The sequence below is a fragment of the Lepisosteus platostomus genome, chromosome 4, assembly GCF_059453375.1.
Source record: "Lepisosteus platostomus isolate fLepPlt1 chromosome 4, fLepPlt1.hap1, whole genome shotgun sequence".
NCBI lineage: Eukaryota > Metazoa > Chordata > Actinopteri > Semionotiformes > Lepisosteidae > Lepisosteus > Lepisosteus platostomus.
The window spans coordinates 56,903,796-56,964,743 of NC_142614.1; the positions used below are offsets into that span (position 1 = coordinate 56,903,796).

The window sequence follows — 60,948 nt, forward strand, 5'->3', positions numbered from 1 at the left end:
ATGATGAATTGAGGGTTACCATAAATAAATCCAATATAGCTCAATATTTGCCTTTCCAGTCACTCCCCAATATGTCTGTTACAGTTTTCATTTGCAGTTTATTTCTTACCTCCTGCCCTTCTCAGCTCATGTGATCCTAAAATCCATGAGATAGGCCATCAGCCAGTTCTCTTCTGGGAGGTCACAGCTACAGGGAGCTGGTGCCTTAATGAGCTACAGCTGTGAACCACCCTATTAAAACAGCATGTCTGAATTCTCTTTTAAAGAGAAACATCTTTAGGTGAAAGCTCTCCTGAAGCAGCCTAAGGGAGCAGAGGGGGGTCTGCTGCCTGAGTGTGTTCCCATGGCAGTGGATCTTCTCTCCTGTGTGATAAAGTCCAGTGGAGAGTGAGAATTGAAATGTGTGAACAGGGAAAAGGGGGGAAAAAAGATTGTTGGTAGTGTTGTGGCTAGTTAGAAAGTATTGTGAGAAACAGTGTGTTGTGAATGCAAACCAGAAAGTAGAAGAGGGAGCCCCACCACTCCCTCTTGGCATCCTTGATCAAATGGAAGAAGAGTGGTGGGGCTCCCTGTCCAGCTCCTGACTTTGAAGGTGTATATGTGTGAGACCAGAAAGCAGGAAAAGCAGCCTGAAGGACTTCTGGCTCCCATGGATGTCCACCTCTGAACTCTGCTGCAGCAACGAGAAGGTCCAGTGTGTTTCCACTGCAGCGTCAGAAGAAAGCCTTTGCAGGGTGTGAGTATACAGCACACTGTAAGCAAAATCTTATTAATAGTGTGAGAAGGTATGGTAGAACACTGTAATGACTGTGAACAAGAGAGTGATTAGTGAGAACTGTGATAGCAGTATAGAAATAATTTACATGCGGCAGGCCCAGAACGAGCTAACCCCTAGATGATAATTTGGCTAGATGCAGTTGAAAGACATAAAAAATACACATGTTTTTGTGGGTGTATTCACACAAGGACTGGTTTTTCAAAAATATCTATATTTCATGATAAATTCTCTGCATAGAAAGAAACCTGAAATTTCTAAAAATATTATTGTAAACCATGCTGTTAAAAAAATGTGTTATAGACAACTCACAAATAATCTCTCCCTTTAATACATAACTAATGGTAATTACAATTACTATTGTTACAGCTTAATGGGGGATGGTCAACATTCAGAAAGTGTCAACATTTGAAGTTCTCCAGGTTTCAAGGTAAGTAAAAACAATGGATGGAAGACAAGGTGTTTGCTGAACTTTAAGGGGTCTGAGACACATTGATTAAAAAGAATCATCTGGTTTACCTTAGTTACTAAACCTTTCAAAATCATCAACAGTTCAGAAACCCAGGATTAAGAACAGGTAGAATCAGGAGAGAGGAACTACAGACACACAAGGGGGGACACACACAATCAGGAGAGAGGAACTACAGACACACAAGGAGGGAGTAGAATAATTACTTGCCAGGCAAGAGGACCTTGTTTGAATCATCTAAGCCTTAAAGACTAGTTGAATCTTTTTAAGATCATTTATTTTTTTGAAACTCTGATTTCCTATATAAAGAATCCCCAGGCTAAAAATGTTCTAATTTGGTTTGTGGATGCATTTTTTAGAATATGGAAATAGGGTCCCATTCGCTTTGGAGCATCCATGCTTACAGGAAGAGAGATTTAGCTATTTTATTTAGGACACAGGTTTATTTCGGGTTCCTCTAATTATAGCAAATTGTATTATAGCAAATTGTAGCATAACGCGTGGATGTGTTCAGTGTGGAGACGGAGCCCTGGTTTAAGGGCTGTCCTGGCTGATTAAGGACACTTTAAGAACACATCGGGCACCTCCCTGGAGGAACGAGCAAACCCCTCATAAGGGGAGAACCTCCCAGCAACAGACTGGCTGGACATTGCTAAACAGGAAAAGTACAGCCTGGATGCCACTGTAAAGGCGGTGAATTTTTTTTCCTTTTTTTTATCTTTTGCTAACCTCACACCTGTACCTTTGCCCCCTCAAATGGGGTGTTCACCATGGCTACTCCTACTCCCACTCTGTTACATTTGACACCCAATGTGGAGCTGCGGTTAAACAGGTTAGCAAACCAACCTTTTTTCGTTTTTTTTCCTCTCTACCACCATGTGAGAATGCAGAACTAGCTCTATAGCTGATGGCAATCACAACCCAGCGAAAAAGTACTCTCGTTGTGGCTGCTTCAGGCTTCAGGCCTTTTTCTTTTTTGTCCCCTGTCCAGTCTGTATCCCGCTGTCAAAGGCAGCTTCCCTTTTTTTCCCCGCTGTCGAAGGTGGACCCACTTATTCCTGCTGTCAAAAGTGGACCCCTTTTTCCATCCAGTCTGGATTAGACTGTCAAAAGCATTTTTTTCCTATTTTATTTTGGCCTGGACCCTGCAGTAAAGTGGCATTTGTTTGTTTTTTCCTTTTCTCCCGAAAGGGGTAATTTTTTTTCATGTCCCACCGTCCTTACCCTGGTGGTGGTTGTTTTTCAGAGGGGGGAGTGGCCTTTGGTATTGGCCGATCAGTTGATGGCAACCCTCATGATCAGGGGAATATGTAGCATAATGTGGGGGAATGTTCAGTGTGGAGATGGAGCCCTGGATTAAGGGCGACGCATTGCCTTAGGAACCACAGCTGTCCTGGCTGATTAAGGACGAGGAGCAGCTGTGAGGGCCCTTTAAGATGCACTGAGCACCTCCCTGGAGGGATGAGCAGACCCCTGCAAGGGGAGAACTTTCCAGCAACAATCCAGGAGGGGATTGTGGATAGAGCATGAAGGCCTTGTTTTTACTTATTTTTCTTTTCTTTATTTTTCTTTTCTTCTGTCCCAGGATTCACCAGGGCAGGTGGTTTTCTTTTGTTTTCAGCCTCACGCTCCTTTTTCTTCCAGCCTGGACCCAGCTAAATAGGGATAGTCCAGACTGGACACCACTGTGAAAGGCAGTGCATTTTTCTGTCTCCTTTTTTTTCCAGTTTTCACTATCCTCACACTGGTGCCTCGGCCCCTCAGATGGGGCTTTGAGTGGTGTTTGCCATGGCTCCACCCACTCCTGCACTGTTACACAACTGTCAGGTAAATTCTTGGCATATCTTTTACAATTTGGGGGGTTATGTGATTATCATATTTCTAACACTATTTTAAAATATATTTTGAATGCTTACTGTTCTTATGATTTAAAAATATAAATACAGAAATTATGATGGAAGAACAGCCATCTTATGCAGCAAAAATGACGCTGACACAAAAATCTCAATTCGCTTAAATAGATCCAGTTAGTGTCTCATGCAGGTGAATAATGTGGACATTAAATACTTCCCAAAGAAGCAGAAAAACCCTTTAAATGCAAATTTTAAAGTCTATTTTAAGGAGACGCGGTATGTTCAGCATCGGGATAGGTTTATAGGCAGAGTAATAGGATTTCCTTGGGGTTGCTGCATGTGATTGCAGAAGCAGATATTCCTACATCACAATGAAAGCAAGCAACATTGCTCCTAATCTGGAGGGTATTGGCAAATTGCCAGCTTTGAGTACTGCACCTTGGGGCGTCTGAATTTCTAGCCTTGATTTTCTGATCAGCAATCTTGGTGCGTTGTGTAGATAATTAGAAGGCATTCACTTCAGTTAAGGTAGCTGTAACCATGAAATAAGATTTTTCTGATAAGTTTGAAGCAGGCAACAGTACAGGTCACACAGCTTTCTCTTATATGTGTGTGTATTTACTGTACCTTCTGTTTTTAAACAACAAACCAGTAGAATAAGTGATATGAAACTGCCAGTTAACATTGTCAAATATGTTGCTTAAAAGGGTTATTGTGTGCACTTCACCGTTGATGTGACAGTTTTCTGAGTTGAAACGATGATGATTTTTTTAACTGTTCATTTCATATCCTAAATAACATATACATTATAAAAGAAAGGTTATTCAAAGGATATGCAAAAGTCATATTACACTGAAGTGCTAAATTAGGGTTCCTAAAAATAACAAAGAGGCCAAGCACTAGTAATACTAAAATAAGGACAATGGAGCTAACTAGGGGAAAAAAAGCCTTTTAACATTTAATATGATTTTCATTATATGCTCACAGAAATTAACTTTGACATAAAATAGTATAGAAGTAGTTATTGTATGGTTCCTTTGATAAAAAGAAGGGAGAAAATTAGACATTAACTCATTTCAGATAGTGAATGAAAGTAAAATGATACTGTAAGTATTGACACCCCCTTTTTAAACTGAATGGAGGTTTTAACAAAACGGCACGCATGATAGCAACCAAGGTCTTCTTCACCTCTGCTCCTTTAACTCTTAATTCTTCATAATGTCACTTGTTAAAAAATGAGAAATACCATAGTAAGTTTCTCTCTCTTGCTTCTCTCATCCATTCCACCCAATCTACACCTTTGCAGCTACCTCTTGGTTAACTTCTCTTTTTGGATGGTGATCTTAACTTTCTCAGTTTATGGTCAGGTGGATAGCCCAGAGCCATGGGTCATGTCAAAGCTTCTTATCCCTAATTCCTTGATAAGGATTCCTAAACACATCTTCTTATTGAGTGATGTCATTCCTCATCAGATTGGAATATTGTTATCTTGGGGATGGATGGGAGTACAACACTTCCCCCATTATTGACTGATATAAACCACAGGATCCGCCACACCACCTTTGTCACGGAGGTCGAGTGCAGTTTCTAACTTTCTAAATCTCCAAGCCATATCAGAGACAAGATATGAACCACAGGTATAGAATAAAAACTGATGAAGTCTCACTGTGGAGCGGTGAAAAAGGTAGTTGATAGAGAGGTTTATGTACAGGAAAGGAAGACTGGTGAAGAATAAGTGGACAGTGAATTGGAGAATTGGATGGAATATAGTTACTGTAAGTGAAGTCAAAAGTCACTCTATCAACAACCTGGGAAAGAAAGTTTCTGTGTATTATAAATTGACTGATACACAGTTATCTCCTTTATATAGCTCCTGCTAGTCCAAAAACTCTCTTCCTTTCTCACAGCTCCTCAGGCTTTATCAGTTATGCAGTGACATGACTGACTTCCAAAACTCTTTTTTCATTGGCAGGGGATGTACTTTACACTGCATTCACAGGGCTCTCGCAATTGCCTCATAATTTCCTTGCCATGATTACTCTGTCCTTTCTATTTTCATCCTTTCCAGAACTCTTATTCTTTATTCCAAAGCCAAGATATTATTTATTCAAGCTAGGATCACATCTTCCCAGAGCTCTCAATAGACCTTTTTTAAATGACTTTGGCCATTGTGGTCGCCACAGTTGACAACTTAAGATAAGGGTACAGTTTGCATACATACTACCAAGGCTGCCCATCATTAGTCCTTTAAAGAATTGGGTACTTACTGTATGATATGAAACTTAAATAATGCAATACTACCCAGATGTCAAGGTATCCATCTATAAAAAGGGAGTCAAAACCTACCAATTACACATAAGTGTTACTATCACCTGCAAGGCCATAGAAATAATAATTGTAACTATCTATATCTAATGATATATTTACTGTACATTTTTAGAAGGCTTTTGATATGATTCTTCATTAAAGATTAATTTCAAAATTGTGTTCAAGGAAATAGATGCACATGGATAAAGAACTTGTTAAATGGAAGTAAAAAGAGGTTATAGATAAGTGGTGAATGCTCAAACTGGGGTGATGTAGTTAGCAAAATACTGCAGGTGTCTGTATTAGGACCACTGTTTTTACTGATTTATATAATTGATCTCTATTCTGATATTCTATTAGTCAATGGGTTGAGCTGGAAGATGACACCAAAATAGGAGGACTAGAAAATACTAAAATAGCTACAAAATATTTGAAAATATTCAAACCACATTCAGAACTCTATAAACACCTGGCACCAACATATAAACTGTAAATATGAAATGAGTAACACTAAGCTTGAAAGGATAAGTAGGGGAAAGACTTTTGGTGTACACGTAGAAATGAATTATATTGTAGACAATGTACGTAAGTAGACAATCAAAATGGTAAACAGAATCTATAGTTTAAAGGATATACTGTAATTAAATCAAGGAATATTATGTTACAATACACCAGTAAGAAATCAATTAGAATGTTGTGTACAATTTTGGTGACCGTAGTACAAAAGATATTGTTGCTCTGGAATAAATTCAGCAACCACATACTGTACATTCCCAGGCTCAAATAAATGTCCTGCAATGACAGACTTAAAGAACTGAGAGGCTGAGATTTTGAGTACTTGAATCAGGACCCCTGAATCAGGAATAATATTTTAATGCACATACTGTAGTCTTTAATGCAGTCTGCTAATATGTGTGTTTCCATTAGCTAATGTTAAAAAGTGGGCAGCCCACTCCTGGTTACCTAAATTGCTTCATATTCTCATGGAAACACAAACAGTAAACATTCTATTTATATCAAGAAATAAGCCCTGTATAAAAAGTAACTTGCTTTTGCTGATTTCTGTCAGTACAACAGTGGGGTAATCATATTAGAAAGACTGGGTCTTCAGAGATGGTTAAGCAGAAAATTGGCCAGTCAGATTATTAGCTTTTAAGCTTTGATGTTCATTTGAAATGATGTCTTTTCAATCCTCATTGTGTTACTGTATTAAGCTAAATCCCATTAATAAAAGAAAGTTAATTACTTGAGTCAAAATGAAAATATGATAATAATCAGCAATTATCAGACTTGTCAAGAGCTTCTAATTGAAAATAAAGACAGTATGTCTTCATGCATCCACATACTGTATTTCTATGATTTACCATTTCAGTTTTTTTTAAATTTATTCATCTTGTTGTAAACGGGAGTGATATTTTGAGGTTCCTTGTCAACAGTTATATGGGTCATAACTACTATTCAGAGATTCAATTTGAGATTTAAAAAAAATGTCCAAAATCTTCAGTCTTCTGACCATTCCCAATGTGGTCAAAAATACAGAACAATAAAAATAAATTGGTTAAACCCAATTAAAAATGGCTCAGTAGTTCACCATTCAACACTGACTGGATTTTCTGTCTGAGAACACCAATTTCCCTGTCAGAAAACAGCATGGATTTGAAGGCGGAAAAGTTTGCTTTTCACTTTGAAAAAAACAATACATTGGCAAGTAATTATACTAGATTATTAGTGAATCATACTTATTATACTAGAGCTATACTGTACAGTATATCACAATAACAAATTTGGTGCTATTTAATTATTGTAATTACAAAGTATACTACCTTTAAAATAAAACCAACAAATCATTGTCACCCTCTGACAAGACACTGATATACAGTATAATCCATTTACTTTATAGTCTACTTACTTTAGAGCAGTCGCTGTATAAGTTTGCTGTTTTGATGTCTCTCATGATCCCCTCATTCACTGCTATGCTTTGTGTACTGTTTTTTCACTCTTTGCTCTCTCAATGTGCTGCTCAGTCCCTAAATGTCTTTCAGTGAATAATTGTTCATAAGAGCCATAGATGAAAATGGGATATTTTCTGAGTATCTTCAACTGGTAATCATTGGAAAAAAATGACCCATCAACTAAATATTTAGATCAATCAATCATTGAAAATAAGAGATAGAATCAAAGCCTGTATCACTAGATTGATTATACCCGAGACTCAGTGTTGTTTCTCATGATGTCTTATTTTTTAAACTGAGCAGATATAACAATCACTCTGATTTACTTGTTAAAGGCTTGGGATTAGATCAACTGTGTAATACCGAAATTTATTAAAAATCCTGCTAGAAAGTAATGAATTATTTTTCCATTGGTGTTTAATCCAACTAGTAGGTCCAGGTAGTAGGGTAGTATTACTAGGTTGGATTACTATTACTATTATTATCATCTAAAACTCTTATAAGGGATTATAAACAGTGGGCAGTATGGTGGTGGAGTGGTTAGCATTGCTGCCTCACAGAGCTGGACATGGGGTGCTATCTGTACAGAGTTTGTATGTTCTTACTCCAGGTGCCCCGGTTTCCTCCCACAATCCAAAAGCATACTGGTAGGTTAATTCATTTCTGGAATAATTGGCCCTGTGTGAGCGTGTGAGTGTTTGTGTCTGTGTGTGTCCTGCAATGGACTGGTGTCCAGTCCAGTTGTGTCCTTCCCTTGCACCCACGAGGCTCTAGTTTACCTCCAAGCCTGTATTTGATAAAATAGAAAATGGATGGATGGAATATATACTGCAGCTTGTGAGCCAAAGTACACTACTTTCTTTATAGCACACTTTTGAGCTTTTCTTGAACGACTGTATTACTGTAAGATTAATATATCAGTAGGATTAATAAATAAGAGGCCGTACTAATATATAAGACAGTTGATAAGGTTCTATTGATTTGTGACTGAGTGTGCAGTCACCTTCTGGATAATGACAATACCTGTACAATGCTCAAGAGAGGAACCCGCAGGAAAGAATTGCATGCATGGCATCCAAGATTATCGGATGCGATCTTCCCTCTGTTACCTCTATTTTTTACAGCCATATCAAATTGAAAGCTAAGAAGGTATCCACAGACCTCTTCTATCTCACCAGCTCCTTTTTAAAACTTCTACCTTCTGGGAGAAGGTTTCAAAGTATCAAATGCTGTACTGTTCAGTTCTGTCATTAGCCATCTCAATACTGTATGTAAATCTTGGAAGCTGCAAGCATTATATACTAATAAGGAACTTGTTGTTCCTTTGCAGCCAACGCATGCTGACGCAGCTACCCATCCATATGGTAGTAAGTGTTGTTTTTATTTGGGCTGCATGTGGGCAAATTCCACTCAACTTTGTTCACATGGCAATAAAGTATTGAATCTGGATCTAAGTTTGAATGCAAATATAACTGCTCTTTCTAGAAGACAGTTGTGGCACATTTAGCAAATATACAACATTGCATTGCAAGAAGTACAGTATAGACTACATGGCCAGAGGGACAGAAAAGAGCAGCAGTACATTTTTGTCATGTAAAAGTTGGTAATACACTTAACAGAACGGATATGTTAAGATGTTTGGTATTTCCTTGCTCCATGTAAATATTAGTCAACAAGATTTGTTGCCACGTCCGCTAACCCCCATTGTCTCCTTCTGTTTCCTAGTAATCAGTGGTCATTAGCACTCTCCAGACAAATCCCATGCTCAAACTTGTATTGAACTGCAGAAAGGAAGAGTCTACATCCTTCATGAAAGAACTGAAATTTTCTGTGCTCTTTACTTAAATTTGTTTACAAGGTTAGGATATTAGACAAAATACATTGCAGCACTGAAGAGCAAGTTCTAAGAAAAGCAAACACAGCAGTATAGTGTGTGAATACCGTGTGTTAAATTACATTCTACTGTAAGTAAGAGTGTTTGGCTTTATGCCAGGAACGCTTTGTTTAAAGGGACTTTCCAAATGTATATGAAACTTTAAAAGGGCTGACAAAAGACAACTCAAGCCCTTCTGACAAACCCTACACAGGAAGCAGCACAAATATCAGTAAATAGCAATTGGGTGCAACTACATTCAGAACGTCCCGTTATATGCTATTCTTTGTTCAATGGATTATAGGAAGAAAGACAAAATAGTGGATAATGTTACTTTGGGTAAATTCCAGTAGGGCCTGTGTAGCAGTGGTCAGGGCTCTGGACTCAAGGTTTGAAAGTGTTTAAGTTCCAAGTGAAACGTTTCTAATGTACCCTTGAAGAAAGTACTTCACCCTAATTGCTTCTATAAATAATCAGCTCTATATACTGTAGGTACAAAAGGAAGTTGCTTTAGATATTATAAGCATTAGCCAAATGTATTCATAGTAAAGAAAAAGGGCAAGAAAGATCTCTCTTTCAATTGTTGTGTGCTTCTATTTTCATATACAAATACAAAATGTATACATTTTTTTTCTAATTGATAGGAAAAACATAATGCCTATCAAACCTGCACCCATCACTAAAAAGAAATAAAACATAAAATAATAATTGCTTCTGCTCTTAATCTACAGTATGTAATCACAATCTAAAAATTCTGGATTATCATTTTTCAGTCAAGTAACACGTGACTTATGAATCCCACAGTGTCTTGTAGGGTTACAGCTAACATATTTCCTCTATTCTCCTTTCTATGCATAATGCTTTTCTCATTTTTGTATTTATGTGATTTATGTTGAGTTTTCCCATCTTTTAAATCCAATTCTGGGAGTTATCTTACTGACAAGTGCATGGGAAAGTTATTTCAATACATAATAATTCAATGGATCAAAAAAAAAAGTTTAAATCACATTCATTTGCATACATTTAAAATAACGTCTTGTCAAGTGCTTTGAAAAATCAGCCTTCGCTTTTTTTGACAGCACAGCTGCCAACACCTAAGTGGTATGACCAGAAATACTTTCAGTCAGATACTTAATATTCATCCATTTGCAGTCTATCATATTCCAAAAGGTTCCTTTTTCAATCTGGAGACTTCTATGCTTAACCCTGTAAACACCTCTACCAAAAAAATAATTTTTGCTTTGTTTGTCTCACAAAGGACTGTACATTGGTCTTTGTAAAGTCTGTTAGAAATACAAGCTCAAAAACTTACCAGGTAATTCTGGCCAAAAACCTGATTTTCACTCTGCCAAAACGCTCCAGCCTAAATAAAAAAAATCCCCCCCCAAAATAATTTTTGACCCAAAAAATCTAAAAATAAATAATTAATCACACACCAGATAAATAATATTAACTGCCCAAATCAGTCTCCAGATTTCAATTCAATTAGTGGTTCCTACTCCAATTCTGCCTGGAGGAATGGTTAAAAATCCTCCCTCAGAAGTGCCAGAACCTCATAGCACACTTCAGGAGGTATTTCATGCCAGAATTTATGAACTACGCACTACAGGGGTGAGATTGAATATGACCTTCATGTATTTTGGACTTAAATTTTTTATGACAAATAAGACTCTGCTCTGTGCAAAGCTATTAAGCTTACAGTATAACTGTTTTTTAAAGAAAGACATGTTACTTAGACTGCAAGACCATTATTCAAGGGTATGAATACAACTGGAAGGCACTATATGTTATGTACTGTATGTGTATTAGTGTAAGGTGCAAACTTCAATACACAGATGCGTTTGAGAAGATGCTGGACTGTTTTGCTATTATCTCAAGATTAAGTAAAATGACAAAATATTGTTCAGTGCCAGATGTACAGTAAGTCAGTAGTGTAATAATTAAACTATATTTTATATAGATTATATTCACTAAAAGCTCTGCCATGGTAATGAATATTTCTGTTTATTTAACAGTAACATTATTTTCAATATTCCCTGTTTATTTAAATGCCATTTCGTAGTTTGTGTTCTTACTTTTTAACTAAGTCATAGCCATTGGAATTGTGAAACAAACACTCTTGAAATTACAGTACTCGTTCTCTAAATAAAATATGATTAAACTCACAAATGATGGTAATGGATTTCTTCTGACAATAAAATTACCACGCTTTAGTCATTTTGTGTTTTCCCTAAGTAGAAAATTATCCGCTCTTTACAAATTGGTATCTGCTCTTTTCAGCAATGCCAAAGTAGATTACAGAATTAGAACATTGTGTGTGTTTTTGGCAGTATTATATACAGTACCTCTTCAGTGGGTTATTAAAGACAGAGATTTATTGGACTATTTGGGTGAAACATCACACTGTTGTGTAGAACAACATAAAATACAACACTGGCTTTATTTTGAAAAACATACTGTATTTACATAGCAGATATCTGTGTAATAACTATATTGTAATGTAATGGATACTCAAAGTGTTTAACAAACATCTGTTGTAAAGCACAAATTAATGTTAACAACTAAACAGTATTATTTTTTAAATTATAAATAGCTGATCTTTAAAATAAAACATATTCATTGAAATGAATAATGTTTCTCCTGTTTTGCTTTTAGAAGCTAATTTAGAAATCCTGACTGTTTTAAGATGAATCTGATGTTTTTTCCACAGGGTTTTGAGCTGGGATCTTTATTTTATTTTTTAGTACTTACTCGAATGTTGCCTCATGGTCAGATCATTTGCTGTAACTTGGCATTGTTTAAATACCACCCTCTTTACTAACTCATAGTTTCAATTTTATTTACTTTTCAAGTGGCATAACTTGAGGGCAGTCTTGTAGATGCTGTATGTAGACATTCTTCATGATATATTTGTCTTATGTGGACTGTTATAGCTGTCACAAGTAAACTAAACAATTCCAGATTTTTTAAAAAAGCTTTTACTCTGAAATTTCTTTCTTCATGAGAAAAATGTATAGTTATTTTGTTTCCTTGTCATTTTTTTCAGAGGTTTTCAAGAAATTTCAGAAGGCGGTGGCATCACCTTTCACTAATATAACTAATTTTCGCATTTTCATCTGTATCTTCTTTGTACAGTTCACATATTGGCCACTTCTAGGAAATATGGATTATTGAATCTCATAGGAGTTGAATAACTGGATTCCAGTTTAATTTACCTTAAAATCAAAATGTACGATCTGAGGACACCCTCATGACTTCAGACTACAAGGAAAAATATTTTCAAGCATACTTAAAAAGCGTTGCTTAATTCATACAATTTAATACAATGATATTAATTATTATTATTATTATTATTATTATTATTATTATTATTATAATGAGTATTATATTACATGAAAACAGTTTGCTCAGAGGGTTGAGGTTGGGAGAAAAAAATAGAAATAAATGTTGATCACAGCTTTGAAGAAAATAAACAGTATTACATTTGTTTTCAATATTAAGTGTAAATAGTGTCTCACTACAGTATTAGAACAACCAATGCTTTGGAAAATTAACCTGATAATTTCTGATTAAAAATACAGTTTAATGGACTTGCACACAAATACAAATTCTTCAGTACTTATCACACACAATGAACGATGAGCTAAATTTAGTTTTGTAAAGCTTTTTTTTTGCTGACCTCAAATTTAAAAGTGACAGAAAGAGGTGAAAAAATCAGTATTTTTCACTATGCTGCAAAATCCAGTTTGCACCGGATATCTTTATTCAGCAGCAAAGTCTTATAAAACATAATCCTATCTTGCTGTGAAAGTCAACATTAAAGGATGTACAGTATGAAGACTGATATTTGATCTACAAGTATGTGTCCCATACTGTATATGAAGTAAGAAATTAAAGGAACTACCATTGGGAAAAATAAAGAATAAGAAACTAAATCTTGCAGTATAAAGTTTACTAGAGTTGTAATTGGTGTTGTTGGCTTTTCATTGCCATACTGCTGTTGGGCACAATTTGTTTTCTTAAGCATACAAACATATTTGTGTCTGTTTGATCTGTTGCGAATACGCATCTTCATATCCCTTCTAGATAATGTTATACTGTATACTGTTGTTTTAACTGAGCCAGCAGTTCCTTGTCTTGAATGTTGTGCAATTAGAAATACTGGCATATATTATGTCATTACTTGCTTTTATATTCAAATCACAATATGCTCAGTATGTTTTTATTTTCTGTTTTTTCCTGAAGTAGATCAGATACTGTACATTTATTCTCCGTATGTGTCTGATGCATGACCTTGTTGTTTAAGGCTGCATACAGGCACAATTCAGAATACAATTTCTCTCTAATATGTGTGAGAAATAAGTAAATCCCTAGTACTGCTGACTGACTGAATTTAAATTGTGTGAGTAATTGGATTTCTCATCACCTGTAAGATGACCCTCATTTTATTTGTTTCAGAGGAGGCCTGAGTAAACCTTAACTTAATTAAATCAATGCTGTTTCCTTTAAATGCACTTTCCTTTAAATGCACAGCCCGGATCACTGACTGTTTCAACCCCCAAGTTTTTCTGCCTAACACCTAGAAAGCTATTACATCCTTTTATCATGTTATCATGCCATGGTACTTACTTTGTTTTGTATTTTTACATATGGTGCCCCATTTTCCAGTGTACTTGCAAATCAGCAACTGTGGCTCAGGACCCTCCAGATCATGATTTGTGTATACACTACTATCATCAGCTCCCAACACAACCTTATTTTACTAATTAGAATGATCAAATAAATGAATTATATTACTAGAATTTGTTTTTTAACCAGATCGGAAGAAAACATAATAAATAACGAGGCACACATTTTACAAAGATGACGTGTTTTAACATTGAAAGTAATAAAAGGAGCATTAATAACAATAAATAATGATAAACATGATCTCTGTTACTGCCAAATGTGGGCAAAAAATGACTCCATTGAAACATTAATATTGTAGTGCTCTCGGGTTCACATGGGTATGTGCCCTCACCACTGCTGCCTCAGGTTGACCCTTCACCGCTGGGGACTAGAACCTGGGCCTCCGGTGTCACTCAACAGGGACCCAGCCACCTGAGCTAAAGGGAAATCTTCCATCAGCCCGGTGGCTGAGGTCCCTGCTGTTCACAGGGAAGTGCAGTGACATCACAGAACTGGTAAGCCGGCTCGAACAACCTGCAATGTCGGCCGTATGCGTTACAATATTAAATTAACCCCACATTTAATGAAATACAGAAACATTGCATTCTCAATTATGATTGGTCATTTTTTTTGTGGTCTTCCATTAGGATAATCCACAGCAGCAACAGAAATAGCCGCTCTAGGGAAGTTTTTGCTGATATTTGAATGTACCAATTAAAAATATCTTGTGTTGCGCATTGAGGGGGCCCCCTGGTGGCCGTGGGGCCCTAGGCAGTCGCCGAGTTCGCCAATGCCTAAGGCCCGCCCTGCTGTGACTCAGTATCATTAATATTTTGTTATTCCTTTAGTACACGAAAAAAAACAACTAATGGGAATGGTAAAGATCTTAAAAGTAATCCATTAAAACTCCATTAAAGCCTTTTTTACTTAAATGTAAAAAATGATGTTTTAAAAATATTTTAAGAACTAACTTCATACACAATTGATTTTAAAATGAATGGATCATACTTTAAAAATAACTATGTCCAAAACTACTTATGAGTTGCAGATAATGCAATACAAATTGTTTAATTGAATCCGTTTTACTGTTTCTTTACGGTTACATTACAGAGTTACAGTTGATCTTATTCAGAATGCTTATGAAATGAGGAAAAAATATTTTTTTCAACAGGTGATTTTTAAATGTAATAAACACTTAAAATAACGAATCCATTTAATAATAATTATCCCACAGTACCCACTTCTTTTTACATTTCTTTTTTAAAAATACATTTTTCACTGTATTGAGATTAATGAGTTTTTCAAGTTTTTTTAAAAAGTATTAGTGCCTGAAAAAGGTACTTTTACTATTTCTACTGTATTAATGTATCAAAATAACAGATTGTGAAAGGTTTGCAATATTGTAATATACTGTATATCCCTTTGGAGAAACTACAGAGAAGTACATTAATTCTATTAATTCCCAAGGATTTTAAATGGCCTGTTATAAATAGATTTTCTTTTTTTAATTTGCAATTATTCTCTGCCACATGTCAGTGACAATCACAATAATCAATATTCTAAGATATGTTTTTTGTTTGGTGGTTTAAATTGATATTTTCTCAGTGCAATAAAACAACTCTGTAAAACACTTTTCTTCATTTATTAATTACACACAACATAATAATATTTTACTTCTAGTATTCCACAAACTTAATTAGGAATACAAAAAACAGGACATTAAAATAATCTTTTTTTTTCCATTAAAGGATAGATGTGGCACAGCTGACTAATTTACTGCAATCATTTTTATTTTGGTGTTTGATTAAACATGATGGAAAGTAAAACTAAAATTAAAACACCAAAATAATATGGTTAACAGAGCCGGAGTTCTGAAGTTATACAGAAACCCTTTCCAATGTCATTTAACTATTGTTTTCCCCTTCCAGAAACAATACAGCTAATGACATTTTGGGGTAAATGACTTTGTGAATTTCCCTTTCAGCTATGGATACGCTCAATAAACTTAATGGACCGATATTCCCTTTCTGAATCTACTTAGCCTGCTCAGCCTTGTTTATAGCAAAACAATGAAGGGGTTACACAGAACAATTAGGAGAATGATATAGATGTTTGAGTGTGTTCAACACACTCCTCAAAATCAAGTTCTGTGGCTTAGAAACAATTGCAACTTTACTTTATAAACTCTGTTGTCAGGTTTCACTAGCTTAGTAGCTGACATGATGGTGTAGTGAGTTAGCCCTGCCATCTAAAAGTATAGTTTAGGAAAATGGGAAAATGTTTTCATAGGTCCCAAGAAATACATTGTAGCAGCAGAAGAATCCTTGCTTCGGGAAGGTGAATCGTAACACAGCAAATTCAGATATTCTAACAGCTACAGCATGACTGAGAAATAAAACAAGGCAAAGACAGATGTTCTAGTGTCATTCCACTCCAAGAGCAAGCTTCCCATTTGTAGTCTTTGTATCATGCTGTGCCTTCTTTTCAACTCTTTGATTCACAAGACTTCCTGTATTGAACTTGCATTCAATAGCTTCACTGATTCCACCAATACCATTTTGTATTGAAAAACAGAAAATATGATCTTGTCAGGAATCTTAATTTATATATATACACGTATGTAATCATCTTAAAGCTCATGTTTAATATCATGAATATAATCAGCATAACATACAGTAAGTGCATTGTAGTTGGACTGTTTCAGATCATAAGGGATTATATGCAAAACCTGATTTCAGAGTTAAGCCAGTTTATTGTGCCTCACCATTTTTCCCAGATTATGATTTTTTACCATGGTGAGAGTAGTGTGCAGTTCCTTAGATGTTACGTGGGTGCTCTTTGTACTGTTCTTCTCTAATGATCTTCCAGTTCGCTCTTGAGGAGAGGCTGCTCCTGCATAGATTGACTATGGTCCTGTGCTTTCTCCATATGTACATTGCTTGACAGTTGATTTGTGGAGCCCCAAATCCTTAGAAATGGTTTTCAAACTCTTCCAAACTGATAAGCATCAATAGCTCTTTTTCTGGAGTACTCAGAAATTTCCTTAGATTGTGTGATGGCTGATTTCCATACAACTGTTTGGAGAAGCCAAACATTGCTGATCTTTATCTAGGGTGGGGCCTTCCAAACTCAGCACCCAAAATCTATCTAATTTAACACCTGATGTCCTTAATTGAGCTTAATTGAGAAACTAGGGGTAGACTTACTTTTTCACATTCTAATTTCTTATTGTTTAATTTACACATCAGTTTGTTTCTAAACACATAGAATCGGTTACTATAAATCCCACTGGACTTAGAGATAAAGTCTGGTTTTGATTCAAGAAGGCCACCATGGTAAAACCTAGAAATTTCCCATTTCTCTTTGGATTCACAAATGTTTTTTTCAGAATTGTGTAAGAATTAGTCTTCAGTACTAGTAAAATGTGCAATGGAAGTTAGCAAAACTCAGACAAGAAGCCGCTGTACTGAAATCCACCTGTCATGACGTGATTTGTGTTAAGAAGGATATGCAATTGAAATCTCTTTGATAATTCACCAAGTCAAATGAGATAAGAGAAAGCTGCTTAGGGAGATACCCCTTCTAAGTGGTTGTAATCTTTCTGAACACAAATCTAAGAGTATACATTGCATGTATTGCCCTTCACAGCACCACATGACCCAGGTTATTTATGTTGAAATGAGTTTATACATATTCATTTAAATATGGAAGAAACTTGTCGAAGCTTACAAAGACATTAGATTAGCATATCTAGCTCTGGGGCCTTTAGAGAAATTCAGATGGCTTTCCATATCTGAATAGTGAAAGGGATCCCTGAGGCTTTTAAAGAAATTTAGCTCAATCTATTACTCCTGCTTCAACTCATTTCACCACATCTTATAATCACTTTATAATCTATTGTATGATTATAAGCAATCTTTCCACTAATTAATTCTAGCTAGTATTTGAAATTGAATATCTGGAGCAACCTGGTCTATGGCTGTTGCAGGCTATTAAATGGTGTAATGAAAGCAAAAACATTTATTAGGATGTTCTCAATGTAGAATTAGTGTATCTAACAGAACAAAATACAGTTTTTTTTGGATTCAGCATCCATAAACCTAGAAAAATATGACAACATGATTCATTTTGTTAATCTAATTAATTTCAAAGATTGCTTGCTTATTTTAACCTTTGATTTGTTTCTGTTCTTATTATTCACATTTAAAACCATTAGTCTATACTGTATTTATCATTAAAAGTTATACAGTATTTAAAAAACTTGAATTTTGTCAAATAACTTGAATGAAAACTCAACACCTGAGACGGGTTCGAATCTCATCCAGGGTGTACCATGCCTTGCGCCTGTTGCTTGCCAGGATGGGTTGCAGCTCCTCAGCAAACTTGTTGAATTAATGTACTGTAATATGATGGTTTCAAAAATTCATCTGAGCATCCTTGACAACAAGGCATTTCAACAACAAGAACTATTATCTCAGAGAATGTTTTAAATCTGTTTTTTAAGCGTAAGCCATTCTCGGTCCACACCACTATATCATGACTGTCCAAGTTCTTTGTTGCATTACAAACATTACACTAGTAATGTTGTATAGTTGTGCAGGATGATTCATATTCTACCAGATATGTGGGCATCTCCGTTCTAACATATTGTGAGATGGATGTTTGAGAAAGCCACCAACTAGGCTCAAAATGCACGCCAAACGGTGGGGCTTTGAGCCAGGATGGCTGTCTGTTCCTTGGGAGAACATGTAGAATGTGACACAGCAAGTCTGAACGAGTAATCATTTCATCCTCATAATCATACTCTGGAATTAGATGGAGTGAAATTCCACGTGGGGAGAAGGAACTGTCGGGAAAGGCACCTCCTCTGGGCTATAAAAACAGCTAGGGGGCAAATGGTTTTAGTCTGTACTGTATATACTGTAGGTTTCAGTCAGGAAAGAAGGTGAGTAAGAACTCCATAGGGGTGGTCTCATTAGTAACAGATTTAGATGGGTTACATCCCTGTGGAACTCAGATAGCTAGGGATGCTTGACTGAATACTGCTATACTATACTGAGAATATCACAGGTGCTGAACAGGCATCCATCTGGTAGTTTGTTTGTGAGGACTGGCAGGAATGAAATGTACTACCAAGGAACAGTTAGGACCAGCTGAACCAAGGCTGTCTGGAGGCCTTAGGAACTGGAGGAGTTGGGTGCTTTATGAAGTATTGCAGTGTGATGACTTTTGGCATAATAAAAATACCATTCCAATTTGTAAAAATGTTACACTATATATAAAGTGTCTAAATGAGATATAATTACTGTACAATATATAAAGGACTCAATTAAAAATGATGAAATTCTTGACAATTTTTCATTGTTTACTAACACTGGAGTGACATTGGAGTGAACAAAGTTTAACTGGCATTAATATTTAGGAACACAGTGTCTTAATCATAATGCCCACAATAAAATGTACCATGAAAAGGAAGACTGCCTCTACTTGCAAGTTCACTTGAGTGTCTGCAAAACTACCTAAAACTAAATACAAAGTATACGAATTAACAGAAATAAATAAAATGGTAAATAAAATAAATATTATAAAAAGTAAATAAAATAAAATGTCAATAAAATGTCAAAGGGAACAGCTACTCAAGATTTAGCAAACATTCTGTAATCCTCAATGGTTTGTATACTTTCTTTGTCTGCAGATTTTATCTATGACATAAATCTTTTTTAGATGAACCAAAGAAATTAGAATTAGAATTAGAATTAGGAATTGGATGAACAACAAAACGATTGACTTTTGTTCCAAAACTACAGTATTATGAGTCATTTAGTTCAGTCTGCCATTTCAAAGCCATGGATCTGATAAATTCTCTGTTTTGGATGAACTAACGCTTGGCTTTACACTTACCTGTGTGCTGTTCAGAATGTTACACAACATCTGTTATCTTTGGAACAGATTACATTGCTGTGAATAAATTGAAGTTCTCTTGGATATTCAGTGGCATTCCTACTGGATGACACAACATTTTCAGAAATGTTTGCCTGTCAGGTGTTGAACTACAGTCTGATTGCCAATGTTAGTCTTAATTTATTAAGGTAAAATAGAGAAATAGGTAATAGGTAATTAGTAATTGATTTCAACTCTGATACTGATAATGTTAGAAAGTAGAGGAGTAAAAATGATGTGGAAAAAGTATCGTTCCTCAAAAAATTAAATATCCTGTTATGAAAGTAGATTTAAATCCAATCTAAAGAGTCTATCTTTTCATTGATCTTAGAGATCTCTTTGATCTCAGACAGAAAATAAAATTGGCCGTTGAGGTACTTGATCATCATTGATATTGATAGCTGGCAAAGTTTTTCCTTTAATGTTAACTATAGGCCAAATACTGAAATACTTAGAAAATTATTTATAAGTTTGAGTATATTAAGAAAGACACTTTATAGTCAATTTATGTGTACTCATATTGCAAGAAAGAGAAAGTCACCGATCTGACTTGAATATGAAAAACAGCAGTGTTACAGCTACATTGAGCATGAGCTTCTACTATAGTTGATAGTCTGCATCATTTGACACTTTTTACACAAAAAGTAGGGATTCAAAAATATAAAGCATATCACATGACATATGGTACACAGATATGATATATACACTCTAGAGATGAGTACAGATTCCAAATAGAATCAGTAGTTCAATTGCTTTAATTGTATATCTGTGTAATTAATTTACAGAAATGTTTTGTGACGTAGTGAGAGGTGGCTTTGTAATCCTACAACCATACAATGTTCAAACCAGGTGTCCTGCCCAAAATCCCTCTGGATTCACTGAATGTGATACCATTCCTGGTGTAGATATGAATGCTGTCACAAACCACATGTTTAAATAGAAGTGAAAAAGAAGGTGAAGCATCTCCAATCTCTGTCATGTTCAAGTTTAAGAAATTGTGTGTCTAGTCTGGGTATGACAAGGTATATGGAGTGTATTTAACCCCTTGGCCAAATAATTCATTTTTCAACAAAGCATTTTTCCACGGGTCCATGGGTAGTTACATCAGACCACCGTGTGAATTTCTGCAGATTTATACTGATCAGTTTTCACAACATCCCTCCCCCTCTCCCAGCTTGTGTTTTGATAACATATCATTCCAAAATGAGATGTTTCACAGTTTCAAGTTAAACCTTAAAGGTATTGTGAAATATTGACTTTTTAACCTCTACCAACACCCATTATATGGGATGCAGGGATGCAGTTAAGGACTTTATTGAAGATAATTCTACTGTATATGCATCACAGCAGCATACATTTTTTTTTAGACAAAGTTTTAAATTGTGATCTAGGTTGGCTTTTTTAGAACATGCTCCATGACTCACTTTCTCTGATATCACTGCTTATAAAATCAACCTCATGGAAATAAATTAAATTTATTGCTTAGACACTGTGTCAGTTTCTTTTAAAATAGATCTAGGCAGAAGGCAGGATTATAATTTTCATGGTAGTCATTCCAATAATTTTCTACCCTGAACACATTGCAGATATTCCTGTAGTGAATTTTTGCCTTTACTATTCCAAGTTATGCATTTCAAACAATTTAATATTGTGGTGTGTAACTGGGGTTGAGTGATGACTGATATAAATGGGATAAGCACAGGGTTTACAATTGCATGGAAATCTCAGTTTTATTAGTGTTGCTATGACTGTTAATTGTTAAATGTCACAGCCACATTTTTAAAAGTCATGCTTTATTTAAAGGCTGGAATGGTGAGGACAGCCATATTTATGTACAATTGCTCTGTAGGTTAAACACTGCAGATATCCTGATACTGAGGTTTCTTGCTCGTTACATAGTATCAAAGTAAACAGTTTTAATACGTTTGCATAAAACATATGACATATTCAACAGGTGGAATGAGACTGCAAGAAGACATTTTCCAGTTCAGACTCACATTACACAATAACAATGTACTCACTTGGTTGAATATTTTCAGTAATAGGATTCCTCTTTCTCCTGCTTTAGGGTACTGTGATAGATTGCATTCTAGAATTTCTAAATTCCATAGTCAAACTCCTGATAGGCAATTACCCTTCTGTGTTTTGCTTCGAAGTAGCTAAGGAATTCACGTTCCAGCAGATATTTTCAGGATTGTCGTTGAAAAGGACTTGCACACTAAAGTCTTGAAAACACTAGAAAAAAACAATTTCCACAAGTAAATGCAGAACATACTGTAGATTTCACTTCTAGGAACAAAAATATCCTAATTTTCACTCTTCATAATGTGTTGGGAGTGTTTAAGTTGAAATTTATATATATTAACAACTCTTCTTTATTAACTAATTTTATTCAAACCTCTTCCATCTCTCACAATCCACAGTGATGTTCACCCTTTTTATCTTCCACAAAACAACTGTTCAACTCTCCTGACAATTACAGCCTTGGCTGTACTTTCTGTAATTAGATTGAATTCCAAAATGGTGAAGCACCATTCATGGTTCTCAGCTAATAGTCAGAGGAAAAACTGACAATATGAAATAAAGAAAGTAAAGCAAAAATGCCAGGAGATGAAAATATAACAAAACGATGCAGATAATGTCACAGCTGTGAGACAAACACGTGGTAAATTAAATTTAATATGTGGAAAATTATAAAGTAATACTTTTAAGTTTTAAAGGAGTGAAATTCAAATGTCAGATGGGAGGCACTAAGCTAGACATTCTACAAAGGGATGTAGGAGTTTATGTTGACACATAATTGAATTTGCAGATGGCTCAAAAAACAATGTTATTGTTAGTTTGCTGCATGCAAATGAATGGGGCCAGTTGTAGATAAGTTTGCCACTTGGTGTAAACAAAACTGAAGTTAATGTCTCTAAGACCAAAGGCATTGGCAACTGATTTAAGGAAGATCCCTCAGCCTCAAAACTGCATCGGCCGTGAATCAGTGGAGACGGTAAAGAAATTTAAGTATTTGAGCACTGTTCTGTATTGTAAGTTGAATTCTGAGCCATTTCTATTTTCAAAAAAAAATTCTGGAGGAAGCTTAAACATTTTAAAGTTGATCAATTGTTATTGATAATGTTTTATCAATCCTTTATTGAATGTGCTTTATCTTTTATTGTGATTTGCTTGTTTGGGAATATGAAACTGATAAATCAGAACAAACTGGGAAATACTGTCAAACTACTGTATGTCAGAAAGCTATTAGTGCTGATCTTATGGCCCAATCCCACGCCTATTAGCTACTGTACATGTTTTGCTTAAATCAAATTCCATTCTAGAAGCCCTTTTTTAATGAATTCCTCAAATCAGAACACACATACAGTTCTCCCTATTCAAAACCATACAGGTTAAAGTTCTTATTTATACCCACTGCTCAACAGATGATTCTTTTGTGCATGCACTGTATATGTTCATTGTTTGTGCTTTCTTTATACTGTGTGCTGCTGTAAACCAATTGGCAAATAAAGACTTTCTCTCTCATCATTGTCTCTGACAGAAACTTTGAGGAAGCCATTAAGAGAGTTCAATAATATTAGGTTTATACAAGTTACTGTGTAACATCCTGGCCAGCACACAGTCAAAAGTACTGCTGTAAAAAGAACTCAAAGAAGAATAACCAGAATAATTCTGGGTCTGGAAATATTAGACTGAAGATGATTTTCACCAGTCGTGAGCAGTGGGGATTATGAAGGAACTTGACAAAGGTATTCAGGATTCTAAAAAATACTGAATGTCAGCCTAGTGAATTCATGCTCAGTAGCAATTAAATAGCACCTATGCACAACCGGAAGTTACAAGGAATAGTAATTAGGACTGGAACAGTTGGCACTAATTTACACAAAGGTGGTGGGTGTCTGGAGAAAGCTGCCAAGCCATGTTGTTGAATCTTCAGGAAACAGCTCAGGTCAATAAGCTACTAGCAGCCAAATAAGCACAATAAAAATCACAACAATAAACATAATGTAAGTCAGAAATGTTCATGTATGCCAGTTAAGTGCTTATTTATTGTTTAAAAGGGCACTTAATTAGATATGTACTGTATTTTTCATAAATAATAGTTGTGCACAAGGAATGAACACCTAAAAATCAACACAGGATAAAATGTCGGAACCCCCAAAAATGGTCAAACTGAATGTATTTGTAAGTAGATACAATTACCAATATACATGACATCATAGAAAAATCATGAATGTAAGTTCTTAACACCAGCTCAGACGTCAAAACATGAGATACAGTACACTGTCTCATAACCCAATTACAGTTCATGACATCACATCAGACGTCTACAGATGTCATTTTATAAGATTATATTTTGATAGGATGCAGGAAATAACTAAAACGGTTTTAGAAGCTTTTCAAATTGGTTTTGCACATGAGTAGTATAAAGCGACACCTTTCGTCAAACTTTTGACAGGTACCACGCCCCCTTTTCCATCCAATGGTCGTCCGCGGTGTTTGGTTGTCCCGCCCCCCAGCCATCCAATGGCGCGTTGTTATTTGTGCATGTCCCGCCCCCTCAGGAGCCAATGGTGTGGGTCGGAACCCCCTACCGGCCGGTCGCCCCGACGCCTCGGTGTCCCAAAGCCCCCAGCCGGCGCATCCCTGGTTGTGTGCGAGTGTGTATTGGTTTGGAAGTGGGAGCATGTCTGCCGCGGGGTTGAGTGCGCTCTATTATAACCCTAGGAAATCGGGCAGTTACGGCGGCGCAGGGGGTCTGTTGCGGGCCGCGAGATCCCGGGGTGTGCGCGGCGCCAGCCGCGGGCGGGTGGTCGAGTGGCTGTCCGGCCAGGCTGCTTATACGCTGCACAAGCCGGCGCGCGTACGTTTTAAGAGAAACAGGACGCTGGTGTCCGAAATGGACTGGCAGTGGCAGGCCGACTTGGTGGACATGAGAGAACACCAAGCGTTCAACGACGGTTTCTGTTACATCTTAATGTGTATAGACATGCTGTCTAAATACGCTTGGGCCGTGCCGCTGAAAACCAAGACTGGTGGGGCCGTGACAGGCGCTTTCCGAAATATACTGCAAGAGGGGCGGACTCCTAAAAAGCTACAAACGGACGAGGGTAAAGAATTTCTTAACAGGACCTTCCAAAATTTTCTCAAACGTGAGAATATTAAACATTTCGTTACGGCCAGCGATGTGAAGGCTAGTGTGGTCGAAAGGTTTAACAGAACTATTAAAACAAAAATGTGGAGGTACCTGACACACAAAAACACCTTTCGTTATATCGACGTCCTTTCAGATCTTATTTACGCTTATAACCATAGTTACCACACGACTATTAAACGAACCCCGGCTTCTGTTACGCCCGACAACTCCCTTGAGGTGTGGAGAACGGTCTATGACGCTCACTTTAAGAGAAAACCGTCAAAGTTTTCATTTAATGTGGGTGATCGCGTGCGGGTGTCCAAAATAAAGGGAGTGTTTGAGAAGGGATATGAACAGACCTTCACAGATGAAATTTTCATTGTCAAAGAGCGGTCCGCGGCTCTGAGACCCTATTACAAACTGCAGGACTACGCAGGCGATGATATTAAGGGTTCCTTCTATGCCGAAGAGCTACAGAAGATAAACCCGGATGTTGAGAACGTCTACCGCATCCAAACGATTTTAGCAACCAGGGGTCGTGGCAAAAACAAACAGCTTTTGGTAAAGTGGCGTGGCTGGAGCGATAAATTCAATAGTTGGGTGAAGGCTTCTGAGGTCCGAGACATATAGAGGTGGTGAAAAATGAACCACAATGGTTTCTATGTGACGCTGGCCAGTAATTCATCCTCAAAGATGTTTCCAAAGAACACTAACGCCTGCTTCACAGAGCATCTGGCAAAGGCGATTGACCTGGACGGGGGCTGGGAAGTGGGCCTGGTCGAGCTACACTATCCGAATACACTAAACACTTTTGATGAAGACGAAGTTTTTCTGTTCATCAGCGAGGAGCTCAAGACTATCTGGACCTGTACCTTACCGAGAGGGTACTACGGCAACATCGAACAGCTGTTGCATGAAATGAAACGGGCTGCTGAAAAATCCAAGTTAACGGCTGTAAGTCTTAAATACAACCCCATTAGCCGTTCGGTAAGAATTGTTAGTGATAAACGGTTTGTTATGCAGCTGCGTAATCGCCTAGCGCGGATGTTGGGTTTCAATTCGGGTGTCGCGGGTGTAAAATCACCGCACCCCGTCGATATGACTGGCGGATTTAACACCATGTATATATACACCGATATCATAGAACACCAGTTAGTAGGCGACGTCTACGCACCGCTTTTGCGTTGTGTGCCCTTCAGAGGCGTGGATGGTGAATTCGTCACAGTATTGTACGACAAACCCCATTACGTGCCGGTGAGCATCGACCATTTTAACAACATCACTATTGAAATAAAGACGGATCAAAACGAACACGTGTCATTTGCATTTGGAAAGGTCATCGTCAAGCTGCATTTCAGACCTGTGAAAGCGTCAAACATCTAAAAGGATGACGGTCATCAAGAGCTACGGGGATCCTTCTCTGTATACCCACTACTACAAACAACAGGCTGGTTATGGATTACCAGGATTTTCAGGGCTACCGGTTCAGTACGGCGCTGGTATCGGTGGTATTTTCAGAGCGCTATTTAGAAAAGCCGTGCCTTTTCTGAAACGCGGGTTTGAAATAGCTAAGCCGCACATGGCATCGGCGGCTAAAAACATCGCCAAAGACGTGGTCGGCAACGTTACAAGCGCGGTCATGTCTAAGGTGGGTGCACATCAGCAGGAAGGTTCGGGTCTAGCATACATCCGCAGGGGTGTCGGTAGAAAAAGACAGACGTCATCATCCCACCGTCGGGGGCCGCCGAAACCTGATAAAAGAACGGCTAAGCGCAGACAGGCAACTCATAGAAGCTTCAGGTCGACCAAGAAGAGCGTGACACACCGCAATCAACGCGACACGAAACGAGACATATTTTAAACATGGCATTTGTTCACGGCGGGTCTGCAGAATGCGCCAAGTCGGAGCTGGACATATTTCAATTAGCGCCTACCCAAACAAGCGTCGAGAAAAGTTTTTACATAGAAGTTCCACCCCTCACGGCCCTCACGGAAAACGCACCTCTGGAGTTCTACGTCGCAGGCAACGGTGAAGATTATTTAGATTTAAACAACACGCTGCTCTATCTGACCTGTAAAATAACGGAAGCAGACGGTCGGGACATTGATGCGGCAGCCCGTGTGAGCCTGGTGAACTACCCCATCGCTGCCATCTTCAGCCAGGTTGACATCACCGTAGGAGACCGATTGATCAGCCAGAGCAACAACTGCTATCCTTACAGAGCCTTTATAGAGTCGGTCCTGAACTACAGTGAAGAGACGCTGAAGACGCAGTATTCAACAGGTCTCTTTTACAAAGACACAGCCGGTGAACACGAGTCCACAATTTTGGATGGTCCCAATCAGGGGTTCCGAAAAAGAGCATCATACACGACGCAAAGCCGAAAACTGGAGCTCCTGGGACACATTCACGCCGACCTGTTTTTTCAGGACAAACTACTACTGAATGGCGTAGACCTGAAAATAAAACTCACGCGAAACAGAGATGCTTTCTGCTTAATGAACAACGCCGGAGAACACAAACTGAGCGTACTCTCTGCATCTTTGTTTGTGAAAAGAGTCAGAGTGTCACCCGGGGTCAGACTGGGACACGCCGAAGCACTCCTGACGGCCAACGCTAAATACCCCATAGACCGCGTACAGATGAAAGTCTTCAGCCTGCCTGCCGGGAGCCGTGTGTGTAACCAAGAAAACCTCTTTCTCGGGCAGCTACCCAAAGTGGTCATTTTGGGGTTTGTGGACAACGCGGCATTCAGCGGCAGTTTTACACAAAACCCCTTCAATTTTAAACACTACAACGTTAACTTTCTGGCTCTCTACGCGGACGGGGAACAAATCCCCACTAAACCGCTTCAACCAGACTTCCAGAATGGACATTGCGTCCGTGAATATTTTAATCTGGTGGAAACAGCCGGGAAGCGTCTGAAAGACAAACCTGTTCTGGTGGACCGCGAGGAGTACGCGCGCGGTTACACATTGTTCGCTTTCAACCTCAGCCCCGACGACGAGTGCACAGGACATTATTCACTTATCAAATCGGGTAATCTGAGAGCTGAAATACGCTTCGCGACCCCGCTACCCACAACAGTTAACATGGTTGTGTACGCGCTGTTCGACAACGTGATAGAGCTGGATATGAGACGTCAAGTCATTTACGACTTCAGCTAAAAAGCGCTGGGAGACCACACAACCTGCACATAAAGATGAACACCAAACAGCTGGAAGACATTCTAACCCGAGACCGCTATACCCGAGACAGTTTTCTAGGCGTGTTCCCCAGTGATGCCCTACCGAGCGAGAGACTGGCGCGGCGCCCTCTGAGTTTAATAGTTAATACTCACCCACACGACCGCCCCGGTGAACACTGGCTGGCTATTTACTTACCCGACGACGAGGGCGCAGAATTTTTCGACTCCTACGGATTTTCACCCGAAGCCTTTTTCTTTCCCAAGAACATTAATGATTTCTTAAACAGAAATGCTAACTCCATATTTTACAATAACAGACAATTGCAAGATTCTTTTGCAGTGACCTGCGGTCTACACTGCGTCTTTTTTCTATACCATAGATGTAAAGGTTTATCTTTTAGAAACATTTTAGAACTTTATTCTACGGATGCAATCCAGAATGACCGCATGGTGGAAATGTTTCTGAAAAACCGACGTCGTGTGAGACGGAGACCCCGGTACCCTTTCAACCCCTTTGAAAATACGAATGTTCAATTATGCGGGTGTTTACGACAATTTAAAACATGTCATAAATGTTAATCGGTCGTCTAAAATAAAAATGAAATCGAACCATTTCGACGTCTGTGTGGTTATTATTTAAAAAGAACACAAAACATGGATGAAAATCAACACAATATTTTTATTATACATTCGCTGTTACAGCGCTCAAGCTTTTTTTAATACATGTTACCGACAAACCATTTTTAAACATATTGCGCACGCTTTTTAATATACATTTCAAGTCATTTAACACAAACACACAGACCCAGAGAAAAAAATGTTACAAAGACAGCCATGTGGGTCTAGGTATTAATGATCGTCTCCTTTCAGCGGTTATCTTAGAGACCGGGTCGACCGTCGACAACTCTACCGGTTGTTTTAAAGTTTTGGCCGCCGCGGCACACCCCGGCGGGGCAGCCTTGAGTTTTTCAAGTAGCTCTCGGTTACCAGCGTTGGCTAGCAAGGTGCCCGGCACGTTGATTTCAGCCATAGCCTCCATGAACACATCCCAACCTTTAGGCTTCTTACCGCCAGCAACTGCTTGCTGCTGCGTGAGAGCCCGGACAAGATCAATCATGTGAGAGCCCTCAACGGGTGCCCCCTTGTACACAAATTCCCCCTTTTCATTCCAGGCTATTAGTGGTTCATTGCGGGCCATGGTTTTTAACAATATCTCGGCATTTCTCCGGAACCTCTGAGACACGCTGTCCAAAATATACCCAAAGTCAGCCTCGCTCGATGACGGCGGTTGCGCGAACGTACGTGATAGTTCGGTGGGTGCATTTTCCGGTAGTACAACGGTTAAAGTCCCCTTTTCGGAAGTCTCCTGGCGTACTAATGCCAAATACCGTTGCAACACCTGGCTGTACAATTTCACTTTTTCATATTCGGGCAGATGCGAGTTCTGCAGAATGTCACGCATTTCATCATCCAGTCGACGGGCGGTTATTTTTCTTACATCGCTTTCGACCCCAGACCGCTCTCGGAGTCGCTCGAGCTGTTTCTGAGGTACCAGGTACATTTTTTCAGCGTGCTCCATTATCGACGTTGTAGAAGCCCCGTAATCAGTGGTACGGCAATACTCAACAGGGCCCCGATAAAACCACCGGACTGGTTCACCAAGAGTCTCTTTCTTTTAAGAGAAAGACCCTTTCGACTCAAAGTCTTTATAAGCTTACGCTTTCTCTTCAGGGTCCCAAACTGCTTAGCAGATAACGGTATGTTCCCTTTCAAGGTATTCAAGGCGATTTCAGCTATGGCCTGTACAAGATCATTTGTAGCCCCGCAGAGAATAGCTTTCCGCTGTTTGGGGGTGGCTTTTACCAGAAAATTTAAGAGAGTCAGGTTTCTCCGAACGCGTGAAGACATGACGACGCCCCGAACGTGTTTTTCGACTGAGTCGGTGGTTGTGAGATCACCGACTTTTAGATTTTTTAAACACATAAGCCGTGGGTACATCTGGGGGGAAAAGACCTGTTCGCAAGCGATAGTCATCTGGGGTGTCGGCATTTAAATCCACCAACAAGTAACCGAAAGGTTTTTTAGTAGCGTCATCGAACGCTTCCAAAAAAAATTTGGCTTTACCGGGGTACATCTGCCGGGACAGGGTTGTAATCTGTAGTTTATCTCTAGGGTTTTTAAACAGCACCATGTACTTTGTATTTAACGCGATGGTTCTACTTTTCCGACCTTGACAAAACACATTTTGGACGATATACATGATGCTGAGGTTTCGGTGGTGTACGTATTTGGTAAAAGCTTTTTCTATCTCATTATTTTCACACGCAGACTCCATCAAATCATCCACTATAATCAAATTTACTCTACCCGACGGCAGTAGCTGGTCGTCGGAAAACGACGTCGGTAGTCCTTCTATAAACTGAATGTATGGAAATTTCACAAGCAACTCGTCGTATAGAGGTTGCCAGCAGCTGTAACACCAGACTATGTTTTCGGGTTTACGAGTCATAACGGTATCACCGCTCTCCAAGAGCTGTTTTATAAAATAACTTTTACCGCAATTCGAGGGTCCGGACAAAATGCATGAAAAAGGGTGTTTTAACCTGACATCCATCGTGTTAATATCCGTAGGGCAACGATGTCAAATTTTCTTGCAGCACCCGCTTGTCGTACACCACCTTCTGGGTTTTCTTTAAGGTCCGGGTCTCAATGCGCCAATCCTTTTTAACACGCACGATCATCGGCTGTTGAATAGAAATGTGTTTAAATTCCCGGCACTCTGCATAAGGGTTAACGCCATAGTCAAAAACCAAGTCCCGCAGACTCTCAAAGTTAACTTTTTCACAATTGTTCACATTGAGCGTAATGCCTTTTACCTTTAAACAGGCTTTCCCTCCAGACAGTTTGTACCCGTACGACTTGGGTCCTGTTGACACAAACTCGGTGATGTGTTGACCAGCAGCGATTTCGCTGGTCAACTCACCCAAGTAGTCGCCCAGTTCCGGATTCCACTCACCCTCCCGGCTCACAAAGATAACGGAATCTGTGTCATGGTAGAGACAACGGCCTTGCAAAGCATTTAGCAGATTGTATAACTCCAAGCGGGCATAGGCGGTTGTAAAGCTAGCGATGAAAATGTTAGTGTTTGAATGGCCCGTATAGTGGTGTTTAGTGTGTTTCCACGTAACACAGGCTGTGTTTTCATCGATAAACTCGCAGGCTGACACCTCATGATATGGCGTAAATAAGTACCGGAACAATTCATCGGGGTTTCTCACAATGGTGGTCTGTGGTAAATTGTCTCTTTGCCCATACTTCCCCCACAAACTGTTCAAGGCAATTTTTGAAAGCTGTCTTTTGGCCGGATTCTTTTTAATGTTGCCGGGGTCCAGCCGGACGCCCTCTTTTTCATAATATTCGCCGATATATCTTTGTTGTTTCGCGACATCTGTACACCACTCTGGAAACCCCGAAGCTTCCTGCTTCCCTTTCAGATGCAGTTTGATGTAGTCGGTAAAAAGATCGTGTGAGGCCTTTTCGAAATGCCAAATTTCGTAAATTTTACACACTCTATACCCCAGGTCTACGGCCTTCTGTAATTCGGGGGTGCACCAGACACCAGTCAAGGCGCGATCTTCATCACTGTGCTCACAGGGTGTGGTCTGTTTTGTTTCAGCACACGTACGACACAGCGTGAAAAACAGTTTTTTGCCAATTTTGGTTGGTAGAACTGGAAAGTACAAACGTCTGGGTGGGTAAACTTTCACCTTCGCTAAACCGAAATACAGTTTTAAATCTCCAAAGTTGTTATATATTATTCGGGGGTGGCCCAGTGGGTATTTTTTAGTTTTGTTCACAAACGGATACAGACTGGTGAAATCATAGTAATGAATTTTTTCACCGGGCTGCGCTGTGTAATGCAAACAAATCGCATTTGTTCTCCCCCCAAAAAGCGACTCGCGAGGTTGCAGAGGCTCTGGTAATTGTGCGGCTGTTAGAAATATACCCAAGTCTCCATTTTCAACAAGCATGTCTCTGAACTCGTGCTCCCACAAAACACGCACGTTAAAACCTCTCATTTTGAGAAAATTAATTTTCACCATCGTCTTTCTGTACAACCAACCAAAAGTAGTGTTTGTCAGCTGATTAAAATCGTTTTCACAATAACAAACGCTACAACCGTGAAAAAAGCAACCGTTGAACTCAAAGGCTGTCGGCACGCCGTCAATTACAGCATACCCATCCAGAAAATATGGGCCAACCTTGAACTCACCGGCCGTGGTTAACGCGTGTTGGATTTTAACGCGCTCTGTGTGTTCGATGTACATAAGCCATTGAATGCTGGGTGTAGAAAATCGTTTTTGCTGGCGGTGGTAATTGTCATGGGGTAGCAACGCAATCGTCTCTTCCTGTAAAAACATAAGTCTGAACATGGCCATGCAGACACTAGCGATGGTCACAAACTGAAAGGGGTCGATGCACACAACGCAGGCGGCCCCTGACTCAGTCACGCGTGTCTGTCTGGTCATATTCATGACCTCGTCCCGAAACCTGACACAGCCTTCTCTTAGAATTGCCACATCCAACTGGCAGTAACGTTTCAACTCTCTCTGTAAGTTAAACACACTTCCCCGGCATTCTTCATACCAAACCAAAAACTCGGCTTTCTCGCACGGCAGCATGTAGTTAACGCCGTAAAGTTCAGGCGGAGGCATCGGTCCGACATAATTTTGGTTTTCTGCAGTGTTCATCAAGTGTGGAAAATGACCCTTACACCCGGTGAACCCCATGGCGGCCGGCAGTTTGCTTAATTTCATAGGCAGAAAGTTTAAAGAATCGATAAATCGGATGTTCAGAGCTTTTACGGTCATACACATTATCTTACCACCCTGATTTATTAGTTCAACGTCCATCTTTTCAGCTAACAACTGCCTGATCACTAGGTAATTGTCATATCCCTTGCCATTGTGCGATATGAACGTATGGTTTTTGAAACGTCTATCGATAAATTTACACACAAAATCCTTTAGACAAGTTTCACCATAAAATTCCCAGCTGCGTTTATTGTCAATATGAAGGGCGTGGACGTAATTTGGTATGTGGGTCCCCGTTTCCTGCATGCATTCAAAGTCGAAAAAAATGTACTTGTTTGAAATTTTGGGGTTGTCCAAAGGCGGTATGTAGCACAAATGTGTGTCCGGGGTGTCGATCACGTTGTTACAACGCGAGCACAGTTTCTCTTTACATTTGTGACTTGCGAGGTTATAAACCCCACATTTCTCACAAAAGACCCTGCGCTCACACTTACTCACACCCGTCGCCGCATTCCGCAAGTGTCTCGCCAAACACTGTGAGCTACGACAAAAGACCTTACAGGCCGGGCAATTCTGAATTTCAGCATCAATTTCGCAACACTGGTGATCTAAACAGGTTTTACAAGCTTTAACACAGGCGTGTGCGTTCTTGTGGCTATACGCGGCGTGGCAGTTAGTGCAAAAATACGCCGCCCCCACAAAAGCTTTAATATTTAAAACCCCATAAAAATGCTCTTCATGCAGTAGAACAAAAAGTATTTTAGAATTTGGTGGTGTGGGTCCCGTTGTAAAATATTTCCAATCACCCTGGTCGTGGTACAAAATTTTAATAACCACCTTTAAATGTTTTTCAAAAGCGGTAATGTCTGACAAACTAATTTTCCGATTCTCTGGAAAACCCAACTCTTTGTGCATTCGTTTAGCACCCTGTAACATTTCCCCATCGGTACAACCCTCATTCAACAAACCGTACACACTCCCGGCGAAACACAGATTACCGCCCGTGTAATGTAAGTCGATAAGGTGTGCTTTTTTCTGCGCAATTACCCGGCTGTACAGAACGGATTTAAATCTTCGGCGGGCACCCCCCTGCATATTCCTAACTATCGTCACCACTAAGCGGAGGGTGTCATCGGTGAGAACCTCTGTGTGGCTCTGTAAGAGGTCCGAGATGTGGCTTAAAAAATCGGCCGCATTTAATTCTCCGGGGTGTCTCCTGCGTGAGAACAAGGGTTTGTTAAAACCACCCGCTGTCAAACGCAGCTGTACAAAATCATTCGCCCCGATGTTTGGAGAAAGTTCGTCCAATATTCTCTGGACTGCACCATGCACAGCGTCTATAGCCTGTACATACGAGGTTATTCTGTCGAGATTAACAAAACGAAATTCTTCATGGTGCTCTGTTGCTCTAAAATTATTATAAGCCCTGTTATAACGGCGTATACACTCCAGGAAAACCATGGGGTCTCTATTCACCCCGGCACCGCCACCAACCTGATTCAGATCGTTCAGTACAACCGGTTCTGGGTTACCACCATCCTGTTCTGCCACAACAACCTCGGGCCTTAAGTTATTTTCTACCACTGCATTTTCATTGCGTGGCTCGGGCGACCCTTGGGAAATCTGATGCCTCGCTCTGAATCTTTGACGACGCAACAAACATGCTTTTGCCAGTTTAATTCTTTTATTTATGTACAAAAGCTTGCGGTTGGCAAGCGGTTGGTCTTTTAAGCACTTTTTAGACCGCATGTTTAGTCATTTATCACCGGGGATTTCCACCGATGAAGCATGAAATAGCATCAACAGGTTCTGAAATCCAGAGGTTAGATCGGCATCCTCTTTAGAAATTATATCTAAGATGTTTGCGGTGAAAACCTGGATCGGTTTTGGAAACAAGGTCTGTACACCGGGTAAAACCGCTCTTAGACGCTCTAAAACTCGTTTTTTGATCACCTCGCTACTGCGCACCGTTGTTAGTATCTGTGTAATACCGCGCACGGAGTCTAGCACATCACCCAACACCAACTCTTTAGGCGCGTTATTATTTCGCTCCGCAGGCTTGACACGTCTGGCTTTGGTCGACGTCTTAACAGTCGTCTCGGATGCAGTCACCACCTTGGGTTCCGACGTTTCCACCGCATTTGTTTCACCGCGCGTCGATACAGATGCTGTGTGAAAAAATAAGACTTTTTATTACCACGCCAATGCTCCACATCTCAAAATCTGAAAACAACACTGTGATAAAAATAAAAGACTTTTCAACACAACAATCAATGAAATCTAAACTGTCAAAGTCAGAAAACTACGATAACTATGATAAAAACGCCACGCATATGCTGCCCCCTTACACAAAGGGCTGTGGGTGAATGGAGCAAGTTACCCGGCCATGTTGTTACACCGGTTTCCTTGACGTCGGTGGTGGCGCTACTGGGTCAAGCGGCGTGCTAACGGCATGTAGACCCACGCACACACCAGTCGCTTTTAACTTTAAAAGCTAGGCAGTTTTAAAATAAGGTTTTTTAACACCCCCAAACAGAAAACTCCGCGAAGTAGGATCTTTCAGCGAATTAACAGCCTAACAAAAGAAGTAACGTTTACCGTAAGTGGATCATAACACATCTTGACAACGCTTAATTATATTAACTATATTAACCTTTGCCGGTTGGTTTCAGTCGTTTTGAGCTCGATGCCCCAGTTAACTTGTTGGCGCGCCGCAGTTTATTTTTTGAAGGTCCGGGGTCTGCACGGCGTGGGAAAATACCATTAGTGAAAAATATAGAAAAACGGTATGTATTTTTATTATAGACACGTTTAAATGACCAGGCTATAAGAATGTTTTATATAATACCAACCTCTTCTCTCAGGCGCTCTGATAATATCCCCCGCACCGTCTGGTATGATGTGAACATCGGCCTGTGTCACCACAAGGTTTTGGGTTGGTAATGCAAACCCCAAACGGGGTTTTTTAAATGTGTGGCGACTTGTCCCTTCGCCCGCATCTGTGGAATAGACACATGCGCGTTTTGGTGCGGCGTATATACCCCATGTGTCTTTAAGACTCACATGGTCGTAAAGCGTTATTCAAAACATTGTCGTAATTACTCACCGGTGTTGTGCTGCAGCGTAACTGGTCTTTTTACACCCGTGGTTTTCGGTGCTATTGGAAATGAATGGATACACACAGTCACGACCACATTACGGCACCAATCGCGGGTAATTCCATTATATTCATTCAATATTGCCTAGTATACAAATATTATACAACGTTTTGTAACTATAGCTAACACGAGACATGCACCGCGACGTTGTAATTGTCTCACAATAAGCCAGATATACATACCGCTGAAATTCGCTGAATCCGCGGCTTCGTCTATCAAGTCGAACAGTTCTATTTCTGTAAACAGACTATCTTCAGACTGTTGCAATTGATCGGCGTGGTCCATTCTGACGAGTTAGGCGATAACGTGCGACTGTAGGAATTGGAATGCAGCTAAAACATCGTCTGTTAAACCGCTGGTACTTATACTCAAGCCGCTAAACATTCTCTTCTAAGAAACACACATGGTCCCCCCATAAAACCATTAATCTTAGGTATCGTTGGGGGGTGCACGTACTGGTCTGTAGAAATTATTTTAAGAAACATTTTAGAAAACGTTTTAGACCGTTATAATGTTAAAATCTATATTATTTTAAGACATACAACGGTGTCTAAAATTTCATAGCTGTTAAAACGTGGCGGAAATGTACCGCGTTGTCTTTGTTTGATTCACCAGCAGACCGCTAAGAATATTATCAAGCAAAATGTTTTTTATTATGTATCTGTTCTTTACAGGGCCGTGTTCACAAACCAAGCTTGACGTTTTGAGGTTTTATTTTTCAGCGCTGCGCTAAGAACATTTTTGCGTGAAATACATGTGGTGTTTGTAAATTAGAAAACTTTACATGAATTTAAAATGTTTGTAAACTTTCACTGGTGTCAATTTTAGCCCCCCCCCTGCATTCCAGAGCCTGTAGCTAACCCCTCCCCACCCCCGTCTCCAACATCATCACAATGCATCTCTACCGGGAAACAATTTTAAAACTTTAAGAACAATCCGTTACAGTCTGTAGAACAACACCCCACCATTTGTTGTCTGTTAACACCTTAAAGACTTTTATGCTGGCGCTGTGTGGAAATTTATCCCAAACTTTCGAAAAAAGCTGTCGCGAATGTGTTATTAAAAATAAACTGTGTCTTATTACGTTATTTTAAAAACTTTAAGGCCAACCACGCGTTTAAAATTTCTTGTCGGGTGAAACACATCATTTGTGTTTGCGTTGTGTGTTAATACTTTTAAAGTTTAAAACTTATAAACTGATAAGCGAATATAGCGCGTTATAATGTTAAAATCTATATTATTTTAAGACATACAACGGTGTCTACATTTCTTAGCTGTTAAAACGTGGCGAAAACGTGCCGCGTTGTCTTTGTTTGATTCACCAGCAGACCGCTAAGAATATTATCAAGCAAAATGTTTTTATTATGTATCTGTTCTTTATAGGGCCGTGTTCACAAACCAAGCTTGACGTTTTGAGGTTTTATTTTTCAGCGCTGCGCTGTTGAGAACATTTTTGCGTGAAATACATGTGGTGTTTGTAAATTAGAAAACTTTACATGAATTTAAAATGTTTGTAAACTTTCACTGGTGTCAATTTTAGCACCCCCCTCGGCATTCCGGAGCCTGTAAGCCCCACTCGGCATTCCAGAGCCTGTAGCTAACCCCTCCCCACCCCCGTCTCCAACATCATCACAAATCATCTCTACCGGGAAACAATTTTAAAACTTTAAGAACAATCCGTTACAGTCTGTAGAACAACACCCCACCATTTGTTGTCTGTTAACACCTTAAAGACTTTTATGCTGGCGCTTTTATGCTGTGGAAATTTATCCCAAACTTTCGAAAAAGCTGTCGCGAATGTGTTATTAAAAATAAACTGTGTCTTATTACGTTATTTTAAAAACTTTAAGACCAACCCCGCGTGTTTAAAATTTCTTTTCGGGTGAAACACATCATTTGTGTTTGCGTTGTGTGCTTATACTTTAAAACTTATAAACTGATATGCGAATACTTCTCGCTCTCGATAAATCGGGGGGGGGGGGGGTCATCACAACCAATTGTAAAATGTCTTGTGTTATGTAGGCGTGTTACACCATTGGCGCATATTCTTAAACGCTCCGACCTGACAGGGCCGCAGTGCGTGCTTGGCGCTGTCAGACACCACAGAGCTGCTGAGATGGCTTCTTTGTGTGGAGAAACAACGGGGTCCGCTACTCTACAAAGCGATGAGGTAGGCGGCTAAAATATTTTTTCTACTCGTGGAATTGTTGTATCGGTGCTTAGCGTATGTCATTTTAATACTTGGTCTTCTTTTTAGCAAAACCCTAACCCACCCTCTGAACCCTGTGACAGCGGTGGGGGTGTGAGTTCAGCTGGGGTACCAGATGCTGAAGAACAGCCGGGTGCTAGCGATGATACCACGCTACAAATGGTAAATATTAACGAAAAACCTTAGCTCAAAAGTGTAAATGCTCGGTATTTTAGGTGCAATGCATGTCTATTTTGTTAAGCCTTCCTTTTCTTTTTCCTTTTAATAGAATAAAGAGGATGTGGACGGGTCAATCTTCAGCCTGCCGACACATGTGAATGTCTCGTGTCTATGCTTGGGTGTTCGCCCAAATGTTAATAAAGATGATGCCCCTGACCCTAATGAGCCCGATGTTATGCCCCAGATTGTGAAAGCAGTAGTTTATTGCATCTTCAAGCACTGTTTAAAGGGGGTCCTGGTTGATGACTGCCCGGCCTGTTTGATTGACCATCCTGGGCAGCGGGGCCACACATGTCTGTCTGTCGGCTACACAGATGGGTTTGAAGATGTGACGTTTGCCGCTTTAGAAATTTATAAGTCTCTCAGTTTAGCCCGAATTTTATCGGTTGTTCTGTACACCGCCCGGTGTCTGGGTTCGTACACCATTACAAATGACACTGAGCGGGGCATAAAACAATTGCTAAAAAATATAATTGAGGACCACTCCCCATACGAGCATGTACACGCCACCCTTGAACAGCTGGATGAAAAATTAGTAGACGTGACTTTTGATGTGTTGCAAAAGAAACACTATTCTTATTTTTACAGACGCAAAAAAAAAGATCTATGTAAAATGTGAATACAGATTTCACTCTGTTTTACAGACCCGGGTGTGCCATCGACCGAAGAATGAAGAATTTCGAATGTATACGTCTGAATTCTTACTAAGAGTGCTTTACACACTTCTCTCTACAAAGCTTGATATGCAAAACAAAGAGTCGAATGCTAATGTCCTTAAATTTGTTAAAGAGATAGATGCGTATGTCGAGAACTTGAGTGAAATTATTACAGATCTGATGTTTTCAGATCAGAAAAGGAAGCCTGGGGGGTTCTACAGTGTGTATTCCAAAATACAGCGTGTTTTGCACAGAACCTGTGGTAACACCATCCCGCTGGTTACGCAGGCAAATTTTTTTGCCCTGCTCGATCGGATCGCCCAGTGTGGTTCGCACGGCTTTAGACACGGTGAGCGGAAGGGGGTTATGAATGCTTTTTCAGATGCCGCAAAGTTTCTCAGCAGCGTAGGGGTGGTGGTTACGTGTACCGAACTAATTTTCCGCACCAACATTTAATTGTTGAATGCAAACAGGAGCCGGTAACGCATGTGTGCTGCGTTGTTTCACTGTTTGAAAACCCCTGTTGAAATAAAGCGGTTCACATTTCACATACTTGCAAACTGGAGTCTGTAACTTGTGTAAAAAGTGCTGCTGCGCTGTTTCGGTGTTTGAAAACCCCTGTTGAAATAAAGCAGTTCACATTTCACATACTTGCAAACTGGAGTCTGTAACATGTGTAAAAAGTGCTGCTGCGCTGTTTCGGTGTTTGAAAACCCACTGTTGAAATAAAGCGGTTCACATTTCACCTGGTGTTTGCCCGGCGATTTCTTTCCGTGAGACTTTACGCAGTCAGTGTGTGTGTGTGCTTGCACCCCGGCTGTTTTGGAGACACGGCTTCTGCAGCATATAAGCAACCACGGCCCAAGCGTATTTAGACAGCATGTCTATACACATTAAGATGTAACAGAAACCGTCGTTGAACGCTTGGTGTTCTCTCATGTCCACCAAGTCGGCCTGCCACTGCCAGTCCATTTCGGACACCAGCGTCCTGTTTCTCTTAAAACGTACGCGCGCCGGCTTGTGCAGCGTATAAGCAGCCTGGCCGGACAGCCACTCGACCACCCGCCCGCGGCTGGCGCCGCGCACACCCCGGGATCTCGCGGCCCGCAACAGACCCCCTGCGCCGCCGTAACTGCCCGATTTCCTAGGGTTATAATAGAGCGCACTCAACCCCGCGGCAGACATGCTCCCACTTCCAAACCAGTACACACTCGCACACAACCAGGGATGCGCCGGCTGGGGGCTTTGGGACACCGAGGCGTCGGGGCGACCGGCCGGTAGGGGGTTCCGACCCACACCATTGGCTCCTGAGGGGGCGGGACATGCACAAATAACAACGCGCCATTGGATGGCTGGGGGGCGGGACAACCAAACACCGCGGACGACCATTGGATGGAAAAGGGGGCGTGGTACCTGTCAAAAGTTTGACGAAAGGTGTCGCTTTATACTACTCACATGTATTTGATTTGGGAACATGTGATGTACTTGTATTGACAAAGCATTTTTGCTAAACCTCCCAGCCATTCCTGTCCTACAGTACTATGGCTCTACTACCTCTCAGGTCCATCACAACATCTGGTGATCTACTGTACATCCAGATTCCAGGTCTGATCAGGTCAGGTCATGCAGCGCATAACCAGCCTCACCACCTCATCCAGGAACTCCCAACTGAACTAGGATTAGCTTGAAAAGGACCCTGAAATGATGAGGGAGTTATCTGTTCCTATGCTACAGTATTTCTACGAAAAACAGGTTTTCACTTTTTTAGACATGTGACACAAAATAACCTGCTCAGTGGAGCAACTATGATACATGCCCTTCTCCTTTTGCTGATAATGCGAAGACCACCCCCAAAGCTTGAGTAAGTAAGTGCAACCACATCCAAGGCCCCGCACATCCTCTCCCTCCCTGCCTCATTCTCCCATGACCCCTCCAGAGACTCTGTACAGTTTATTTCTATTCTTCTATACTGTATCTACTATGTGCCTTCAGACCCAGCAAGGCTGCTTTCTCTATATCCATCCAACCCTTCCTTTCCTGCTACCCCCGCAGGAGCCCACTGTGCTGATCAGAAGGCACAGCACTAGCCCGTGTTAAGTTAACACTCCTTGGTCACAGCCCTTGCTGATGTCCCCACCCACATTGCCATCATTGAACCAATTCAGGCACCAGCAGCAGTGACAACTGGTCCCTTTCTCCTCCTCTCTTCCTCTGCTGGGATCGTACCTGGCATGGTGTCAGCACCCATCTCCCACTAACGTTTCCACCCATATCCCAGGCCCATCTGCCCGATGCCCCAGACACCATCTCTCCTTTAACAGCTCCTTTTGGCCAAGGTGTTGTTTTTTGTTTCTTTCCAGTGTTCACCATGGAAATAACAGCTGCAGCCCTCATGCTGACAAAGCTCCCCAATCACCTTGATGTAATCAAGTACTGAGTGTTATGTGTAGGTAGCAAAAACAAACTACAGTACAAATCTAAAATAACAAACATTAGGTTAAAGAAGCGGTTTAGAAAAAGAGGCTTTTCGCCTTTGTTATATGAGAGAGCAGCAATAAAGGAAAAAAAAACAGGTTATAAAGCTAAATATGTAGAAAGTAATTATTTTTTTGTTACAGTTCTACAGTGCACAAGTAAGAATTCGTTTAGAATAACGTGTTTTTATAGAATAGTTTCTTACCACTCAAAGATTCAAAGGAAGTCTTTGGACAGAGAAGACTATGTAGAAGACACTATTAATACAAATTAACCATCTGCAATTCAGCAAAATTAACAGTGAAACACAAACCAACATTCTCTATTCTGAAAATATACCGAACAATTAATTTCTTTCTATTATTTAATGTACAGTATCATTAAATACTGTATATCATTTTCTTTACAGTCTGTATTACAGTCATTAAGGGAAATTCAAATACAAAAAATACAATACAATACAATACAATACAACACTTGAATTAGAAGTATAATCGGAAAACAGGATGGATATATTTTGCACCAGAAAGGTTTGCCTGGAAAGTATCTAGATTGAAGGTATGATAAAAAAAAATCATGCATATGAAATAGAAATGCTAATTTTCAATGCCTTAAATGCAGGAACTTTCTTTGAATTATTGATCATTGGGCACTTCATGAGACATGCAGTAGTCTCGAATGAGCCTTTAAAAGTGATGATATTTGCTCAAGCATTTAAAATGCTTCATATAGGCGCATGGTACAAAGTGATTTTAACACTTCATTAGACGTGTAGTTTAAATGCTGAAAGGTGTTCCGGAGACTAAAGGCCTGATCAAAGAGATAAATTCCATTGTATTATTCTCTATGTGCAATAGATGAGCAATAAACAGCAATGTAATGGTTGCAGGTGTTGCTGAGATGAGACACATCTTCCAAGACAATTCCATACATGTGTGTTGGGGTTTAGATTAGGCAGTCATGCAGACCAGTGTCTCCAAATGATTCTTTAATCACCCAGGAGGTTGTCAGTCAGCCAGAATCAGTTCAGACAAGAATTATATTGCATTAAAATAAAATGCCAACACCTGCTGCAAATGATTGAGTTATATTAGAGACAATTCTGTGTCAACACTGCAGTGGTTACAGTCTTCAATTAGGACATGAGCATCATTTATTAATTTCTACTCCCAAATTTCATTACAACGCCACCACCATTTACTGTACGTATGTCTGTTTCCGAAGTAACAAATCAAAAAGGGTAATTAGGACATGCTATTTATACTGTACATGTCTGCAGTATTTTGGAGGAGATGCTGTGGCTCATCATTAAAAACCAAAAGGTATCAGTATTTTGTAGTCTGTTTTGCAGTATACAGTACAATTCTTAATATCTATTTTATGCTCTGGCAGTATTGAATGATATTTGTTTACAATGGATTAAGCTTCCAGTATTCAGGAGATATAAGTGAATAAGACTCACATATCATTAATTTACAGAGTTCAAGTACAGTAGTTCAATTCAAGTGCTTGAATTCTTATGTTTAGAGACCACTTTCATTCCTGACCCCTCTGATATGGGAGATGAATGTCTTTGTTTTACAGTATATTCTGTGTGTGACAGAATTGACATACTTTAATTTATCATTGTGGAATAAGACTTCAGAATAAGTCATACTAACTTCAAAGCAATTGTTTGATTTCCTTTGTCATTTATAACAATACCAAACAAATGATCTTCAGTACAAAACAATGTAAATCAAGTTTGATCTGACATTATTCTAATTTGGATATACCAGTTACCAATACTTATTAGAAATATTTAACATACTGTAAACGTGTAAGTTTAAAAATCAGTAGCGTTTTCTGACAATGTATTTTGTGTAAACTGATTTAATGTTTTTGCCTATTTTTTTTTTCACCAGAGGGTTCTTTGCAGCAGTTTGTTAATCTAGTTAAGAGGCAGTTATAGACCCAGACTGAAAGTCTAGCTGACTAATAAAAAATACAATGGAAGGTTTTATTATTAGAGATATTGTATTTTTACTTTTGGACAAGCTAATGGATTTGAGAAACAGAAATCCAAGTGTTATAAACCATAGCTTTTAATCTAATGCACAAACTGGCCCAGGAATCAATTCTGTATTGACAGACAATATATGTCCTGTTTCTCATTCCTACAATAGATTCTTGAGAGTTTTTCTTTGCTACCTTAAGCAGAGTACCTCATGTTATTCTGTATGCAATAGCGAAAGCCCATGTGATAGGTAATTGTCTGGTGAGAAAGTAATTAACTGAGTTGCTGAGCTGGATTTTTCAGCCATACTGGGTTACCAGCAGAGGAATAGCATGTTATGTAAAACATGTGGGAAGAAAGTTTAAAGATGTGAGAGTTTATTAATCTGTTCTTCCCAGAGCCCTTCTTAGGTACATTAGCTTCTCCTGTTCCAAAACTGATTGCATTCAGTCAGTACAGCGAGATTTTAGTTCACTGCATTTATTTTAAATTAATGTATTCACATGAAAAGTATTTTCAACCTCTGCCTGAGCTGTTTTCGACCACTTCAGAAGATCTGTCACACTACTGCTTTAAACACTTATTTCTATGCGTCTCATAATGTAGACAGAAATCTTGCCATTGTTAAAGCCTGGAGGATCATACGACTTTTTGTTTTAATGCACATTCATGAAATTACCAAAAACATCTCAAACTGTATTAAAACATTAACTTACAGTAGCTAGTTGTATACAGTATATACGATATACTGTATAAAGTGCAATCCCAATGTATTCACCCTTTCCTATGAAATAGAAACAAAATATTGTCTAACAGAATGAGGAATTCTACTTCAAAAGAGTTGAATGTTGCTGTTGATTTCTTTTGCTGGATTTTATTTAAAACATTTTGTTGAGGTGTGAATCAAGGTGGCTTTCTGGAATTCAATTCATTTTTCATGACAGGTATGGCTTTTCTCTTTGCAATGCTATTACAATTACAAACATTTTTAGAACTGTTTTACACAAGACGCATAAACCAATCCCCTTTTCATGTTATATGACGTTTCAGCTTAGCAGTATGAATAAATCCAGAGAGCATTGCATATATAATACATTATATATGCAATGAAGATCTTCCCTCATACATCAAAGACACCAACCACGCGCTCCAACTTTTTAATGATTTCCAATTTCAGGGTACCGAATGCTACATTTTTACCATGGACATCACATCTCTGCACATCGTCATTCCCCATAATGACGGCCTTACAGCCCTCAAGCACACGCTGGACAAACGCACAGCGCTTGATCCACCCACCCACACCCTGGCACACCTTGCAGAATTGGTCCTCACACTGAACGCATTCTCTTTCAATAATCTTTTTTACCAACAGGTCAGTGGAGTTGCCATGGGCACCAGAATGGGACCCAGCTATGCCAATATTTTTGTCGGCTGGGTAGAACAACGCTTCTCCGCTTCCTACACTGGCTATGTCCCTGACCTCTACAAACGATATATTGATGACTGCATCAAGTTTATTCAGTTTATTACAAACCCACGGATTTACACAGCTACCTCCTGTACAACTCATTTCACCCCAACCACACTAAAAACTCTCTTACTTTTTCACAGTTCCTTAGGCTACGATGCTTATGCAGCGACAACATCGACTTCGAGAACCAAGCCCTCGAAATGTACTCCTTTTTCATCAACAGAGGATACCCCAGCAGTGTGATTGACAGGGCCCTTGCCCGAGCCAAAAACACCCCCGGGACCATCAACCCGATCAGGAACTCCCACTGTAACAATCGCATTTCTTTGGTGCTTCCTTACCACCCTAACACACTTCCTATCCCCAGGACCATTAACCACAACTTTTCCATCCTACAGGATGATCCCTCCATTGGGGCCCTCTTTTCTGATCGCCCCATCATCTCATATTGCCGACCACCTAATCTGCGTAAGCTCCTTGTTCACAGCTCCCTTGACCGCCCTCAACAACCATCCACACCAGGGACTTTCCCTTGCAACAGAGCTCGCTGTATCACCTGCAAGTACACATCCACCACCACACTCATTCAAGGCCCTTCAGGACAATTCCGGATCACCCAGACAGCATATTGTAACCCAGCAATCTTATTTACTGTATCTCTTGCAGTAAATGCCCAGCCATCTACATTGGAGAAACAGGAAGGAGACTCAGAGACCGCTTCAGAGAACACGTCAGGGCTGTGAAGATTAAAGATCTTTCCAAGCCCATTGTTTCTCATTTCACCTCTGATGGCCATGACCACTCTAATCTCTCCGTCTGTGTTCTCAAAGACGGTTTTCCGAACTCATACATCATAATGACCACCAAAACCAAAATTATTCTGCAGCTAGGATCACACATTCTCCCTTCTCTTAACGACAGACTACTGTTCTTTTACATTTTCTCCATTCATTGGAAGTTTCATTTCACACCTCTCTGCACCCATTCTGACTTCACACCTCTTGATTGGCCTCTCTTTCTGTCCCCTGCTCCCGCCTCTCACTCCTCCTCCCTCCCAACCTTTGATCTCCCGCTACTTTACCTTTGCCACAGCCGAAACGTTGTGTTCTCTTTCTTCTTTTTTTCAGCATGGAATAAACCTATTACTTGTTCCTTTGCAGCCTACGCATGCTGACACAGCTACCCACCTGAACTACTACTATATAATACATACTGTATATAGTTTAATAAAATCTACCTGCTTATATTTATAGAATTCAGGCCTGCTAAACAACCTCCCAGAATATTTATGAGTGTATTTTCTGTAGACCTCTTTTCTATTCCATTGTGTTTGTACCTTCTATGAAATTGTGCATTTAAAAAAAGAATAACATCTCTGAAAAAAGATTGGTGTGTTGTGTTTAAGTGTGTTGTTTTCAAGCTTTTCTTTGTCCAGTTTTTTAAAATAATCATAAATTTAAATACGGAGCACAAGTACAACAGAAGAAGAGGAACATTGTAAGAAATGGAGAAATAAATATTCTAAGCGGCTTTAGAAAAAAAGTTTACAACTAATTAAAATTTAAAAGTTAAAGAAAACCTAAAAGAAAGAAAAACTGTTTCCTAAAGAAACTGATAATAATTTTGGAAGTTAATGAAACATAGTACTGTATATCTCTGGCTGCAGAGCAAAAAATCTAAAGCATACCGTCAAGCTCCATATTTGCATATTTCAAAATGTATTACAAAAGACATTTTTTAATAAATAGCATTTCATTTCCTACAGGAAAATGAATGTCTTCTGAAAGAAATCTTGAGTATCATAACCAGTAACACCCTTAGTCTTTTAACAATTTCATTTGCAAATGAAATTTAAACCTACAGTATGTTTACTCACAAAACTGATGACTAAAGTACTAAATTATTTGTCATTTAAAGTTTTATTGTTCTTTCAGGACTGTAATCATAATTATGACAATGAATAAAACAGAAAACACTACAATCAAGTTCTAGGTCTTTAACATTTGAATAAGATTGGATACCTTGCAAGGAAACATAAATGATGAACTCCTGTAATCATTTGCAGAGCAAAAATAACTGAAATGATTAATCTCTTAGCTCAAAGAACACAGATGAATGCATCACTTGCACATAATTTTGATGTAAAGGTTACAGAATCATTCTTCTCTGTTTTTTATATTTGCTTTTTTAATCACTCCATACACATCATACAGTCATTTCAAGTGGTTATTCTCCTAATAATATAACCAACTAGTTTCGATATTGAATTTAATATCACTTGGTATCATACACAGTGTAATAAATATAGAAGAGTAGTTTATTTTGAAATCATAAATGCTGCCCAAAAAATCTAGCTTCATGACAAATGATACATGATTGAAACTGAAAAGAACTGCATGCCTCTAACAAATCTTATGGCCCTGCACATTATCAATCACCTTCAACATTCTTTCATGATTGATACAGGATGGCATGACAGCATTAGCTTTTACTTTACATTTCTAAGGTTTGTGTAAGGGCTATACATGCTATACATATTGAGTTTCCAGTGTCCTTTAGAGGTTTCCTTTTCACAGGTTTATTACATGTGCAGTAGTCCATTTTAACCCATTAAAATGATTAAAATACATGAATTGCACAAATCATATCTAAATATGTCTACCAGCATCACACATTTATGTGGTTCATGGGGAATACACCATGGATTACTTAGAGCCTCATCATTGTACATTCCAGCATTCTATGTTCTGTGGCTGTTTTTTTCTTTATTGCCAAATTGCACACAAATAGTGGTCATGGAGTTTAGAGTCTAGTCAGACTACAGTATATGCGTTTCTGCTTAAGAAACAATCCTATTATGATCCTGAAGGGAGAAGAGACTTTGCATTTCTCTTCATTACTTCTACTTAAGTTGGAAAGCACAGTATGTTTAGCTCTCTAAAACATTTCACTCTTTGAGGTTTTTTTTGCTTTCTTTTCTACATTTGTCCTTCAGAATAATTCCAATCAATTTGTTTTTTATCATCTATACAAAAAAATCATTCACACACAGCCACAGCATTTTTTAGAAGCTAGCAATTTAAAATACATCAATGAACTTCTTCCTAATATAATTATTTTTTTTTACCCAATTACAGTACATACATAACTAAAACATTTTTTGCACAAATTCCTTATACATTTTGATCAAATAAAACTGAAATGACACATGAAGACCTTATGAATGTCTTTGAGTTTTTATGGAATGTGTGAATTCAGAATTTGTGTTAATTTGGAGAAAGTGTCACCTTGCTTTTTTGTAGAACATCTCCAAATACATAACGCAATTGTAAAGTTGTTACACCCAAATCTTCCCCACATTTTCATTTTCGTCTCAGACTTCCTTATTTCCTATCTTCCTTAAATTAAACTGCTTTGTGGTTTAGAAGAGAGATGAAGTCTTTTTCTCAAATGGTTTCCTAATTATTTGACCTTCTCTTCTCTGCATTTCAATGACCTTTAAATTCAGAAGTGCTGCTTCACTCACTGCTTTCCTTTAAACTGACCTTAACGTTCATCTACGTGACTGTGCTTTTATAAGGTTGGCTATGTGTTTCATTGACTTTGTTTCAATGTGGTTCATTTTCCTTAGAATTGCTCAATGCAGATACAATTAGCTTTTATTGTCATGTAATCACTGACAGTTCAATGTAACAGGCAGTTACATTTTTGTACCTTTTTAAAAAGAAACTGTTTTCAAGATACACTATAGGGTAAGGGTATGACACCGTAGAAAAAATAAATGTATTTTAGTGCAGTTCAAGCAGATTTTGTGCTAATCCTTACATTTCTTTAGTATTTGCAAATAGTAGGCCTCATTCAAATGGGAAATTATTGATTTGAACAAGGGAGTCTCCCATGTAATGAAGGTCTTTTGAGGTGGATGTAAGTTGACTCAGATGCTGAATGCTCCTACTGTTGCTATAGCAACTGGCTGGTAATGTCATGTTTGATATTAGTTTTAGGTTAGTTCATGAATTGAATCTGTAAGGACTTCATTGGTGAATTCCTCTCTAGATAGCATAAAGATTGAAACATTTCTGTCATGTTTAGCTTGAGATACAATAGGAAATGAAGACGGGATGTTTCTTTCTAACTTAATTTCCCCTTTTTTGTAAAAATCAGTTGTTTTGGTAATAGTTTTTCAGGCTCCTTATTCTTTTATTTGTGTAAAATGACAAGATCACAACACTTGACTTTTTATTCTACAAGTCTGGTGTTGATTTGAGTCTTTTTATGTTACAAAGCGTGCACCTACATTACCTGCCTGTCTAAAATATAGAAGAAATTGAATACTAAGATTGACAAAATCCAATCATCAACTTTAAGTCCTTGACATTTAATTTAATTGCTCTTGCCTGGGGAATGGCAAGGTGTCACAGTGGTTAGCTTTGCTGCCACACAGCACTGAGGCCCTGGGGTGCTACTGTACCTGCGTGGGGTTTGTATGCTCTCCCTGTGTTTGTGTGGCTTTTTGCCAGGTGCTTCAGTTTCCTCCTGCAGTCCGAAGACATACTGCGAAACTAATCGTCTTCTGGACAAATTTTCCCTGGGGTGAGTGTGTCTGATTCTGTGTGTGTCCCATCCAGGGTGCATCACACCTTACAGCTGTTATTTGCCAGGATAGGCTTCGGCTGTTCTGCAACACTGTACTGGATAAAGCAGTTAGAAATTGATAGATGGGTGTTTGGCTTGCAAGTGTTCTTGACATTTTCTGGTACTTCCTTCCTCTGGTTTAGCTTTTAAATGGTTGAGGGAAAGCTTAAAACTCCTCTATTACTTTGAGTTGTTCTGTTATATTCTGTGGTGTCTATAACTGTCACTAAGAAACAAACACATGCATTTGTTCCTTCCAGACAGGCTTGACTACACAATGCCTTACATGCGGGGTTAATCAAATATTGGATTGGTCCCGTAACAGTGTTTCCCTGAAACAGAAGAATAGCTACCAACTGATATCACTGCCTGGCGAGCAGAGTATGGAACATTTATTTCCGAACAACCAACAGTCCAGTCATTGTGAGTCTCTACCCTGGACTCTCACAATCATTTATCATTGAAAGTAAAGATGACTTTTTTTTTCTATGAATATTTTCAGTTCAAGGGTTTACGTTTGCAGACACTGACTGCTATGTGTAGTCTGTGGCAATAGCACAACTAATCATGGCGTAGAAGAATGGTGTGACAACCCTAGCAGTGCAAAAAATACTGTATATCATGTGAGTCAAAATGTCAATGATTATTATTGATAATACAGTTCAAGTGCTAAGTTACAGTTTCAAAAATAGTGATTATCAAAGTGTCAAGATTTCTTGTTATTTTAAACATTACTGTATGTTGTAACAGTATCACTGTGGCATTGCTTACTCATTTGTGCTTACAGCAGGGATATTGGCTTAAGTTAGTATCAAGAACGGATAAACGTTAATACAGCCTTAAGAAAATTATCTTCCAATAAAAAAACGTTTGTGTGAACATAACTACAGTGTGTTTATTCACCTGTAAGAACAAGCAGAGCACAAGAACATATCTAATGTTTTAGCAAGAAATAATGGTGAAAAAACAAACGTACTGAAATCCAGATACAAAGAAATTAATCATGGGTCATTACTTATTAAAATGTCATCTTTTTATGATTTATGATTGATACAGTATGTCTGGAAATGATTATATTAGTAAGTGTTCTAAATAGTCATGCATATTTGCACCAACAACAATTGAGTTGAAAACATACATTTTCCAAAGAATTAAAATGTAACAATTTATATAAAGAAACATTAGCAATACTTTACACCTTTCAGCAAAGGTTCTATGTTTAAAAGCAATGATGCAGTGGGAAATTCAAAGTTTAGTTTCAGATCACTACTTTGCATGGGTTATATAATTTAATAACAGAATTATTGTCTGAAAATCCCATGTACAGTATATGTTCTTTATAACATGCAATGTATTAACAAAGCATCACAGGGTCAATATCTAAATTCTCAGAAAGTTTAGAATGTTAAGAATTTGTCAGAATATATAAAAAATCTGAATGTTGTTATGCAGTACATACAAGTACAGTAAATTCTTTACTAATGAATAACTAAGAATTCTCTAATTTTCTAGACATGAAGAAAATGCTATTTTCAGATGCTAAACAAAAAATGTAACTGATAATTATTTTGAATTTATGTCTGACAGGCTTTGGGTCATTAACATTCCTCAGTTCAGATTTTAGAAAGCATGTTAAAGGAAACTTAATCTCATTGGGCAATATAGAAAGATTCTGGAAGACAGGTGTCCTCTCAAACAAAACTCGACTGCCAGTGCACTTTAAGTTACTGTTATCAAAGAACATCATGTTTCTTATCTTACATTTATAACTACGGCTGTAAAATGTAACAGCATCAAGGGAGACATACAGTACCACCAACAAACTTTAAACTTGAGGCTTTGTGACTTCTGGGATTAGAAAAAAATCTGTTATTTCTACTGTATCAACTGAACTGCTGAGATATTCATTACAGATGAATGGAATGGCACAATGTTTTCTACATGCAACTGAACAAAACATTTGGTTTAAAGCTTCTTGATCTGTCATTATAAAATAAATAAAAATCCTCCAACAAGCAGACAATCCGACCGAGGCTATTTATGAAAATGTACCAAATTCCTTGTATCAGGGTTGGTCATCCAGAAAGCCTTGACATTTGGAAACAACAATTTTAACAGTTGACTAAGCTTGGAAACTGCTAATATACAAAAAGGGCACAAAAATTAAAATGATAAACCCATGAAGATTATTTGTGGTGAAAAGGATTTCTCTTGGCTTCTTTAAATTATAATAATGATTTATGAATTAAATATCCTTAAAATTTAATAATATAATACAGATTCTTCAAAAATAAAGATTATGTTATGTTTTCAACTTTTCATCACATAAGTGTATTGGTAATTTACATATCTTGCTGTGTATATTTTGAAAAACAATTATTTTTTAAATAATAGTAATAGCATAAGTTTGCATCACATTCTCAATTATTGCTTATTTAACGTTTTTAAAAGTCAGTCAGAGATGGGCAGTTCAACACCAACAAGTTTCCAGCAGAAGGTGTTAGAAATACCAAACATTTGAATCCCATATCTTAGGAGATGCAAGTTTAGAAATGTCCAGTGACTGATACTGGCAGTGACAAAATTGAGATAGTTCAATCCTTTTAAAAAATAAATAAATTTAAATGATTAATTTCTAAAGTTATAATGAGATCAATAATTTGACCGTATTTTAGCCAAGCAGACTGCATTTGATTTTTTTTTTTCTCTAAACCACTCCATTGTGTGGTTTAGAATTTAATCTAATACTATTCTAAATATATAGAGACGTTACTCAGAAATACCTATTTCCGGGCATAATATTGCATGCTGCAGTTTGTAATTACAAAATCTATCATTTGTAATTGCTTTACAAAATCATGTATACAATACATTTTGTGCCTAGTTATTCCCAAGGTTGCCAAGCAACATTACCTCATATATTCTACATAATTCTTAACTTCTGAATGAGTTTTTTTCACCAAAGCAGTCTCATCTTCTTAGCTGGTCTACAATTTAGTGCCCCAATTCCTTTTTCTTGAATGTAACTAACCTAGAAGAACACAGCAAACACAAACTTTCTTGGTGTTGAAAATGATTTAAAAAATTCAAGACAGTAAGGCAAGAGGCCAAAAAGGCATCACAATAATTGTGGCAGAAGAAAGACTGGCAGTGGGTTAGCCACCTACTGTAGCTTTAGTTGAGCCTGACAACCTGGCCGGCACACTCTCCAGGAGGTGTAGTGAGTAGAGCCAAAACACTTCGTTAAGACTCACCTGAAGATAGAGCCAGACACAAGCACCAAAAGCCATCTGCTGTAGGTATGTAAATTAACAAAAGAACAAACTAGCAAAAATGCAGAACATACAAGTTTAATTTCAAGCAAAATATTGCTAAAAGGTAATGGTAGAAACCTGATTTTCTAGGCCTGGTGTAAACTGTGTAGAATTATTTTTGTACTGTGTTTAGACATGGTATTGTCTTTTACATTAGTGAATTAAGAAAGATGAGCACTGTATACTTTTGTTTTGTTTTAAATATTTTGGCTTCTTTAATTGTGAAGAGCCCTACAGAAACAGCAGCAGAATTACCATCTTGTAGCCTGATCATATCAGAACTCAAAAGCTAATCAAGGCTGAGCTGATGAGAATTGGGATGAGACATTGTAAAAGAGTGCTGCTGAAGGGTGGTGCTGTACATGTTGTTGGTGGATCAGTAGCTTGCTTTCCTATAAATCACATTTTCCAAACCAACAACCCAATTATGGGGTCAGAGACACTGTGGTGTAACACCTGTGTCTGACTAAATACTAACTTGTATTCAACATCAACATTAGTTGGTTTTGTATAATCCAGTCTAATTAAGGTTTCCCCTGGGGCTACTGGTGTATAATGCTCACTTTAAGCCTAGCAGCCACTCACAGATCTTTATGCTTTACCAGCTGCGTTGAGTGGTTTATGTGCAAGCATCCCCAAAGCCACATTGCCACAAGTAGGGATCTCCCATACAATGTGATGATGTGATTAAGCGTTACTTTGTTTTACCACAGTGATTTTGTTTTGTTTCGATACCAACAGGATGCAGCTTTCATAAGCCTCCAGGTTTATTTCCAAAGCACCGTGAGATTCATCATAACATGGTTTGATTCTTCTAAGTAGTCTATATTTAGCAGCACTGCTTTGATTTAATGTGAAATTTGTATCCAAAAGATTTATGTCTATAAGAAACCAACAGCATTAATACAAAATCTACATTCTCTTTCAAGATGTTATTAGTATGTGAAAATCTTTCCGAAATGTTGCATCCTCTATGGCCCTTGAAGTAATTAGTATATTTATATTTACTCTTGGTTCTTCAGTATATCGATGAAGCCTGAAAAAAAGCTTTTGTTTTTTAGCTATGGCTAATTTAAGTACAACCTGTGCACCTGTGAATACAACACTTATAACGGGTTATTTCTAAGAACATGCATGGTAGGTTTGTGATTTACCATGGTTTTCCAAGCTTATACATACAGTAGTGTAACTCACAGGCTTCCCATGCATCAGTTTGCTTTTATCTTGATTGCACTGTGATTGATAACCCCTTGCTGTACTTTCCCCTTGGCACACCCAGATAAAGTACAGAGAAAAAGTAAATGGGAAAATATTGTTGAATTAAACAAAATGCAGACATTCTGAAAAATAGTTATAAAATGTAGAGTAGTTTACAAAGCATGGTTAACGTACAGGCAACTGAACCAATGAAACAATGAACAATGACACACAAACACACACAGCAGAATCCATAATTCTCAAATTTATATGAAAATCAGCTCCTAAAGGAAGTATATATTTTACGTAAAATATTTTTAAAACAGTTTATTTAGTTCAGACCTGACTATCAGCATGTGGAGTTAAATTCATTGTTGACGCATTGATGCATAGAATATAAAGGAACAAGCTTTATTAGGCATTTTGAAATGAATTTAAATTGAGGGGAAATTAAGGCTGGGCAGTGGCACAGTGGTTAACAGTGCTTCCTTACAGCAATGGGGCTCGGGGTTCAATTCCTGGGATGTTTTCTGCTTGGAAATCATATGTTCTCTCCGTGTTTGTATACATTCCCTTTGGGTGCTAAGGTTCCTCCCACAGTTTTTCTCTATCAAAATAAAATTTCCAAAACATCTCACAATAGCAAACATTCTTACAATCAGTAAACCAGGTATGAACCTAATCATGCAATAAAAACTTTCAGAATGTGGTGATTGTCCATTATCAATCTTTGCAAGTGGATGATGGGACCAGATTTGCACAACTAAAGAGTCCCTCCAAGCCCTTCCACTTGCTTTTGTCCATTAGTACAGGGCCCCCTGTCCTTTCCAGTGCTCCCTTGCCCTAGAGAAACCCCATTTGGCGACGTCCCCATATCCTCTCCTCCAGCCCCCTCAATCCCCATTCTGCGTTGTGCCGGATGAGAGTGTTCCTCGCGTTTCACAGGCCTTGTTTTGTTAGGGACAGCAGCAGATATACCGTTAGGTTAACGGACTTCTGAGAAAATTGGCCCCGGTGTGAGTGTGAGTGTGAGTGTGTGTGTGTGTGTGTGTGTGTGTGTGTGTGTGTGTGTGTGTGTGTGTGTGTGTGTGTGTGTGTGTCTGTGTGTGCCTTGAGATGGAGTGTCTACCCATCCAGGGTGTATCCTGCCTTGTGCAGATTGCTTGTTGGGATAGACTTCAGCATTCCTGCCAACCTGTATTGGAAGAAACGGTTAGAAAATGGATGGTTGAATACTGAGGATAAGTTATTTGGTCTCATGAGCAAAAATAAAATCTTTACAGTAGGGACTAATAAGCCCCAGGCAAAGGCGGGAGTGAGATACATTATACAGAAGCTTGATAAGAAGGACATGACAAAGGAAAGCTCAAATCTAATCAATACGGCTTTTAAGAGACAAATGAATGAGCAAGATAAAGGCAAATTACTCATTCCAATAGAAATCTGATTTGATGGGACTTTTTTTTTTTACTGGAAATCCTGTTGAAAAAACAGTACAAGTCTTAAGTGTGTATACGTTTTGTCATCATCAATTTCATATTGATCTTTAAAAAAGAAGAAACATTGGCATAAACATTCACTTAAGCAAAAAATAAGAATTCTTTCAGTCTATGTTTGGGCTAGGCATTGTATCCTAAACATTACATATGACCTTGTAAATACAACTTACAAGCAAATAACTTTTAATAATAAGGGTTATTATTGCAGTGATACATTTTGTGAATGCAGGAACATGCTTTGGAAATGACTCCTATAAACATTACTTTTACTAGATAGACTAGATAATACGGTATATGTTTGTTTGAGGCTGGTTTAATAAAGTCAATCCATCCATCCATTTTCTACCCGTTTTATCCAATACAGAGTTGCAGGGGACCTGGAGCCTATCCTGGAAGGCAACAGGTGCAAGACAGGATAAACCTTGGATGGGATACCAGTCCATCTCAGAACATACAGACACTAACGTGCATAGACTTCCGCCTATCCAATGTTCCCAGCTAATTAACCTTCAAGTACATGAACTGTATGTCTTTGGACTGTGGGAGAAAACAGGAATGCCTGAAGGAAACCCATGCTTAAATAGGGAGAACATACAAACTCGCCTCACTAATGCATATTTGCAAGTTAACATTTCAAACTGTTGTATGCATCATTGTTTAGCTTACTAATGTTATATAAGGTTGTACCCATTATGCAATTTGTTTAAAATTAATTTTTGTTTAATTTTTTTAGCACTGAACATGGTCATAGAAAAGATATATGCTAAATCATCCTTCAGTCATCAGTCAAAGACATGGTGCCAAAAGTAAGAACATTACTGAAATGAAGCAAATACAATCAATCTGACAGGCTTGAAATCTAGTTGAATCCAATAAGTAACAAGCTGGTAGGAGTTGTAACTGTTTCAGTGTTGCTCAGATTCAATAAAAACATGTTTTTTATTGCTGTTCTATGTTTGATTCAAGGGATTTTCTTGTCTCCAAATGCGGCAGTTAAGAACATTAGACGTTTTAAAAATCAAAGTATGCCATTTTTTCCATTTGGCCCTTTTGCTTGCTAGAATCTAATCGATTTAAGATCCAATCTAGCAATTTCTATAAATGTCTTTTTTCAGCTGAGCCTGTTATTCAGTACATTCTTTTTCTATATTTGAATCTTGGTCCTGGTGTGCAGTCTGCAGAGAGCTCTCTGCACCTTTTTACTTTTCCTTAATTTCTACATTAAACCAGGCCGTTTATTATATACTATGAATTAATTGTTTTAGACATGAATGCATTTTAAACCTTGAACTTTTTGTTTCTGAAGTAAGCATACTATTTAGTATGAGCTTGTTTTACTGACTCTAGATCCAGTCGTTCCTAGCTTTTTGTAAGCTCTGCCTTTTTCCTGCATAATTTTCTTTTGTGGAAAAAAAAATGTAGCTTTCTAAGTATGTTGTGCAAATAAATGTTTGTTCGTTAAGAAAACGGCCCCAAGCAGTGCTAATAGCTCAGCTGTTTCAGTAGAAAATGTATATGTCCTTATCAGCTTTTACTGATACATAAACAGCAATGAATTCCAGAAAGATAAGTATAAAAGAATCCGTCCATTACAAATGACAAATAAATTGATTTAAAAGTGCTTACACTATGTATTTTCTATAACATAGGACATAATGGAATGCGTTCCTTGAGAAGTCTCATTTTGTCCATCTGTTGCCGTCAGGAACATTTCAAACCATGTTGATGTGTGGGACAGTGCAGAGTGGGAGGAGTCGCGCGAGCACTGCTAAAAAATCAACGCGCCTAACTGAGGGACGGATGCACTGGTGTGACCAAAAATAACCCAAAAAGCGTGAAACCAAAATAAAGGTGTACCGCTGTGCATCGCGACCTCCAGGCTGGGCTTACCCTATTTAACGGGGTCCAGCCCAGGAAAAAGAAGAACCGCTAGCACAGCGGGAACTGGACTGGACTTACCAAATGTACCGGGTGTCCAGTCTGGTACAGCAGGGCACGTAAGGCAGAAACACAACAAAAACGCAGTGTGTGAAAAAAGGTGTGCCTGCCACAGTGAAAATACATGACCGAACAGACAAAAAGAAAAGACAAAGAAAAATAACACCTTACGCGGGTACAATTCCCTCAGAAACCGTCGGTGTAAACATATTAAGTAGGAATGGCCCTACTTGTCTCTTCGGGGCATGTCCAGTGTGCCTTTATAGGACCTGTACAGCTGCGGCTCATCATCTAGAAGCCAGGACAGCTGGGACTCCAAAGGTGAGGCTCCGCCTCCACACTGGGCACACCAACTGTGGCCGCATCATGCCACAATGTCTAACTGTAAAAATGACAAAAGTTGAAAACATCCTTCCAAGTAGGCAAATGTATATCCTAAAGTGAAATTCAGAGTCTTTGCACACAGCTTGCTTGATGCTAAATTTCTTGAACACAGGCTTGCAAGCAGATACTTATCATAGTGGCAGTTTCATCACAGCATTGTCCACAAGAAATGATTAACCTGAGTAAAGTATTATTAAATCACATAGAATAATGTCTGTGAATCTGAGCATGCACTTCTGCAACAAATTCTTCATGTCTATCCAGTGCATTGATCTCATATCATAGGTAGAAGCTTAGTTTGTCATGCTGTGGAAGATTCTCCTTTTCATCTCCCACATTATTTTTTTATGCTTTTTCCATCGCAAAACAATCGCTCACAAGATGTTGTTGTCGTGTAGAATGTTATTACAAAACATCAAGTGATACCAGTTTGAATTGATTTTTGTTCTTGGTAGACTCCTATCCCGATTCTGTAGATTTAATAGCCATACACCATGAAACCATGTTAAGACTGTGGGGTTGTTAAAAAGACTGTGCCTGTTAAAGCAGCCAGAAGAATAACATGTATTGTGTCATCTATTTCATGTCATGGTTCCAAAACTGAAAGTTGATATTAACACTGTTAGAAGTCTGATATTGAGATGTTGCTTCCCTGCAGCACATCATCCCCAGTAATAAGAGCCCATCAGATGTTTTTTTTTTTAAATCTTAACATATTCCGCTTCTAGAGGTGCCAAACATTAGTACTGTATTAGTCCAGGTTTGAAGCTGCGTCAGCATGCGTAGGCTGCAAAGGAACAAGTAAAAGGTTTATTCCATGCTGAAAAAAAGAAGAGAGAAAAAACAACATTTCGGCCATGGAGCCTTCTTCAGGTGTGGAAAAACAAAACAGACACCTGAAGAAGGCTCCACGGCCGAAACGTTGTGATTTTTCTCTCGTCTTTTTTTCAGCATGGAATAAACCTATTACTTGTTCATTAGTACTGTATGTTGTACTCCTGTATGTCTTTTCCTCAGAGTGAAGTCCAGATTTGTTTTACTTTTTAATGAGAGTGAGTCTGTGTTGACAGTATCATCAACATCTTCACTTGCTTAAGGTCTAAAATTTCAGGAAATGTCTTTAATGCAGCCTGGCTAACTGCATGGAAGACAATGGCAAGGTAAAATCAAAGTTTTACGAGGTATCGATTTTTCCATGGCGTCTGGAATGCACTTATTATTAAAATAATTAAGGAAACAGTGCCAAAAGCTAAATCATCATATATTAAATACATAGGGTGTTATTTTTATTCAAATTAATTATAGTCATGACTTCACATGGTTAGAGTCATTACAAAGAGCTGACAGCATCACTGAAGATTTGTTATTAATGAAGTAGTATTTAATCCCCTCACATAAGCCTTATTTTTGGAATTTCATGCCTTCAAAATAAGTGCCAGAAGATCCTTTACTCCAGCTAATTTTCCATTTAAATAGACATAATTTAGAAAGTTAAAAGGGTGTGGATTAGGAGGGCAGATTGATGAAAGTTAATGTTTTGCATTCTTCATAGGGAAACACCATGAACAGACTTGACGTACATATTTAAAATTTTTAGGGGATTAAATAAGGATTGCTTGTTAGTTCAAAATGGAACATAAATGGAAACTTGCTGAAAGTATATTTTCGACTGATAATACTTTTTTTAAATAGATAATTATTAATGCATGGAATAAATTACTAGGCCACATTGAGGAGTCAAATATGATGTGATCTTTCAAAATTAAACTTGACGTTATAATAGAATCTCTAACTGTATATGTAAAAAGACAAGCTGTTATGGGATCAATGCCCTGTTCCCATCATGCAGTGTTCCTATATTCTTTGCTCTTAAATTTATCCTCAATCGTGTGGTTGCTGTTTACATGTGTGCCTTTCAAGAGCTTGGCTTTCACTGCAGCTGAGGATAAAGGATCTTTTTAAAAATATTTAACTATAGCTGGTAGCACTGATTTCCGTAACTGAACTATGTAATAATATATAATGTGAAAAAGCTTTGCTTTTTTATTATATTATAAATCCTTAGATTAACAATTGGTTAAAAGGCTAAAACAATTGGTGTGTTTTTCAGTTTATTTTAACAAAATATTTCACCTTTGTGGGGAAACGGGAATAACTGGAGATTAATTATGAGTTTGCATTAACACATCACTTTGATCCCAGGCCATAAAATGGAACAGAGTACATGTTATATATTTGCCTCATTTCATTGGGGAATAACAAAAACAACAACTTTATTTCATTCATTTTAAAATAGATTTATCTTTAGCAATTTTGTTTACAGCATTTGCCTGAGAGTATATAGTCCACTGATATGAGATTTTGCATCTTACTTTTGTAATGTTAATTCCTTAATTAATTCCTTGCACTTACACAGAACACTGGACACTCCATTCAAAACATGTTACAGGTAATGGGGACCCCTCCACAACCACCGATGTGCTGCTAAAGTTTGAAGTTAATGCAGATGCTTTAACTGCAGTTGTAGATCTACAGTTGATTCTGAAGTTAAGTACAGTTAAGTTCTTTGTTGTCATGTCATTTACCAAACCGCTTTATACCATACGGTGTCGTGGGAAGCTGCAGCCTACCCAGCAAGCAACAAGTGCAAGGCAGGGTACACCCTGGATGGGGCGCCAGTCCATCAACTTCATGGAACTGGCTGCTGGCTACGGAATTCTTTAGTTTTTCCATACAAATTTTAAATCTATCACAACATAAAGCAAAATAAAACAATTCACACTCTGACTTCTTCAATGGATGAAAGAAAATTGGA

The 60,948-nt window shown here is 38.6% G+C and overlaps 2 protein-coding genes across 8 annotated transcripts; one reads left to right on the forward strand and one right to left on the reverse strand.

Moving 5' to 3' along the window:
- Positions 1-31,890: 31,890 nt before the first annotated feature.
- LOC148673471 (uncharacterized) lies at positions 31,891-36,460 on the reverse strand. Of its 3 annotated transcripts, none has more exons than XR_015936028.1 (5): positions 36,086-36,200; positions 35,832-35,978; positions 35,633-35,719; positions 32,717-35,147; positions 31,891-32,682 (listed from the first exon to the last, which is right to left on the reverse strand). XR_015936028.1 is itself a non-coding variant. In XM_088629966.1 (5 exons), exons 1-5 carry the CDS (start codon positions 36,420-36,422, stop codon positions 34,735-34,737), a joined length of 801 nt encoding a protein of 266 aa, XP_088486092.1. In that variant the 5' UTR covers positions 36,423-36,460; the 3' UTR covers positions 34,645-34,734. The 3 variants fall into 3 exon arrangements, 2 of the variants coding, with proteins under 2 accessions (XP_088486092.1, XP_088486093.1); XM_088629966.1 differs by lacking the exon at positions 31,891-32,682 and adding an exon at positions 36,320-36,460 and having other exon boundaries at positions 34,645-35,147; positions 36,086-36,136; XM_088629967.1 differs by lacking the exons at positions 31,891-32,682; positions 35,633-35,719 and adding an exon at positions 36,320-36,460 and having other exon boundaries at positions 34,645-35,147; positions 36,086-36,136.
- LOC148673472 (uncharacterized) lies at positions 36,054-39,966 on the forward strand. 5 transcript variants are annotated; one of them, XM_088629963.1, is made up of 5 exons: positions 36,054-36,192; positions 38,160-38,307; positions 38,395-38,508; positions 38,615-38,659; positions 39,210-39,966. In XM_088629963.1, exons 1-5 carry the CDS (start codon positions 36,146-36,148, stop codon positions 39,675-39,677), a joined length of 822 nt encoding a protein of 273 aa, XP_088486089.1. In that variant the 5' UTR covers positions 36,054-36,145; the 3' UTR covers positions 39,678-39,966. The 5 variants fall into 5 exon arrangements, with proteins under 5 accessions (XP_088486089.1, XP_088486090.1, XP_088486087.1 ...); XM_088629964.1 differs by lacking the exon at positions 38,615-38,659; XM_088629961.1 differs by having other exon boundaries at positions 38,615-39,352.
- Positions 39,967-60,948: the final 20,982 nt, after the last annotated feature.

What these genes read in the sequence shown, in the direction of transcription:
- LOC148673472 (XM_088629961.1), top strand. Translation starts at nt 36,146, where the DNA reads ATGAATGGATACACACAGTCACGACCACATTACGGCACCAATCGCGG. An exon ending in CATTACGGCACCAATCGCGG is followed by an intron (nt 36,193 to 38,159) that starts GTAATTCCATTA and finishes TGTGTTATGTAG; the next exon opens with GCGTGTTACACCATTGGCGC. An exon ending in CTACTCTACAAAGCGATGAG is followed by an intron (nt 38,308 to 38,394) that starts GTAGGCGGCTAA and finishes TCTTCTTTTTAG; the next exon opens with CAAAACCCTAACCCACCCTC.
- LOC148673471 (XM_088629966.1), bottom strand. Translation starts at nt 36,422, where the DNA reads ATGGACCACGCCGATCAATTGCAACAGTCTGAAGATAGTCTGTTTACA. An exon ending in GGATTCAGCGAATTTCAGCG is followed by an intron (nt 36,137 to 36,319) that starts GTATGTATATCT and finishes CATTTCCAATAG; the next exon opens with CACCGAAAACCACGGGTGTA. An exon ending in ACTGAAACCAACCGGCAAAG is followed by an intron (nt 35,148 to 35,632) that starts GTTAATATAGTT and finishes TTTTTCACACAG; the next exon opens with CATCTGTATCGACGCGCGGT.